We start from the raw sequence: 60256 nt of genomic DNA on the forward strand, positions 1-60256 counted from the left end.
CCCTGCTGGAGCACAGGTGCAGTCATTACTGACTGATACATTGTAACAGATCCACAGGTGGTAGAATTATCTCACTGGTCACCTGGAAAACCTGCACTGTTAGGGCCCCAAAACCAGATTTTTTTGATTCACTGGATTATGGTGAGGAGCAAGAATTTTTTTTTTAAGCTGCAACAAGGAAATCAAAAGAACCTGGCCCATTTTAGCTACCAAATTCTGAAGAAGGAAACATTATACCAGCTAGATCTTGATTGATCTAGAAGGAATAACAAGGTACACATAGCATATATCACATGAAGGCTAACCTAACACAAACAGGGGCGGCCAGAATCTCATGGTCAAAAACTGAACATTACCTTAGACAATGGTTTATAGGGGTAGATTGTATCATCCTCTGATTGGGACTTTTGAGGATGAAACTTGATGATTATGTCTTTTTTTTTTTTTTACCTAAAACAACAGTAACAAAAATCTGTAGTTTTCAAATGTTTTCACTTGTCTTTTTTACTTGTAGATACCCAGCCTAGAAGCCCAAGTCCCATCTACCTATACTGTATGGATAAGAGAGACTTCAGTGAATAGCCTGTAATTACTAAAGAAGGACCTGTCATAGGGGCAACATGTTCTGTATTTATCGTTCTTTATCGTATAAGATGCTTTTTTTTTTTACATATAGGTTATGCGCACAATCCACTAATTTCAGAATCATCGCTTTGTGCAGAAGTAAAAAGAAAAAAAAAAAAAAGCATTTTATAAGCCAATATGTAAATTTAACATGAGCCCTAAATTGAGCAAACATTTACAGGTGTATATTTAACATAAATGTATGTATATAGCTTTGTGATGTACCCCAATGCTGGCTCTTGTCCTCTAATCAGCCAATAAACACCTTTACAGAAAGCACTCCCTACAGGATACCTTGTATCTGTCATTCTAACTCTTCTCGTCCTGTGCACTAAAACTGCAGAGAAATCAGGACTTCTCCATTCTTGTAAAAGACCCTTAAGTATCAGAGGGATTCAGGCGTAATGAAAAGGAGGACCAGGATAAAGTTAACATATTGGCCATTTGCAGGAGATTCAATGCACATAGTCTTATATCTAATAATATCAGTTAGCGGAATAATTTAATCTGGAGATCTGAGCCCCGATTTATTTTCTACGCTGAAGCCTTTTTGGAGTAGGAGTCATGGGGGAGAAAAAAAAACGCCCAAAGACCAGCTGGTTACTGGGAGAAAATAAACCAGCCCTGAGATTGTTTCAATCTCCCACCGCTAAGAGAACATTTAATTATCTCCTATATTCTACATTGCTAATTTGCACGCTGTTCATTGTTGCCTGGAAAACAGGCATCTTTAATACCTGTGGTCAGACACTCCACAAACATTACTTTCCATCCTCTTATTAGAGCACCTTAACCAGGAGTGTTCAAGTATTACAACATCTACCATACAACTGACCCGATAACAGTCACCAATGTAATTTTATGTTGCCCTTAACAGGAGTTGTTTGACAATGTCCTCTGATCAGGCCTTTTAGGAACCAAGAGCCTGCCTGCAGCATAATTCTAAAGCACAAGGAGGTAACCGTTGTGGAACTACTAGTCTCAGTAAGGCCTGCCAGTAGCTCAGTAGATGGAGAGCCAAAGATTGTGTCATTAATGCGATACATAGAACATAGGCAAACTGTAGTGAGAAATCCCTCTTTTAAGTTTGACAAAACTTATTTAGCTCTGATAAGTTCTGAAACTTACAATATATATCATATATTTGTGAAAGCTATAAGTATTATTTTTTATTTTAAAGTCAAGTGCTTCTTTAATGACTACCACAACATTAAAAAAAACAACCATTCTGCGTGATTGGGGATAAAAGCACCAGTAATCCTCACTCCAGCAGAAAGGCCAGCGGGATGCGGCTCAGGGGCACGCTGCTGGCCAATCCCACCAGGAGGATCCTCAATGAGGAATGTGTTGGCTAGGGGAGGGGACGGGCGATGGATTTGGGGGTGCGGCGAGCTTAGTTTGGTCATGTGGGGTTCAGCCTTTTAGCCAATTTCAAGCAGATTTTTATGATAAGAGACTGGAAAAAGTGCAGGAAAAAATGATGTTCCTTGAAGTGAAAACAGAAACACACAACAGATATCTTTAAAAAGACATTCATAAAAGCATCAAAAAATATCTAAAGCAGACGCCTGTCCAGGAATTATATTCATTATGTACATCCTTACTACCTGCGTGACAAGCAGGACAGTGTAACATGGACAGGCCAGAGCCTAATGGTCATTTCTCCTGCAGGGTCGCATTGGTCCCACCCGTGTCTAGAGATATATTCATGGCTGCTCGGAGCATGTCCTCTTCGCTCATCCCAGAATCTAGGAGGAGGAGATAAAAAGTCAATACTTATACATCACCCACAGCACCATACAGTGTATACAAGGCTTACACAAAGCACATTATGCTTACAGTGGAGGCAGCCATGGTGTAATCCAATACCAATATGTATGGGAGTATATCCAATCCAGTGACATCACTGAGAATGCAGCCTATCCAGTCACTAGGAGCCAGTGACATCACTGAGAATGCAGCCTATCCCGTCACCAGTGACATCACTGAGAATGCAGCCTATCCCGTCACCAGTGACATCACTGAGAATGCAGCCTATCCCGTCACCAGTGACATCACTGAGAATGCAGCCTATCCCGTCACTAGGAACCAGTCACATCACTGAGAATGCAGCCTATCCAGTCACTAGGAACCAGTCACATCACTGAGAATGCAGCCTATCCAGTCACTAGGAGCCAGTGACATCACTGAGAGTGCAGCCTATCCAGTCACTAGTAACCAGTGACATCACTGAGAGTGCAGCCTATCCAGTCACAAGGAAGCATGGACATCATTGAATGACTGCTTCCACTATGTGTAAAATAACAGGTGCACTTTAAGTATTTTACAATGCATAGCAACCAATTAGACATTTGTTAAAAAAAAAAGTTTCTTTAAATCAGTATAAATATGTGACTGAAGAAGGATGCAGAGCATGCGGGCTGCTGACACTTAAAAGAATGATTAATTGGCACACTCTCATTTTAACATATCAGTAAAACATTATTAGTCTTAGGGAGGCCATTGATGAGCAGGAACAGGACTGTGTGTCCACTTTTCCTCTAGTATGTTCTCTGTGGATAGTTTGCGTCCTCTAGTATCAGTTCCATCAGTATTGTGCCTTCCCAGATATTAGTAATTGATTATACAAATAAAATGGAAATTACTGATAATAATGCAAGCATCATTATCCTACAGAAACGTACAAGATACTAAGATACTAGCTTTAAATATATTTATAGTCTTAGAATTCCTGTATTCCGGACCGTCCTCAATAGCTGCCGTACTCTTAGCACAACGTATAAAGGTAACATGTGAACTGGGTACCTGTGTCTGTTGTTGCATTTATTTCTTCCGAGGATTGATGCTCATCCTTTATCTGCTGTTGCCTGAAATGAAACAATGTGTATATGAGGGCTATTTACAAACATAGGGGCAATTATGTGCAGTAACTCTGGCAACCAGACAACCACTTCCATTCATCTATCTTGCAGCGACTGAACAAAGCTGCCTGGTTGCTACGAGTTACTGATCTGCGCGCAACATTAAACATGAAATTGAAATATTAATAATGCTGCTTTAATATATGTAATGACATGAGAAACAGAACATCACGTAATAAAGATAAAACGTGAGACTGTATTATTGCACATTGAATTCGGATGCCTTTACTTTTCAAAATACATCTGTCTCCTCTGCCGCAACTCCTCCTGTGTGAGCGATTCCTGTTTGCAGGTCTCTGATGTCTGGGGCAGATTGGGGGACAGGGAGTCTGTGGAATCGCTGCAATGACCTCCTGAAATAAAAGAAACAGAATTTTGTAATGAACAAAAAAAAAAAAACCAAAAAAAAAACCCCCCAGAAAACAGAACTATTGATTTTCTAGGGAGGAATAGACACCACTATCAGTAGATCAAATAAAATAATAATACATTTATTCAATACTTAAAAAAATAATTAAAATCAATTTGAAAAAGTTTGTATAGTGAACGAAACGCGTCAACTGTTGGATGCGGAACTGACAACACACAGGATACATATTTCAACAGGGAACATTAGATTTATATTTGCGAGTTTCATACATCCCTTTATTAGCTATAAAAGGCCAAAAATAGACAGATCTGTTCTTGTTTGGCAGAAGTAAATTCATTAATTTTAATTGTTTACTAAAGTATTGTGTATACATTTTTCACAAGTCAATATAAATGTATATATAATGTAATATAGAGGTGGGTCTATTCCTCCTTAGGAGCTCAGTGCTCTGTTTTTTAATTGATTTGGTTTGCTGTTCATCCTGATTGAACAGCTGCAACTGATCAATAGGGAGGCGTTAGAAGGTTAAAGTCTTTTGCTGTTAGGAATCCGGTCTGAGCAGTTGGGAATTGTGTTTTATAGTGCCTATATATTTTTGTGTATATATATATATATATATATATATATATATATATATATATATATATATATATATATATATATATATATATACACACACACACACACATACATACATACATACATACATACATATACCCAGATATATAAATGCTGATAAGCAAAGGTTTCATTGGTCACTTGAAATAAAAATAAATTAATTCATAAAATTCTGATAGTAAACACAGCGAGGACCTTCAGATTACAGCGGTGAAGCACTTACATGCTCTCTCTTTGTTCTCTTATGGAGGAATGTTTCCATAACATAAAAAGGTTCACATTGCCTACAACTATTTAGAAGGAATCTTAAGAAGTTTATAGCAGAAAGAGAATAAAGATCAGTAAAGAACAAAATGGATACATAAAAACTGTGTTTCATATAGAGGAGATTAACTCCAGAGTTTTCCTCTTTCCTCACAATTAGGAGGACCCTGTTCCTTCCACTATATAACTCCCAGTCTGTGGCTTCCTGCTGCCTCCATTCCCCCCCTCACATCATGTCACTACCCCTGTCACATGCAGCCCTGTCCTCACTAACACATCACTCATCTCCTGATCTACTCTGTGCTGCTGGGGGACCCTGCTCCTTTAACTATATAACTCTCAGTCTGTGACTTCCTGCTGCCTCCATTCCCCCCCTCACATCATGTCACTGCCCCTGTCACATGCAGCCCTGTCCTCCCTAACACATCACTCATCTCCTGATATACTCTGTGCTGCTGGGGGACCCTGCTCCTTCCACTATATAACTCTCAGTCTGTGACTTCCTGCTGCCTCCATTCCCCCCCTCACATCATGTCACTGCCCCTGTCACATGCAGCCCTGTCCTCACTAACACATTACTAATCTCCTGATATACTCTGTGCTGCTGGGGACCCTGCTCCTTCCACTATATAACTCTCAGTCTGTGACTTCCTGCTGCCTCCATTCCCCTCCTCACTTCATAACATGGCCTGAATATAAAAACATGATTTGACCCTAGTCAAACGCGCCTAAAAAACGACTATTCAGCAAATGATGGGTAGAACAATTTCAAAATATTGCAGGGTATGGGTTTGTTACATTGGGTGTCTTAAAAGGAAGAAATACTGTGAGACGCTGGGCGTGTATCAATACTTTGTGCTTTTACTTTCTATTATCTCCAGACAAAGAATATCAGAGCAGAGGTCATGAGGCTAAAATATCCTGGTGCACGAAGCGATCGTGTGACACCAGCCTCAGGGTTGGAAAACAATCCATTGTGTTATGTGCTCACCAACATCCAAGCTCTCAGACTTGTTTGGTGCAATATTAATCAACATATAATTAGCACAGAGGAAACAGGTAACAGATTAATTTTCTGCTTCATTTAGCTGTATAGACATAGGAAAATGTAACCTTGTACAACCTATAAAGAATTCAGTTACTGATGGGAGCTCTCTACAGTACCTTGAATACTGAGCTGAATGGCCCTGCGTAGATCCGCTTCCTCGTCCTCCATGTCTATCTGTTGCCGACTGAGGGCCAACGCTTTCTGCAGATTTTCTTCATCCTCGTCCATGGCGGCGGGTCCATCATACAGCCGGCCCGCCTCCATGGCGGCCTCGCTCCTCTGCACTCTGGGTAAGAAACCAGAAAGGTGTCTAAGCTGAGCCAAAATCCACCTCCCCAGCTATAGATTATTCCAAACTGGCCACGCCCATGTATGGGTAAGCATGAGACCCTGCTGACAGGGTCAGCCAATCACAGCACGCGCAGATTGATACCAGTCTCCGGTGGATTGGACGAATTTCAATAGATCTGAGCTCTCTCTAGTTATTGATGAAGCACCAAACATATGACCCCCCTGTACACTTAGTCTAAGGCAGCCAAAGTGAGCGATGAAATGGCCTTGTTTGTGGCTCAGTGTAATACACCAGACATGAAGAATATGCGTCATTCGTACCTGAGGTCCCTGGCCGCAGCGTCCTCTCCTATGAGCCGCGGTCGCTGACTTTGATGAATCTGAACCATCTGCAGCAGCTGATCCGCCTCGCAGTCAGGAAGGTCGCCCTTCACCACAAATATGGAGTAACCTAGGAGAGGGTTTGCAATAAATGTGATCTGAGGGTTACACAATGTGCTGCCGACATCTCAGCGACTGCACTCATCTACTCTTACATCAAGCTAGGCGGACATAGAATCCAGCCACCAGCCAATCCAGACATACGAAAACTAGGAAACATTAATACACAGACACAATGGTTACAGGCTGGACAGACACAAATACAAACTAACAATAGATACATTAATAATACACAAAAACTTATCTACAGACATTAACTAAACACACATGCCACAAACACAGCTCAATAATAAAACACATACAAAGATAACAGACATATGAACATACTAAAAACACATTAATAATAGCCTACATATTTACACACATACTAATAAAACGCAGACACTAAAACACAGACCCTACAATACAGTTATATATATATATATATATATATATATATATATATATATATATATATATATAATTTGCCATAGGCATCTAAGAGGAATTCTGTGTCCAACTGACAGGTGGAGCTGGATAGGTTTTCTTTTACAGCTGACTGGGTGTGTCTGCAGCGAGACAGATTAAACAGAGCACCTGAAGAGACCTCCTACTCTAAGGACCAGGTGGGAGTGTCACCTGTCAATCAAGCTAAGGCTGTGGGAATAGTCTCAAGTGTAAAAACCTATATTGTGCTTCTAAGCGGGGTGACCAGACAGCAGAATTCTGTCTAATCAGTGATAGGTTTCCTGGTGTTATCCTGATGGAAGTTATGTTGTTTTGTTGTGATGGAACAATAAAAATACTGCTTACACAGCAAGAAGTTGTCCATGTGTGCATCACCTAAGGGTGCCTGTGACAATACATATATACACGCACATATGTCCATACACACACTAATAAAACACAATGATACACAGACAACACAAATATATATACAAGCAATAGTAGTGCAGACACGTTATCAATACACACAGACATCGCAATCACACATAGACAACACACACAAACCTGGAAATTAACATAATCAAATATGGAAAATAAAAATAAACAAACAAACATAGAAAAGGAAGTATTACCTTCCTGTTGGAGCTGAGCCAAGAAGAGTGCAAGGTACGTGTCTGATATAAGCTCTGGGCCCGTTAAGAGGGAATTCAAATTGAACCACTGCAGAATTAGAGGGAAGGTGGAAAAAAGAAAAATTAAAAAGACGCACAAAATGAAGGTCGAAAATTAACTCAGCATTCTGATTTCCTTTTTGTCAATTAATATGGAGTTAACATCTGCTGATTTAGAAATTAGCCTTCATACCATTATAAATGTGTATTTAATATCGCTGGATAAGAATACAGCTCTGTCTAGAGCAAAGTCAGAAGAGGAACAAACATCTAGCCTAAAATCGCACACCAGATTGCTACACAGGACATGTGTAAAGCATAATGCACTATATTAAGATTAGGTCTGTATAGCAAAACATTTACTGACCGAGAAGTAGCCTGAAGACTAGTTGGCAGATTTACTAAAACTTGTAAAAGGAAAAGTGGAGGTGTTGCTCATAGCAACAAATCAGATTCTAGCTATCATTTATCCAGTACATTGTAGAAAATGATAGCTAGAATCATCATTTATTTATATAGTGCCAGCAGATTCTGAAGCGCTTTAAATATGACTAGTTGCTATGAGCAACACCTCCACTTTTACTTTTTAAAAGTTTTAGTAAATCTATCCCAAGGACTCATTTCATAACTACTTATCTCGTGTTTTTATGCAAAATGTATATGGTGCACACGAACAATCATAGGTGCAGCACGTTCTACACGAAAACTGTGCCCAAATTGGGGCAGCGCGATAGACTTTCTAATAGGTTAATTGACTTATTAAATTGATTTTTGTCTCTCTTGCCGTGTGACTGTGTGTGTATGTTAGAGAATTTAGACTGTGAGCTCCAATGGGGCAGGGACTGATGTGAGCGAGTTCTCTGTACAGCGCTGCGGAATTGTGGCGCTATATAAATAGCTGCTGATGAAATGCAAAGCTTTGGGAAAAACAGCACATTAACAGGTTGTCTGTAGGAACTGGCTTCACGAATACAAGTTTTGGAGAAAAACAAAAAGATACAATAAGCAGGAAACACACTGCAAAATGCAAAGCAATGGGTTGGTGTCGAGTACAGGCAATAATAGATTTGCTGTCTGTGATTAATACTGCGTTTAAAGAGTTTAAGTTTATTTTTCACTGCCCAGTATATAGTGAGCAACATATAATAAATGTTAAAAAACACTTTCTATACTCAGTAATTACATTAAAATACAAAAACTCATACAATATGTAACCAACAGATGGTAACGTACCTGTTTACCTAACTTTCGGACTGTAAACCAATGCTCCTTATAATTACAAATAAAAGCTCTCTCGTTTCTGGAAATGTAAAAAAAAAAAAAAAGTGGTTGTTTACATGTTATCAAGGTCACCCCCAAACACCAAATCATTTTAGCTTGTGCATTTCACATCCTCCACTAAACATCTGTGCTAGAAAACACAGAGGATCACAGCTACAAAACACACATCTTACATAGGATCGATGCCAAGGATCTGATACTCCGGACTGTTGAATAGAATCAGTTCTAAGCCCCACACCCTCAATGCGTCGCTTATAACCTGTGCAAAAGAACACAGCGGGGAAAGAGTCATTATCTGCAGAGTAAATACTCTGTGCATCGTCTATACTCCAAAGAATACATGAACGCAGAAATAACACATTAAAGAGTGCTCGTCACCTAGACATTGCCTATAAATTCAGTGCCTAATGCCGCCAGCGCCGTTTGTTGGCGACAGGTGTCCTTTAAATCTTCAAACAAGACTCACCTGTATTGAGAAGAATCCGCTGTCATCCATATTTCCGGAGGGTTGCTGCAATAACAACAAACATGAATTACAGTAATTATGTAATGCAAGATCTGAACACGTAACTATGGGTTGGTAAAAGCCTGGATCACGGACTATACCTTAAAACTTAGCTGTAGAAAAATCCATTTGTTATTTATATACACATCATCATCTATTTATATAGCGCCACTGATTCCGCAGCGCTGTACAGAGTCACATCAGTCCCTGCCCCGATGGGAGAGGGAGAGGGACACACTAGGGTCAATTTTGATAGCAGCCAATTAACCTACTAGTATGGTTTTGGAGTGTGGGAGGAAACCGGAGCACCCAGAGGAAACCCACGCAAACACGGGGAGAACATACAAACTCCACACAGATAAGGCCATGGTCGGGAATTGAACTCATGCTAACCACTTACCCACCGTGCTGCCCAATACATATCTATTCATTTTAAAGACTTGTAATCTACACTTCTACAACCTAGTTTTGGAGGTGACGTTACATCGTAGCTGGATGACAGAAGACAGTTACCTACCTGCATATGGTGACATCTAAGAGAAATCTGTTAAATAGCAACTGAACCCTGCTCCTGGGCAATAAGAAAACAGACTAAAGCCTGTGTACTGCTGAGCCAAGTAACATATCAGTGTGTAGCTATATCAGTATTACAGCTCACACATGCATCCTAGAAGGTGACGCATCTCTTCCTCTCAAAACCAGAGTGTGAGTAAATTGCTTGCAGTCTCCTAGCTAACCAAAATGCTCTCTACAGACATGTGGATTCCCACACCACGGAACATTCAGTGGTGTCACTACAAACTTAAATAGTAGATAATATACTCCCTCCTGTAAAATTTTATGGACAGAAAGTCACAGACAATTTATATGACCAGATAAAGACATGATGCTTTAGATCCTATAATTCCAACATAAATGTAATAAATGACAGTAGGCTGTGGTTTATTCCTAGTAATACACAAGTTTACCTAATGAACACTGAAGGATGATGTGATGAAACAAGTTTGATAACACCTTAACCAGCCTGTCCCTCGTTTCTCACAAAATGTGAAGCATAACATGTACTTTTTATGGCCCTGTTTTTGTTCTCCAGCTCAACAGAGTAACAACTGCTGTGTCTAATTACATCAACATCTATTTATTTATATAGCGCCACTAATTCCACAGCGCTGTACAGAAAACTCACTCACATCAGTCCATGTGGATAAGGGGACATTGTACCTTTTCACTATATATGTTACTCATTGTAAATATGCATATTGTATCTTGTTGATATAAGCTGTTATCTATTGTCCTTAAAGTGAAGCCAGGCGAGTTGTGGGTAAGGATCAAGTTCCAGGATACAAGTGAGGGGCTGACGGCTATGCTATATCTGGAGAAGGGGAAGGCCAAATAGTATCCATTGTCTTCCACAGAATAAGTCCAGACATTTTGTTTGCAACCCAGCAGGAGAGCATCTGTGGAAGGACAGCTCTTCTCCACTCCTCCCTCCAACCCCCTGACACAGCACCCACCAATATTTAAGAGAGAGCCAGGGTTTGCCCAGGGAGGGGAAAGCACTGTGGAAATTTGACACTGGATATAAGGAGCCACTCCAGGGGGGAGGGTTGGTCATTCTGAGGACTGATGACTGGAAGCTGCAGAGTGGCTGGTCTTGAGTTGCCGGTCTCTACCAGTGGACTACATCTGCAGATCCTTGGGTCTTTAAGTCAGGACATCCAGGTGACCAACTCCTTAAGCTAGTGGGGTAAGGGACAGATGATGTGGTAAACCTGCCTGTTCTTTATTGTGTGTATATAATATGCTAGTGATTGGTTTTATTAAAAAAATTCACTGTTCTAAATGAATTGCCTAAGTGACTATAGGAACCTTAGAAGGTACTAGGGTAGGCTTCCCTGGCATAGTAAGGCACCCCTGGGTGGCAAGCCAGTGTGAAGTGGGTATAATTGGGCCAGAAAACCTGGTATCTTCACAGATGACATCAGAACTAACAATTTTTACATATATTATTTAAATGAGTAAATCTATATCCTTCTACAGGTCTGCAACCTTCACCTATAAATCTTTCATTGACAACCTACAGTCTAAAGACTGTGGGATGTGCTTTACAAGTCCCTACAGCAGCCCAAAAAAATACACCAGTCCCTACAGCGACATTCAGTAGAATCTTCCAATTCCTGTTTACAGGATTGTTTTCAAGCTGAGCCCACTCTATGGAATTCCCTGACACAGTAAAGCTGGGTACACACTACATAAATTTCGACCAACTTTTTATGCAGAGCGATTTTACATGCGATCGATGATCCGATCGCTCGGTCCATGGACTGCATACACACAGCCTTGTTTAGGACGATAAAGGAAAGAGCGGACGTCCCTTTAGTGACTTTTTACAGCCATGCTGTCGTGAGCAATGACTGTAATTTCGTACTCACTGTTGTGGATCGGTCGGATGTTTATACACACTACACAGGGGAAACGAGATTGGACCGAAAATATTAAGCGGTACGACCAACCAAATGAGGCAACAATCGTCCATTTGGGCAGACTTTCGACCATCGTGTCACTGCACACACTGACCCGACTTTTAAACGAGTGGTCGTATATCAGCTGTTTGAGCCGATTATTGGATAAAAACAGTGTAGTGTGTACCCAGCTTAAGACTTTTCTCTGGCCTACAAACCATCAAGCGTTCATTGAAAACCCACCTCTTCAGGCAAGCTTATAATATTCCTCAACCACCCTCTTAACCTCACTAGGTTACCCTATTACCACCCTCTACACAGTTCGCACAAGACAACAACCCCTGATCAACATTGCTGGGTGACTGGATCATATAGCTCACTAAATCACTTTTTACCTTTGCAATCTGGCTGGAAAGAAATGCAATATGTAGCACTTACCGCCATGTATCAAACTCCCATTGTGCCATAGATTGTAAGCTTGTGAGCAGGACTCTTACCTCTATGTCTATATTACCCAGTGTTGTTTTATTACTGTGTTTGTCCCCATTTATAAAGCTCTATGGAATTTGCTGGCACTATATAAATAAATATTAATGATTATTTAATATATCTTTAGACAACAAAACTACTTACTTGCATGAAGGTCCTATACTCCTCACTCGTTAGACCTCCTTCTGCCATTCTCATTCGTTCCTGCTCATCCAGCTGCATTGCAATAGAAGATAATTCCACAGGACTAAAGTATTCCCCTTGCAGCAAGTTATTGAGGCAGTGCTGGGCACACAGGGAGCCCTCTTGCTGAAAAAATAGGACAAGGAATGGACACTTCGGGTGAAGCTTTCATTTAGCAAGGTTTAATATAAATCTGCTTAAATACATCCAACAGAAACATGAACATAAAAAAAGTGTTGCATGTTATAATCAAAGCTTTCTCATTTAAACTTCCACCTGTACCTCAGGTGTTGTCAGACATATACCCGGTACAGCCCTCCTAGTTGTACTGTTATATGTATATATACAGTATAGCCCCCATACCTATGGTGTTGGATACCCAGAAAAATCCCCATAGCAGGGGACCTTTATACCCTGTATAACCCCTATACCTGGGGTGTGGGATCTATATACCTGGTATAACACCTATAACTGTGGTGGGGGATCTATATACCCGGCATAACCCCTATAACTGTGGTGGGGGATACATATACCCGGTATAACCTCTATAACTGTGGTGAGGGATACATATACCCGGTATAACACCTATAACTGTGGTGGGGGATCTATATACCCGGTATAACACCTAAAACTGTGGTGGGGGATCTATATACCTGGTATAACACCTAAAACTGTGGTGGGGGATCTATATACCCGGTATAATACCTATAACTGTGGTGGGGGATCTATATACCCGGTATAACCCCTATAACTGTGGTGGGGGATACATATACCCGGTATAACCCCTGTAACTGTGGTGAGGGATACATATACCCGGTATAACACCTATAACTGTGGTGGGGGATCTATATACCCGGAATAACACCTATAACTGTGGTGAAGGATACATATACCCGGTATAACACCTATAACTGTGGTGGGGGATCTATATACCCGGTAAAACCCCTATAACTGTGGTGGGGGATCTATATACCCGGTAAAACCCCTATAACTGTGGTGGGGGATACATATACCCGGTATAACCCCTGTAACTGTGGTGAGGGATACATATACCCGGTATAACACCTATAACTGTGGTGGGGGGATCTATATACCTGGTATAACACCTATAACTGTGGTGGGGGGATCTATATACCTGGTATAACACCTATAACTGTGGTGGGGGATCTATATACCCGGTATAACACCTATTACTGTGGTGAAGGATACATATACCCGGTATAACCCCTATAACTGTGGTGGGGGATACATATACCCCGTATAACCTATATAACTGTGGTGAGGGATACATATACCCGTATAACCTATATAACTGTGGTGAAGGATACATATACCCGGTATAACCCCTATAACTGTGGTGGGGGATACATATACCCCGTATAACCTATATAACTGTGGTGAAGGATACATATACCCGGTATAAACCCTATAACTGTGGTGGGGGATACATATACCCCGTATAACCTATATAACTGTGGTGAAGGATACATATACCCGGTATAACCCCTATAACTGTGGTGGGGGATACATATACCCCGTATAACCTATATAACTGTGGTGAGGGATACATATACCCCGTATAACCTGTATAACTGTGGTGAAGGATACATATACCCGGTATAACCCCTATAACTGTGGTGAGGGATACATATACCCGGTATATAACCAAAACCCCAGAGGAGCGGTCCCTGCTCCGTCTGACAATGAGGAGAAGTCACCGCCATGCTATATCCCCGAGCAATCACCGGCCTCAGCCTCCAACTTACTTTCTCATGAAAGATCACCTCCATGTTTATTTGTCTCACTATTAGGCCACGCCCCTCATGTATACGTCACGGATGTGCCGGTAGCGCGTAGCCCAATCGGAGGCCGCAAGCTATATCACGTGTCCACGCGACCCCCAGGTTGTCACGTGACCAGCACTACGTCACATGACAGAAGGCGAGCGGTGTCACGTTGGGGCACGTGTGAAACCTCAGCTGCCATGTTGCGACCGGGCAATTGACCCCAACTTAAGTCGATCGTATCGTTTTATTATCCCTTCTGCAGTGGTGTTGACTTCTGTTATTAGCTGGGACTCTGTGTCAGACATCCTTCATTCTGGGACCCCAGGTTGCAGAATGCCTCCTTCCTGGCTGGGACACCTTGTGTCATTCTAGGGCCCCATGTGTCAGTTTTTCTTCATTCTAGGGCCCCTTGTGTCAGTGGGACCCAAGGTGTCACTATTATGTCTTCATATTGGGACCCCATGTATCGGTGTGTGTTTGTTTTGGGACCCCATGCACCAAATTGCATCCATTCTGGGACCTCGTGTGTTACTGTACATTAGCACTGGGACCAAAGTGCTTATGTACCTTCTTCCTGGGATATTATAATCATCATCCTTCAAGGCACCACAAACTCTGCAGCATTTTTTACAGTCAAAAGATTAAAAAAATCCTTCATAATATTATTAATTAGTAAGGTGCCACAGTGCTCATCATTGGATAGTGGGGAAAAATAGTACATACAAGGGGCAACACGGTGGCTCAGTGGTTAGTACTTCTGTCTCACATCACTGGGGTCATGAGTTAAATTCCCGACCATGGCCTTATCTGTGATGAGTTTGTATGTTCTCCCCGTGTTTGCATGGGTTTCCTCCGGGTGCTCAGGTTTCCTCCCACACTCCAAAAACATACTGGTAGGTTAATTGGCTGCTAACAAAATTGACCCTAGTCTGTCTGTGTGTGTATGTTAGGGAATTTAGATTGTAAGCCATAATGGGGCAGGGACTAATGTGAGTTCTCTGTACAGCGCTGCAGAATTAGTGGCGCTATATAAATAAATGGTGATGATACAAGACAGACAAAAGTAATACATTTCTAAGGTGGTAATATTAAGACATCCATGTGGAGATAGTGCAGACAGGGGTTGGTCAGGGAAAGAGAGGTGAATTTTGGTTCCATCAGAATAGCTGTGTTACTGGTGACTGAGTGAATTAGTTCACCCAGAGTAGATGTGTACCTTAATAAAAGCAGATGGTCAAGAACAGAGACTCCAACAGATAGTGTGAGTGGAGCAGAGGATTCAGATATTCAATCTCTCAACACCGCGGCAATACTGATCTTCCACTCACCGCTCTGCTTCTGAACCCCCCGCCCCCAAATTCACTTGCTCCCTACAGATTCCAATTCAAATTCCTAACCATCACCTTGGTTTTTGCCCTCTCCTCTCAAAACCCCTCTAAATCTCAAACCTCATTTCCCTCCCTCTTTGCTTGGCTAATGATTGTTATCTCATTTCCCCTCTGGTAACAATCATATCCCTCTTCTGGCTCAAAGATTTCTCCCTTGTTCTATCAGGTTCACCCTCAGCCTAATATTTCATCATCTCACTTGTTTTAAACTGCCCTCCTTATACCGAAATCACTAACGCTTATATGCCATCATTGCTTTTGTGTGCGACCTTTGCACTCAGCCTCAGCAACCAGGCTTTTGCCTTAATTGTCTAACCTGCAATAAACAGATACAAACTATTTGCCAATTTGTCGCTATAGTTCAGTGCAAGTTTTGCACCTAAATGTAACGTCTCTGTCAATCTCCCATCAGGAATCTTCTCACAGCTTGTCATACATCAGGTGTTTGGGAGAATTCATATTAGATGTACTGTTTCCAAGTTCATATCCACTTACTCCATTCCTCATTTCTGCATAAATTGTAACCTCTTCAAGGCAGACACCATTAGTCTGATATATATATATATATATATATATATATATATATATATATATATATATATATATATATTTTTTCATATCATTTACTGTATTATGAGAAAATTATACATGTCTCATACATACACACATCAATCTCATTAAATTGTTTTGCACTTTATTTTAAGTCTTTTAAATAATGATGCAAAACCCATAGAACAATTAATTGAAATGGTGTTTATTATTTTATTATACATATAACTTAGCGCTAGGTCTAAGCCCACACTTTATACATAGGGGCGTACAGCTCGCCATGATGCATATTGCTTGCTTAGGCTGCCAGTTCTCTCTTCACCTCCACGGAACCTCACCGGGTTTCATCTCCCTGGAGACAAAGAAACATGGACCATAAGTTACAAATATTCAGTGAGTTACTTACAAATATAAACATGTCAAAACTGTATTAAAAAATAAAATTAATATGGGAGGGAATTTTTATAACATGTTTCTATGGACCTCTTACTGAAACATTAGTAATTCTCAGAACATTGTTCTGTGCAGATCTTTTTGTTGAAAACAAACGAGGTTCTTCACATTTCTGACAAATATTTGGTTTAGATAGGGTTATACAGAGTCAACATATTCCGCAGTGCTGTACAGATGAGTTATATTCAAGCGCCAATCCCTGCACCAACAGAGCTTACAATCTTATTTCCCTTTCAAACAAACATATACACCAGAGTCACTTTAGTCAGAAGTTGGTTGACCTACTAGTGTGACTTTGTACTGTGGGAGGAAACATCAGTGAACACAATCAGAACATACAAACTTTAAGTAGATGGCAACCTGGTGAGAATTGTACAGAGGGTTCAGGGCGTAAGAGTAGTAATGTCCCACCGACTGCACAGCAATCAAGTATCCTATTGTTTCCAATCATAACATGGTCCCCAAAAGGCAATAATCCATCGACTATGGCCAAGGAACCAGCTCTTAAACGTCCAACCTGTGTCCTTCCTAACATCTCCCCGTCCACTAAACATATTGTCCCACGTGCTCCTACTGGCTCTCACCCCTCCCTTTAGAATGTAAGCTCCCACTGCAGAGTCCTTGACCCGGTTTCAAATCTGCCCACTCTCCATCTTCCTAGTTTGTCCCTGTCATGTCTTATGCTGAATTATTTTTGTATGACATTTGTTCTGTTAATTGTATACATGCATTTATTACTCTGCCTATCTGTGCCTATTGTTATGCTTACTGTTCTCATGTATGTCTTATCTGCACGATTATGTTGGGTGCTAGGCAGTGGCACCATGTAACTAAGCAATCACGATGGCAACTCCAACTTAATGGCCAGAAGTATGTGGTTGTTGAACATCTCATTCCAAAACCCATGGGCATTAATAAGGAGTTGGTCCCCCTTTGCTGCTGTACCAGTCTCCATTCTTCTGGGAAGGCTTTCCACTAGATTTTGGAACACTGTGCTGCAGGTATTCGTATTCCATTCAGCCACAAGAGCATTAGTGAGGTCAGGCAGTGATGTGGGGCGATAAGGTGAGCATTCCAATTCATCCCAAAGGTGTTCAATGGGGTTGAGATTAAAGTTCTGTGAAGTCGTTATTCCAGTGACCACTTTAATAGATACACCTGCTCATTAATGCTAGTACCTAATCAGCCAATCACGTGGCAGCAGCTCAATGCATAAAAGCATGCAGACATGGTAAAGCGGTTCAGTTGTCGTTCAGACCAACGCCAGAATGGGGAAGAAATGTGATCTAAGCAGCTTTCTGTGAAATGATTGTTGGTGGCAGATCGGGTGGTTTGAGTGTCTCAGGAACTGCTGATCTCCAGGGATTTTCACGTACAGCAGTCTCTAGAGATTACAAAGAATAGTGAGCAAAACAAAAGACATCCAGTGAGCGGCAGTTCTGTGGCCAAAAACTCCTTGTTAATGAAAGAGGTCAGAGGAGAATGGCCGGACTGGTTCAAGCTGAAAAGAAGACGACAGCAACTGAAATAACCATGTGTTACAGCAGTGGTACGCAGAAGAGCATCTCTGAAGGCACGACACGCTGAATCTTGGCTTAAAGCAGCAGAAGACCACACCGAGTTCCATTCTTGCCAGGAAAGAGCAGGAAACTGAGGCTACAGCGGGCACAGGCTCACCAATACAGGACACAAAGATTGGATAAAGCGTTGTCTGGTTTGACGAGTCTCGATCTCTGCTGTGACATGCTGATGGTAGGGTCAGAATTTGGCATAAACAACATGAATCCATCCTGCCTTGTGTCCACTGTGCAGGCTACTGGTGGTGGTGTAATGGTGTGAGGAATGTGTTAGGCCCTTAAAACCAATTAAGCATTGTTTAAATGCCACAGCCTACCGGAGTATTGTGGCTGACTGTGAGCATCAGTTTATGGCCACAGTATACCCATCTACTAATGGCGGCATCCAGCAGGATAGCGCACCAAAACACGTCACAGAGAACATGTCATCTCAAGCTGGTTCCACCAACAAGACAAGGAGTTGAGTGTACTCCAAATAGCCTCCAGTCACCAGATCCTAATCCAATAGAGCACTTATGGCAATGGGTGGAATGGGAGATTCACAGTCAACAAATCTACAGCAACTGCATGATGCTTATCATGTCAACATGGACCAGGAACTTATTACATTCATACCACAAAGAATCCAGATTATACTGGGGGCAAAAGGGGATCCTACTCAGAACTAGAAAAGTGTACCTTATAAAGTGACCACTGAGTATATTGTATTGTTTAAATTATGTATACAGTACTGATTATGATGGCCCTACATAACGGATAATAATATTAATTAATAATGGCAGGTTACAGTAGCACATAGTTTTTTTAAATAAAACAGAAAAAATATATAAAAATTAGTGTTTTCCACCTCCAACAGATAATCTGACTGTGACAGGATGGACTGACCGCCTATGCCACCCTGTCTGTTGCTGCTGGGAACCGGCTGGGCTTACTTTGCTACCGTTCCCTTTCGATATCTCAAATGCGCCCTCTTGCCGCAGTAAGAGGGGCTTACAAATGCTGCCACCACTGGACTCCTTACCGGCATCAAGTACCAGGTTTCTTCTGGGTAACTGACACTGCGAGTGTACCCTGTTACTGACGTACCTGGGCTGGTACTCCTGACCTCTTACTATGGATCAGGGGTGCTGTGGATGGATCCCCCCTGGCCTATCACACTGACCAGAGCTGCAGGGTAGCAGGCAGAGTGGTGGAACCAGGAAAGCTGGGTCCAACTTCAGAAACAGTCGGAGAACGGATTAGATTTAGGGTCTAATCTGCAGGTCACAGAAATACAGCAATATTGAAGATGTTTAAGCAGGTCTTTGAAGCAAGTGATGTTTATTTGCTCTCACATTGGTTAAAGGTATCAGTGATCAGGCCAGATGAAACGGAAAGAACATTTCAGTGTACAAGACAGTGCGTTTTATACTGATTTGGACACAGGCTATTTTTAGAGTCAGGATGCAATGTGTTTACACAAACATGGATTTACATGCATTGCAAAGCCAACAATATTTACACTTATCTATGAAATTCTAGAGATGCTATCATGTCCTGCATCTGGTTTTCAGATACAGAGACTCTAAGAGCCCATCTTAATTAAAAGTTCCTGCCTTCAATGTTGGACCTTCACACATCAAAAGATCTAATTACCATAGGGCCCCCTCTTCAGACAGTTCAAAATACACATTCCCAATGAAAGGTACAAACCCCAGACAAGCCACTTCCCCACATCACAACACACAGAAGACTTCCATCCACAAAGGCTTATTATATCAGATCTATACAGCGCTGCAGAATCAGTGGCGCTATATAAATAAATGGTGATGATGATACATCAGAAATAAGGCATTTCCTCTAGAAAGGATAACAGAAAAAAACTAATTTTCTACCCTGGTCTCAGAAATAACGATTTCCTATATCAAAATATACACAATATCAAAAATAATTGCATGTGCAATTATATAAATAAGTGCCCTGCGTTATTTCCTTTAAATAAATTTATACCAGAAGTGAGTTATCAGTGATACAGTCACACTGACCTTTCAAATAGTTTGCTTTTATTTCTGTATAGAGTCAACTTAGAATCATTCCACCTGTCCAAATACCATCCGATGGCAAGTCCAGCAGGCAAGAATGAATATGTCCAAAGTTCTCGCACGTAATTGACAATATTCACCATGGTGGCTAAAGAACAAAATATAAACAGTTTACTCAAAGTGAAAAACTATGATTCAACTTTCCAGCGCATAAATTCAATATCAACCCCCCCCCCCCATATCCTCCATCTCTCTGGGGCCACTAGTCTTCCTTTTCCTCATATCCTGTTTTTCCAGGTATAACTGTTCATCTCCCAAGAAATCATCAATCTCTCCCAGTTATCCAAGGCTTCAGGGTCCCCTCTTCCTAATCTCCTTTTCGCTATATCCTCCATCTATCCAGAACCCCCAGCCCTTCTCTCCTCCATTTCTCCAAGAACCCTAAGTCCTCCTCTCCCTCATGTGCTCTTGTCTCTCCAGCCCCCCAGTCCTTCTCTTCCCCTCCAACGTCTCGGGGGCCCCCAGTCCTTCTCTTCGCCTCCCACGTCTCGGGGGCCCCCAGTCCTTCTCTTCCCCTCCCACGTCTCAGGGGCCCCCAGTCCTTCGCTTCCCCTCCCACGTCTCCGGGACCCCCAGTCCTTCTCTTCCCTTCCCCTCCCACGTCTCCAGGACCCCCAGCCCTTCTCTACCCTTGTCTCCTGGGCCCCCAGTCCTTCTCTTCCCTTCCCCTCCCACGTCTCCGGGGCCCCCAGCCCTTCTCTTCCCTTCCCACGTCTCTGGGGCCCCCAGCCCCTCTATTCCCTTTCCACGTCTCTGGGGCCCCCAGCCCTTCTCTTCCCTTCCCACGTCTCTGGGGCCCCCAGCCCCTCTATTCCCCTCCCACGTCTCCGGGGCCCCCAGTCCTTCTCTTCCCTTCCCACGTCTCTGGGGCCCCCAGCCCCTCTATTCCCTTTCCACGTCTCTGGGGCCCCCAGCCCTTCTCTTCCCCTCCCACGTCTCCTGTGCCCTCAGTCCTTCTCTTCCCCTCCCACGTCTCCGGGGCCCCCAGCCCTTCTCTCCCCAATATCCTCTATCTCTCTGGAGTGCCTGGTCCTCCTCTCCTCAAGACCCTCGGGTCCCCGCACATTTGAGGGCCCCTCTCCCCGTGCTGCTCACTCCACCTCCCTGGGATCCATAGACCATGTATATCCCCCATATAGACGGGACCCCGTCCTCTCCTTCCCCCGGGCCTCTCACCGTCCTCTCCCACCCCCGGGGCCTCTCACCGTCCCCCGCAGTCCGGGCTCTGTCACAGCAGCTCTGGAGGACACCGGACGAGACTATCTGCGGCCGGGGATGGGGGGGTGTCAGTGTAATGTCGGTGACACAGGGAGACCGCAGATATTATAGTACCTGGATCCTGGTGCGCACCGGGTGTTACCGGACTGAGCAGGCGGCGGGTGTGGAGCGGGGGGAGCTCGGTGCACAGGTTACTTGTCCCCCCTCTTGCCGGGACATAGATGGTCTCATCCAGATTCCGGTCATGCGCAGTGAGGAGATGGTGCAGGCGGGAGCCGGTGTCCTGGGCCGCAGCTGGTGAAGCCGGTGTATGGGGTGAGAGGAGGGCGGCACAGTGACCCCGTCTGAGGCAGGTGGACCAGTGACCTGAGGGCATGAGGGGCTGGTGATACCGGGCATAGGGGCAGGAGGGGTTGGTGATACCGGGCATAGGGGCAGGAGGGGCTGGTGATACCGGGCATAGGGGCAGGAGCGGTTGGTGATACCGGGCATAGGGGCAGGAGGGGCTGGTGATACCGGGCATAGGGGCAGGAGGGGCTGGTGATACCGGGCATAGGTGCAGGAGGGGCTGGTGATACCGGGCATAGGGGCAGGAGCGGTTGGTGATACCGGGCATAGGGGCAGGAGCGGTTGGTGATACCGGGCATAGGGGCAGGAGCGGTTGGTGATACCGGGCATAGGGGCAGGAGCGGTTGGTGATACCGGGCATAGGGGCAGTAGGGGCTGGTGATACCGGGCATAGGGGCAGGAGCGGTTGGTGATACCAGGCATAGGGGCAGGAGGGGTTGGTGATACCGGGCATAGGGGCAGGAGGGGCTGGTGATACCGGGCATAGGGGCAGGAGGGGCTGGTGATAACCGGGCATAGGGGCAGGAGGGGCTGGTGATACCGGGCATAGGGGCAGGAGCGGTTGGTGATACCGGGCATAGGGGCAGGAGCGGTTGGTGATACCGGGCATAGGGGCAGGAGGGGTTGGTGATACCGGGCATAGGGGCAGGAGCGGTTGGTGATACCGGGCATAGGGGCAGGAGCGGTTGGTGATACCGGGCATAGGGGCAGGAGCGGTTGGTGATACCGGGCATAGGGGCAGGTGATACCGGGCATAGGGGCAGGTGATACCGGGCATAGGGGCAGGAGCGGTTGGTGATACCGGGCATAGGGGCAGGAGGGGCTGGTGATACCGGGCATAGGGGCAGGAGGGGTTGGTGATACTGGGCATAGGGGCAGGAGCGGTTGGTGATACCGGGCAAAGGGGCAAGAGGCGCTGGTGATACCGGGCATAGGGGCAGGAGGGGCTGGTGATACTGGGCATAGGGGCAGGAGGGGCTGGTGATACCGGGCATAGGGGCAGGAGCGGTTGGTGATACCGGGCATAGGGGCAGGAGGGGCTGGTGATACTGGGCATAGGGGCAGGAGGGGCTGGTGATACCGGGCATAGGGGCAGGAGCGGTTGGTGATACCGGGCATAGGGGCAGGAGGGGCTGGTGATACTGGGCATAGGGGCAGGAGGGGCTTGTGATAACCGGGCATAGGGGCAGGAGGGGCTGGTGATACCGGGCATAGGGGCAGGAGGGGCTGGTGATACTGGGCATAGGGGCAGGAGGGGCTGGTGATACCGGGCATAGGGGCAGGAGGGGCTGGTGATACCGGGCATAGGGGCAGGAGCGGTTGGTGATACCGGGCATAGGGGCAGGAGGGGCTGGTGATACTGGGCATAGGGGCAGGAGGGGCTTGTGATAACCGGGCATAGGGGCAGGAGGGGCTGGTGATACCGGGCATAGGGGCAGGAGGGGCTGGTGATACTGGGCATAGGGGCAGGAGGGGCTGGTGATACCGGGCATAGGGGCAGGAGGGGCTGGTGATACCGGGCATAGGGGCAGGTGATACCGGGCATAGGGGCAGGTGATACCGGGCATAGGGGCAGGAGCGGTTGGTGATACCGGGCATAGGGGCAGGAGGGGCTGGTGATACCGGGCATAGGGGCAGGAGGGGTTGGTGATACTGGGCATAGGGGCAGGAGCGGTTGGTGATACCGGGCAAAGGGGCAGGAGGGGCTGGTGATACCGGGCATAGGGGCAGGAGGGGCTGGTGATACTGGGCATAGGGGCAGGAGGGGCTGGTGATACCGGGCATAGGGGCAGGAGCGGTTGGTGATACCGGGCATAGGGGCAGGAGGGGTTGGTGATACCGGGCATAGGGGCAGGAGGGGCTGGTGATACCGGGCATAGGGGCAGGAGGGGCTGGTGATAACCGGGCATAGGGGCAGGAGGGGCTGGTGATACCGGGCATAGGGGCAGGAGCGGTTGGTGATACCGGGCATAGGGGCAGGAGCGGTTGGTGATACCGGGCATAGGGGCAGGAGGGGTTGGTGATACCGGGCATAGGGGCAGGAGCGGTTGGTGATACCGGGCATAGGGGCAGGAGCGGTTGGTGATACCGGGCATAGGGGCAGGAGCGGTTGGTGATACCGGGCATAGGGGCAGGTGATACCGGGCATAGGGGCAGGTGATACCGGGCATAGGGGCAGGTGATACCGGGCATAGGGGCAGGTGATACCGGGCATAGGGGCAGGAGCGGTTGGTGATACCGGGCATAGGGGCAGGAGGGGCTGGTGATACCGGGCATAGGGGCAGGAGGGGTTGGTGATACTGGGCATAGGGGCAGGAGCGGTTGGTGATACCGGGCAAAGGGGCAGGAGGGGCTGGTGATACCGGGCATAGGGGCAGGAGGGGCTGGTGATACTGGGCATAGGGGCAGGAGGGGCTGGTGATACCGGGCATAGGGGCAGGAGCGGTTGGTGATACCGGGCATAGGGGCAGGAGGGGCTGGTGATACTGGGCATAGGGGCAGGAGGGGCTGGTGATACCGGGCATAGGGGCAGGAGCGGTTGGTGATACCGGGCATAGGGGCAGGAGGGGCTGGTGATACTGGGCATAGGGGCAGGAGGGGCTTGTGATAACCGGGCATAGGGGCAGGAGGGGCTGGTGATACCGGGCATAGGGGCAGGAGGGGCTGGTGATACTGGGCATAGGGGCAGGAGGGGCTGGTGATACCGGGCATAGGGGCAGGAGGGGCTGGTGATACCGGGCATAGGGGCAGGAGCAGTTGGTGATACCGGGCATAGGGGTTGGGCACTAAGCAGATTGGTATAAGGGCAGGTGGGGATAGTAATGTACAGGCGGTGGACATTGTGGGAGCAGTTGTTTTGGGGCAGTGGGGGCACTGTGAGCACATTGGTTTAGGGGCAGATGTGGTGCTTTAACATACAGTTGCTGATGAAATGCCATAAAATGAGTTGTGGGGTGAGCAGCAGCCCTAATCAACCTATTACTGAGAGCATGAGTTGGAACTAATAGATCAGACTCACATTGTGTTATTCCCTTCAATTTTCAAACATGTTACATTGTTGATAATGTTATAGTAAAACTACATTTTCCAAGCTTTCAGGATATTTATGTATTTCTAATTAATTTACAGAATCTTTGAGGATGACGTCGATCATTAAGCTGACCACGCTCTCCGGAGCGCAGGAGGAATCTGCCCTCTGCTATCTGTTACAAGTTGATGAGTTTCGTTTTCTCCTAGACTGTGGCTGGGATGAGAATTTCTCCATGGATATAATTGAATCCATTAAAAAGTACGCTTCTCAGGATGAGGATCATGTCTTGCATGTTGTGATATATTTTTCAGAGATGAATAAAGAAATCTCTTTCCTAACCAGCTTTAAAGCAGATGTTTCATGGCCCTGGATCAATTGATATTTCACATCATAATACTTCCATATTGAATATGTTTGTTTGGTTTTTTTTTTAACCTGAACATAGTAATGAGCAACGGCTAAGACGGGCAACCAGTTGTAAACTAAATGGTCTCATGGGTCAGCCAATAACACCAGGCTAATCTGTCAGATCATTTCTCTAATTGTATACATTAAACAATATCCAGCTTTGAAGATCTAGGGCTAGATTTACTAAACTGCGGGTTTGAAAAAGTGGAGATGTTGCCTATAGCAACCAATCAGATTCTAGCTGTCATTTTGTAGATTGTACTAAATAAATGAGAGCTATAATCTGATTGGTTGCTATAGGCAACATCTCTACTTTTCCAAACCCGCAGTTTAGTAAATATACCCCCTAGGCTCTTTTCTCAAACATCCTCCACTTCCCACAAAATGCTTTTCTGATCTATAAAGGGGGTTAACAGCCATGACACCTTTGCAGAGTTTTCTGACAGGTGAAGAGATGTTTCTGCTTAAAACTGCCCCAATTTGTCCATGCTTAAAATGACCACTTTGAGCAGAACGACCGTAGTAGATCTGGAATGATTGGGACCACACACTGAGGACACAAAGTTGCAAATTAATAGTAGCCTGCTGTCACTAGGGCTCACCCCGCACCCCTGGTGTTTTGGCTGTAGGGTACAAACAATGGTTGAAAAGTAGGTGTTTTCTTGCTGGAAAACTACAGGTTCCAGCAAGCACTGGGCATGCTGGCACTTGTGGAACTACACCCACTACTTGCTATATTTAGTTGATCTGACTTGCATAAGACTGGGACCTCGATGCTCCTCGCCTCTCCTCGTAGCAGAAGATATCTGATTCAGCATCTAATGTCCCTAGGTACGGAGACTGCGAGAGTCGAAGTAGAGAAGAAATAAGCCCATACATGGCCTAACCCAGACTACAGATTATCAGCTGCATATATAATATAAATGTCCTATATGGATACAAAACAAATAGTTGTCAGTGCTTGTCCTTAGTGATCTGTAAACATCTAGCAAAATGAAAGTTTGAAATACTAGTTCATATTGTGATGGAGAGAGGTGAGCAGCCCCGAAGTTTCGGCTATTTGTAGGGGGTTCCTGGGTAGGGACCCGTCAGAATTCTCTTATCGGGAGGCTAAGGATTTAGTGAAATTGATATTTAAGTGGAGAACACTTTTAACGCCTTAGTCTTTATGTAACTTGGCTGCTGCTGTGGGCAGATGCACTTGTGACATTAATCATCCAGAGTGTACTGAAAGCTGGCAGTTCAGTGATGTCACAGGATGTTTCCAGAAGCGCACTGAGCATGCTCCTGCCAGTACATGGACCACTCACTCTCATTAATGCTCATGAATATTCATAGTGGCCCAGAAGATGATTGGTTGTCCTCCTGCATGCCTGTTACATCTGTGACAAACAGCAAATGTAACGTATGTCTGTTCAGATCTCTTCTATACAGTTGTGTAGGTGAAGGATCCACTTTAATCTTCTTTCCCTTTCCTGTAGATATGTCCATCAGATAGACGCTGTCCTCCTGTCACATCCCGATCCCCTGCACCTGGGAGCTCTCCCCTACGCGGTGGGAAAGATGGGGTTAAACTGCGCTATTTATGCCACTATCCCGGTGTACAAGATGGGCCAGATGTTTATGTATGACTTGTACCAGGTCTGTATTCTGTCTGCAGATTTCCTGCTGGTTTTATCATTTATGCAGGTCGAGCAAAACACCCACTAAACTCTCCCTTCTTTCAGTCTCGACACAACACAGAGGATTTCAACCTGTACACTCTGGACGATGTGGATTCTGCATTCGATAAAATACAGCAGCTAAAATTCTCCCAAATTGTACATTTGAAAGGTACAAAAAAATTGTTTGTCATTTGTTTTTGGATTTTATGTTTGCCGGTTACTTTATATGACACAGCCCACACACACGTGCTACAGTTTCAGCAGCTGATCAGGACTAAACTCATTTGAGTTAGTGTCCTAGGGCGATGTATCCAAGGATGGTGAAAATAAACAACTGATTATATAACTATATGGCTGAAAAGCACAGAAAGGCGTCAGAGACATATTTAGCAAATTTAACAGTGAACCATTCACCTCGTAGTGGAAACTTCTCCTAAATCTTTCTCTTTTTGGGAAAGGGTCCTAGTAATAATGTTCAACGTCGTTTGTGGACTTTCTCTTACACAGGGAAAGGACACGGTTTGTCCATTACGCCGTTACCGGCCGGTCACATGATTGGAGGGACCATATGGAAAATTGTAAAGGACGGAGAGGAGGAGATCGTTTACGCCGTAGATTTCAATCACAAGCGGGAGATGTAAGTTGAGACCTAAACCGAGAGATTAAAGCTTAAATAGTATGTCCCTGTAACTCATACCTTGCTGTGTGCATTGTGTTCTTGTATTAGACATTTAAACGGCTGCTCCTTGGAGATGATCAGCCGGCCGTCACTGCTCATCACCGATTGCTTTAACGCCACCTATGTGCAGCCCAGGAGAAAACAACGAGACGAACAGCTGCTGAGTACGTATTCATTTCTGTATAATTAGTCCTGGTTGTAGTTCTTACCTTGTGAACAGACAATGAAGTGTTTGTCTGCCCTTAGTCTTGTGTTTGACCACACCGCACATGGCAGGTACATCATCATCATCATCATTTATTTATATAGCGCCACTAATTCCGTAGCGCTGTACAGAGAACTCATTCACATCAGTCCCTGCCCCATTAGAGCTTACAGTCTAAATTCCCTAACATACACATACACACACACAGACAGAGAGACTAGGGTCAATTTTTTGTTAGCATCCAATTAACCTACCAGTATGTTTTTGGAGTGTGGGAGGAAACCGGAGCACCCGGAGGAAACCCACGCAGACACGGGGAGAACATACAAACTCCACACAGATAAGGCCATGGTCGGGAATTGAACTCATGACCCCAGCGCTGTGAGGCAGAAGTGCTAACCACTGAGCCACCGTGCTGCCCATGTTCAGACTTATTCTTGGCCTGCTGTAGGTGTGCTTCAGGTGCTGTGAATGCAGGGACAAATTGAAGGTTTAGCAATTTCTGGAATTGTCTGTCTACAAGGCCGTAAGTCCATCTTAAGTGCCGGTGATTGTAGCAATACAGAAAAGTGCTAAGGATTGAATAGGGGACATTTGACAGTTTGGAAACCTCTCTGGTAGATGGACAGTGATAACGGCTGCATATACTTACTACGTACATCACTAACGAGTACTGCACATGACCTTGTGTATGCTCTGCAGCTAATGTCCTGGAGACGCTGCGAGGTGACGGGAACGTGCTGATCGCTGTGGACACGGCTGGGAGAGTATTGGAGCTAGCCCAGCTCCTAGATCAGATTTGGAGGACCAAAGATGCTGGACTCGGAGTGTACTCCTTGGCCCTCCTAAATAACGTCAGCTACAACGTGGTGGAGTTTTCTAAGTCCCAGGTGAGTCTCTGGCTGCATCCTGGAAGTTATATGTCCCTCTCTGTTAACCAAAAATGTTCTCTTGGTTCAGCTGCAGAAGTGCTCTAACAGATTTTAGTACGATGAATAACTACAGGACCATAGCGGTCACATGGGTTCACTTTAGCAAATTTAGTTACTAGTTTTTAGTGAATTGATAGAATGAGTATTGCTCAATCCCCCAAAAAATGGTTATATCCACTGTCTTTAGGTGACAATTTTTTTTTTACAGAAAATATGGCCTTTCGATTAAGTCTAATTATTGTTATTTATAGAATCTGCGCTCCTTCCTCTCTGACAGCAATGCTCCCGTTACAGGTGGAGTGGATGAGTGACAAGCTCATGAGATGTTTTGAAGACAAGCGGAACAACCCCTTTCAGTTCCGTCACCTCTCCTTGTGTCACGGTTTTGCCGACCTCTCTCGAGTCCCCAGTCCCAAGGTGGTTCTGGCCAGCCAGCCGGACCTGGAGTGTGGCTTCTCCAGAGAGCTCTTCATCCAGTGGTGCCAAGATCCCAAAAACTCTGTCATCCTCACCTACAGGACCACCCCAGGGACCCTCAGTCGCTTCCTAATTGATAACCCCACAGAGAGGGTCATAGATATGGAGGTAAGAGACAGCAGATGTTGACTGACACACACACACTTCCGGTTTAGCATGTGTTCAGTCGTAAGGACAGTCCCTGCTGACGATATGGACTGATTTTATGGAATGAGCATCACAGAACTTAGACTGTAGCTATGGTCCCTTTATTTTGTGTAAAGTGTGTAAAAAATCACCAAGAACAAATAATGTATTGTTTATTTTAATTAATTTGCCAGTTAACCTACCATGTACAGAATATCTTTGGTGTGTGGGAGGAAACCCATGCAAACACAGCGAGAACATACAAACTCCACACAGATAGGGCCCTGGTTGTAATTGACCCCAGCAATAGTATAACGTGCTGGGTGTTTAACTTATTATATTATATTATTTACATATGTCTATAATTATGCTTAGAGCAGCAAATTTGGATTTTTTATTGAGTTTTGAACGCTTTGTTTTTTAATGATCCTTGAGATTCCATCTGCTTTTGTCTGGTTAAGATAGATGTTTTCTTTTTAAACCGTGATTGGTTAAAGAAATTAAAAACGTAAAATTGCTCTATGTTGTGACTGCAGGCCACGTTAAAATATGCAACCGTTTCAAATACTTTTTAGAACTACCGATCAGTAGGGTGTTCAGTGGAGGTGCATCGGTTCAGTTGTGGAGCTTCTGTTCTATAGATGGACGAGCAGGTGTAAACTTTGCAGACTATTTATTAGGGCTTTGCAATTTTTACTCTGGGCTTTGTTTTCAGCTTCGGAAACGTGTAAAACTGGAAGGGAAGGAACTTGAGGAATATCTGGAGAAAGAAAAGCTCAAAAAAGAAGCTGCAAAAAAACTGGAACAGTCCAAAGAGTACGTATCGTGTCTGCGGTTTGTCTCCAGATTGTCCTGGGCTAGTTCGTAACCGACGTCTCTCTCGCCTCCCCCAGGGCAGATATTGATTCCAGCGATGAGAGCGACCCGGAGGAAGACCTAGACCAGCCCATGTCCCACAAGACCAAACATGACCTCATGATGAAGAACGAGGGCAGCAGGAAAGGCAGCTTCTTCAAACAGGCCAAAAAGTCGTATCCCATGTTCCCCGCCCCCGAGGAGAGAATCAAATGGGATGAATATGGTGAAATTATAAAGTATGGGGCCCCTGAGTGTTATCTTGTTGCCTGTGCGGTTTTAGAACCTTTTCCCCTTTATGATTGACATATTTCTTGAAGGCCTGAAGACTTCCTGGTGCCAGAACTTCAAGCGACAGAGGAGGAAAAGAATAAGCTGGAATCTGGAATGACAAATGGGGAGGAACCGATGGACCAGGATTTATCCGATGTTCCTACAAAATGTGTCTCCGCTACAGAGCCAATGGAGATAAAGTGAGTAATCGCTAATCCTCCTTGTAGACCGTCCAAGCCAGGAGCTGTGGTTCCTTCACTAACACTAATCAAGAGCTTTCTTGTATGGCCTTCTGTTTTATCTAGTTCTAATACCACATCACAATGTACCTGGACTCTTAACACGGTTTATAATTTTACACAAATCTTCATCCTTTGTTCACTTACAGGGCAAGAGTCACGTACATCGACTACGAGGGGCGGTCAGACGGAGATTCTATCAAGAAGATCATTAACCAGATGAAGCCCCGTCAGCTGGTAATTGTGCACGGACCCCCTGACGCCAGCTTGGACCTTGCCGAGGCCTGTAGAGCTTTTGGGGGCAAAGACATTAAAGTTTACACCCCAAAGCTTCACGAGACTGTGGATGCAACAAGCGAAACTCACATCTACCAGGTAACATATAGGTTATATTACTTCTGTAGAGTTTATAAAGTTACTTTAATTTGTCCTTTTAAAGTAATTTCATTCACAAAAATGAAATGTGTTTTATATGCTGATGGGTTGTGTAACATAATTTTTGCATTGAATGTTCTGTATCTGTACAGGTCAGGTTGAAAGACTCTCTCGTAAGCTCACTCAAGTTCTGCAAAGCTAAAGACACTGAGCTGGCTTGGATAGACGGAGTGCTAGACATGCGTGTGTCCAAGGTAGACACGGGGGTCATCTTGGAGGAAGGGGAGCTGAAAGACGACGGGGAAGACTCTGAAATGCAAGTGGACACTCCAGCCGTCGATGCCAGTACCATAGCTCAGCAAAAAGTCATAAAGAGCCTGTTCGGCGACGATGACAAGGAGTTTTCAGAGGAAAGTGAGGTCATTCCTACGCTGGAACCACTGCCGAGCAATGAGGTGCGCAATTGAATTATTTGCTTGTGGTGTCACCCCTCCACTAGAGGGAGCTGTTACACATATCTACTGGATCATCGCTAATAATATGCATTGGACGTAAAGCGGCAGCAAATGAAGAGAGAACACACAGTTCACAACCAGCGAGCGCCACCTACTGTTCCTCCAGTGTAGTCACTGGAGTAATACTTGGCCTGTAGCTGTTGTTACTCCCCTATCCCCTTATTGTCTATAGCTGCACTTGTCAGTACAAAGAGCACTGTCTCTGTAACTCTGCTAATTGGTGAGAGTTGCCACATTTAATGCTCTTTCACACTAAAGCTGCACTGCCAAGAGCCAGATAAATGTAGGATGAGCTTCCTGAGTAATAGTGGTATCGTTGTGACAGGGACTAATCTCTGATTTGATTGGCAGGTTCTTGGACATCAGTCTGTGTTTATGAATGAGCCAAGATTGTCTGATTTCAAGCAAGTGCTTCTGCGGGAGGGGATCCAGGCGGAATTCGTTGGCGGCGTCCTTGTCTGTAACAACATGGTTGCTGTCCGCAGGGTGAGTTGCAGACACCGTTTCTATCGTTCTGTTTTTGGTGTAACGGTGGTGGAGTTTGATTTTTCGATTCAGTCGCTGTAGATAGCACAATCTATGCAACGTTTAGCCTTTATGAATTGTCTTTCTCTTTCCAGACGGAGACGGGACGGATCGGTTTAGAGGGGTGCCTCTGTGAGGACTTTTATAAAATAAGAGAACTTTTATACGCACAATATGCCATAGTGTGAGCAACATTTACTGGAAGACCCCTCCGTGTACCTCCGAGAGTTCCCGTAACGCCAGCGTCAGCCCCCTTTTTTTTTTTTTTTTTATGTAGTTTTGTTTTGGGAATCTCATTTGAATTTTTATCCTTTCTCCCTTTATGTCCCCCTCCCCAAAAAAAAGAATTGAATTGAATATGACGGGTTTATATGTTGGAGCCCAATTATCTTTTTCGTTCCCTCGTTTTTTCAGAGCTCATAGAGAATAACACATTTTTATTTTTGATACTCCCAGCAAAGCATTTCTTCCTTATAGTTCGTGGGTAATTGTTGTGTCTTGACAACATTATAACAGTGATCGAGTTTTAGCTCGTTACATAATGTTACTGTGAAACTCGTCTGACAGCGACTCTCCGCGGGAGACTGCTCCGCCTGTCCGTGGATAATGCGCAGTGAAGACATTGGAGAAAACCTAATAGGAAGTTATTAGGAAATCTGAATATAAATATGTTGCATGGGCCCTTTTGCTTAATTGGTAATATTAAAAATAAAATCAATGAAACTCCAGCTATTTAAAATGTAAGCATCATATAATAATAACATCCTCCTCTCCACTGACCTCTGTTTTATATATCCGAGTGTGTCTTGTGCGATCAAATCCAACAGGTTTTTCATTCTTTTTCTGATTGTGGTGCACATCTAGCTGACCAAAGCGTTTCTCTGACTTCCATCAAGAAAGAGACATACAAAGATTGGCGGAGCGAAGGATATTTTACATACAATAACGATCTGTAACATTGAAGTTTATTGCTGGATTTTTAATATGATTGATTTTTTTTTTAATGGACCAATTAACGCTCCTGAACATATTTTAGCTAAAGGTCAGGGTCCTCTTGATCAATTACGGTACATATGACGATACATGTTTTCACTGTGAGTATAGTTTAAGTGTAAGACCGCTAAACATGCAGGGAATTTAATCTGAAGTTATTAGTGGTGTCATTTTGTTACCGTTCTTTACCAGCTTCAAATTTATTCCAAACGCTCCACATTTCTCTTATATCCCAGCATTAGTTCCAGGTGTAAAATACATTGGTTGAGCTTTATGTTATGTGATTACTATAGGACTAAAACTCTGAAGTAATCTCTGTATTTTGTTAACCTGCTACGATAGACTCCCAGTGTAGGGGGTATATTTACTAAACTGCGGGTTTGAAAAAGTGGAGATGTTGCCTATAGCAACCAATCAGATTCTAACTTCTTTTGTAGAATGTACTAAATAAATGATAACTAGAATCTGATTGGTTGCCAAAGGCAGCATCTCCACATTGTCAAACTTGCTGTTTAGTAAATCTCTGAATCTGCTGGGGACGTCTCTCCTCGATGGTCTGTCGTAGGCATCATTCCCTGTACGATTTAAAGGGGAACTGCCATCAAATGTATATGTTTTAAATGTGTAAAATTAAATATAGTTGGACTAAATAAATTACTAAGCATTCGATTACTCCAGTCCCAATAGTACATTAAAGTTAAGTACGTTTTTGTAATGTAATATTAATGGCAATCAGTAATTGGAAAGTTCAATTGTATTTTATTTTATGCAACATTTTATATCCGGTTGTGTTTTGACCGTTTTCTTTTGGCTGTCGGGGTGGGCTGGTACTTGTAGTACCACTGCAGGTAAAGAGTTGTAGGTTGGCAGAATCTACATTAAACCATTATTAGTTTAATTCCCTTTCTGTTTTTTCCTGTAAGTTTTATTTGGATAAGTCAATGGGCTTCGCAATGAGACAATTCATTATTCATACAGTTGCCTCTATTATTTGAGGTGTTTAGTAAAGTTGTAACTCTTGTTTGTTATATAAAACGTTGATGTTAGTACAATTTGACTGCACTAATGACTTTTCAGGGAATCTTAACAAAATATTACTTTTTGTTGTTCGTTTTTTGTTTTTTTTAAGAAAGTTTTTGGAATGGTTTTGCCTGAATTGTACAATAAAGGTTGATAAACCTGTCTTTGTAATGTGTTGTGACATGGATGGCCAGCAGGGGGCACCCCACTGCAGATAGAGAGTGAAGTGGGATCCAAAAATAAAACACATTATGCTAGATGTATATAGATTCCATATGATGCTGACCACATAAGGGTAGCTCCGTGTCAAGTAATTACCTAAATTTGGGAAGAAGACCACTCACGTTGAGGCAGTTATACATATGGCTGCTGTGTTTTGCTAATTAAAAACCCAACTGATACTTTGTTCTACAAACTTCTGGGTTTAAAACTGTAAAAAAAAATGCAAAAATGGCGCAATTTACAGTTTTAATTATTTCTTTTTCAGTTAAAAGGTGAAATACTATTGTCATTTGCACGTAGATCATTTTCTAAACTTCAAGTGTTCCCCCTTTTTCTTTGTGACTGTTGGAGAGCATATGGGTCTACCTGTTAATTGGCTGCATTCCTAATTGACAGTAGTTTAATGAGTTTACAGTGCTCAGAACTCATTCCTTGATTGTTGACAGATACGTATAATCATCAGATATAATTCTACATCATATGCGATGGGTTGTGGCATCTGTTGTGATAATGATCCTGTCTCAGAGAACCTTTATGTAGGCCATAAACACTACAATTTTGGACAGCTGGCATGATATCACAGCTTGTGTGCTCCATAGCAAACCCAATAACAACCTGATCAAAATCAATTGAATCATTATCGAGCATCATCATCTAATTCTGCAGCGCTGTACAGAAAACTCGCATCAGTCCCTGCCCCATTGGAGCTTACAATCTAAACCCCCTAGCAAATGCAGACTGAGAGAAACTAAGGGCAATTTAATAGCCAATTAACCTACCAGTATGTCTTTGGAGTGTGGGAGGAAACCGGAGCACCCGGAGGAAACCCACACAAACATGGGGAGAACATGCAAATGCCACACAGATAAGGCCATGGTCGGGAATCGAACTCGTGGCCCCAGTGGTGTGAGGCAGAAGTGCTAACCACTAAGCCACTGTGCTGCCCTCGAGCAAACAATGTTGGTAGATGTGGTTAGATGATGGCTGCTGTCAGGTTGTGTGCGGTTATGCTCTGAACAATTGCAGCTCAAAAATGCATCCTTTGTTTTGGGCATGCTCTGTCCCTGTTCCATCCTCCATAGAGCTGGCCATGTTCACCTGCAATCATCAGTGTTTTTAAAGGTCCTTCCAGTATCCAGATTTATTGTTATTTTCTGAAAACTGAGAATAGATTGTCTACGGTCCTAATCTGCTCCAGCATTGCACCCAGCTGAACTTTTGCTGCAATGTTGCCTGTGACCTTCCAATGTGGCTACTGACCTTGGCTACATTTCAAGTCTTGTGACTGAACCCATATAGTCCCAGTAAAATCAATAAAACTCCAGCTATATAAATGTAAGCATCATATAATAACACCCTCCTCTCCACTGACCTCTGCATCATCATTATCATCAGTTATTTATAAAGTGCCACTAATTCTGCAGCGCTGTAGAGAGAACTCATTCACATCAGTCCCTGCCCCGTTGGAGCTTACAGTCTAACTTCCCTAACAGACACACAGAGAGAGAGAGAGACAAGGGTCAATTTGATAGCAGCCAATTAACCTACCAGTATGTTGTTTTTTTTGGAGTGTGGGAGGAAACCGGAGCACCCGGAGGAAACCCACACAAACACAGGGAGAACATACAAACTCCAGACAGATAAGGCCATGGTCGGGAATCGAACTCATGACCCCAGTGCTGTGAGGGAGAAGTGCTAACCACTAGGCCACTGTGCTGCCCATCTAGCTGACCAATACGTGTCTCCCCGACTTCCATTAAGAAAGAGGGATACAATGCTGATACAATGTTCCTGTGTATGGGTTTATGCTATATCTGGCTATGTACTCTGCACATGATGAAAGCTGCTGTAAGACAACAGGTTGACAAAGACATGTCTGTGAGAACTGAGGATGGCAGAATTTCAGCTGCCTTGTTACAATGTAACGAGTCTGAGCCCAACGAACATCTGCGGAATGTTCACCTCTCCGGGAGAGAACCTGAGAACACTGTAAGAAGAGTCTTTGAAGACTCCAGAGGTTATCAGCAGCCATCGCTATATTCTATATTCCGATATAACAGGGACTGATGTATCTGATATCTCCAAACCTCCGCTGAGCACTGGAGTATTACATTCTCATGTTAATAATATTTATTCCTACATAAGTCAACACTCTTAAAATATTTTGTACACCAATTTCAGTAAACATCAACGTCTTTCATCTTCCTTGGTCTATTTGGAGGATCTGAAGGGAAATATTTATGTTACAGTCGTTCCAGTGTGAAACAGGAGCAGATGCACATTATAACGGAAGACAATATATACACGGATATGTTTCCTTACAGCTAATGTATCGTTCTTAATAAATCTATAAATTTTACTTTAACTTATATTACTGCTACATCTATTATACAAATTCCCACATATTAAAACAAAGGTCATTTCATGGTTTTGTGATGAATCTGTAAAAGAATACGAAACAATGATCATATATGAGCCATGAAGGTAAAATACAATGGTTAGTGTTAGCCTGAGATTCCAGTATTACCCCCATATTACAATACAGGAAGCTGAGGCCCCTCCCACGTGGTATCTGATACAGATCAGTCTATTGAGCTGCTGTGACATCGCTGGCCCCGACCCTGCAGCTGAATGAACCAATTCTCACTCAGTTTCTTCAGAACACATCCGCCAAGCAGTCAGTCACTTCTGCCTGCTCAGTCAGGGAAGCCCTAACAGGCCAACCTTCTATGAAGGACAGAGAGACGTGGTGGACATATGTAGCTATCTATAAACTCTTCAGTTAGTAAATGTCTATTATTCAACTCAATAATACACAGCCTGTGATCTGTAACATGTTCACTTAGTGGCTTTACTTAAAAAGTATTGCCGTATAATTAAGATTAGGGGCCAGATTTACTAAGCTGCGGGTTTGAAAAAGTGGGGATGTTGCCTATAGCAACCAATCAGATTCTAGCTTTCATTTATTAAGTACCTTCTACAAAATGACAGCTAGAATCTGATTGGTTGCTATTGGCAACATCCCCACTTTTGCAAACCCGCAGCTTAGTAAATCTAGCCCTAAGTGTCACTGTTTCCATTGCTGTAAGTGGAGATATTTAGCTGTAGGCCAAATGCTTTCTGTAAACAGTTGTTGCAACAATGACAACTACAGATGTAAATAAGGTACTGCAGTTCATATTTAAAAAACAAAACAACACACATTATCTTGTAACGAAATACATTTCCATGGTCCCTTCAATTTGATTTAACACATCATAATTAAAAATTATGTTGATTATGCCATCCCTTTAATATGACAGCTGTCTAAGTATCACGTAAATTCAAATGTATATATATATCTACTATATAAATGCCTAGTGGCGTGTGCGAAAAAAACCCCCAAAAACTGCAGCGCCACTTGCTGGGCAGAGTTATACACTGACCTATATATTTCTTGAAGGAGAAGTGACAGTTGGGAGTGGTTGGTGGTTGCCGGGGGTGACAGTGGGGAGTTTTTAACACCTTAAGTAGCTTGATGAAGGATGTGGCGATGAAGATGACGGATGAGGTGATGGAGAAAAATGATGAGGTGGTGACATGTGGACAAAACCACGTTAAAAAAGGGCGCTTGCGTCGGGAAGTAACGCTCTTCCCCTGAGGAGGCCTGGGCTAGGCCCAAATGCATGACAAGAACCTTTTTAACACCTTAAGTAGCTTGATTTGACTAGAATGCATGAGTATCATGCACGGGTTAACTTGTATATATATATATATATATATATATATATAAATTGTGGCTAGCACTTCTGCCTCACAGCGCTGGGGTCATGAGTTCAATTACCACCCATGGCCTTATCTGTGTGGAGTTTGTATGTTTTCCCCGTGTTTGCGTGGGTTTCCTCCGGGTGCTCCGGTTTCCTCCCACACTCCAAAAACATACTGGTAGGTTAATTGGCTGCTATCAAAATTGACGCTAGTCTGTGTGTGTGTGTGTGTGTATGTTAGGGAATTTAGACTGTAAGCTCCCATGGGGCAGGGACTGGTGTGAATGAGTTCTCTGTACAGAGCTGCGGAATTATTGGCGTTATATAAATAAATGATGATGATGATATTTATTTATTTTTTCTTTCCTTCAGGAAGAGGGCACTCTCTGGTCTTTAAAATTCCACAATTCTTTTATTCAATTCATATAATTCTGCCTGTAAAATTTTCAGTCCTCTTAGGGAACTTGCTTATGACTATCTATATGGTGGTGGATTGAAATTTTGACAGACAGAATTATATGAATTGTGTTATTTTAAAGATTGGAGAGTGTCCTCTTCTTCCTCATAAAAATGTGTGTATGAGCAAGCACCCGACAGGATGTGATGGACACGTGAGTAGAGAGTATATTGAGAATGAGTATATGTGTGTGTGTGTGTGTGTGTGTGTGTGTGTGTGTGTGTGTGTGTGTGTATATATATATATATAGCATCTTCAATAAAATCGAGCTCGTTAGGCAGGTGCAAGGAGTGCTGTTAGCTGCAACCTTGTTTAAAAGAAACGAACTGCAAGAACATTAACCTTTAGGGCTCGCCCACACATACACTGGGAAGATGGATAAAATTGCATGAAAAATAACTTTATTTTTTATTCTTTCTGTGGCATTCAATTACTGGCGAAGACGCTTCGTAGGTTTGCATAATAAGACTCCGCAGGATTTTAGGGCACTAAAACTATGCTGATTTTTGCTTGCACCTCAAATTTCAAATGTAATTTTAGGAACGAGCCATAAGAACCTATCCTATTTTTAGTTAACGTTACGGCCATTAGCACAAGGGTGCGATTGAGCCCTTGGTGCTACAGAAACCTGACTTGTTTATATTATGTATTTCACCCAGAAGGGCTCCTACACCCCAGTGTTTAAAAACAACACGTTACAAGTCTAGACGAAACCTTTTACTTTACCCTCTCTGCTTAGAGCATTCAAAGGGCACCAACAAAACGCCATTGTATTGTATCGGTTTACGTAGCGTATCTTGTGTGAAGTCGCACGACGCATGCACAGAAATTACGGGCAGCCACATGAGCCTCTGCAGAGATGGCGATCTTGTCAATTACACTCGCCTGCACCTAGAGGGGCGAGATAGGGGGGTGGCATTTTTACGCAAAAGCGAACCATGGAGACCTGTGGAAGCATACACCTGATGGAAGGCGCATCATTGGCACCTGATATATTTACAAACTACTCTGCATCAGACCCTTAGGGGGTATTCAATTGTCAGCGAGTTTTTTTTTGACCGCGTTAAGTCATTTTAATGCTGTTTTTAATCATTTTCAAGCTGGTTAACTTTACCCGTTATTCAATTCCATTTTTAACGCTCAGCTTTTTTTTCATCAAACGGCCCTCTCGCGGCCCAGTAGAAGTCTATTGAAAGTATAGGGTGTGCGAGAGGCAGCCGCGTTAAAAGCTCTTCAATTGTTTTTTAACGCGGCGCATTAAACAGGTCAATATGCTGTTTTATCTCGCACCTCTTTGGGGGGGGATAAAAATAAAAAACCTCTGAAAAGTATTTGAAATCATGTAACAATGTGGAAAAAAAAATTAAACTTATGTTTATCACTAATGCCTAACTTGTGTAAGTTTATTTTCTTGTGAAAAAATAATGAAATCAAATAAACATAATTTTTTTAAAAAAAAATAAAATCACTAATTATATTTATGTATGTCTTTGGTACAAATATGAATGTAGTAATGTGTTTTGACATGGTATAGATTATTCCATGGTAAAAAAATAGTTCAATTAAAAAATATGCTAAAGAAAGTACTGTAATGTAGATATTATCTATGTGTAATGTAATCTAATGTATGGAAATGTATACAAAACCTTTTTTTTTGTGTTATACATGAGCGTGTTAAAACTCCCCTTCACTCCCCTAAAAACTTGCAAACACAATGTTTAATGTGCGGGGACAGCGTTCCCCTTTTTCCAATTGAATTGCACGAGTTTTCTCGCTGCGATAACTCAAAACGGTCGAAAACCCGCTGGAGATTTTTTTTTTTTTTACTGCTGCGGGGAAAAAACAACAACTCGCTGGCAATTAAATAATTGAATACCCCCCTTAATATTAATGCCTGTGTGTACAAAGTAATTTTATTATCAGTTGTACATGTTTCTTTTTATTGCATTGATTTTTAATCTGCTTTTAGAATTAAACAGATTTGATTGTTTTATTATCTATAATCATTTACATTGTATCCATTCTACTCTCTGCTCGCCTGGACTGAAATCCTGGACACTATTCACCCTACACCCCACTAATCGCTCATTTGTTCTTGTCTGAGTCACCTCTATCTTCAGCTGCAATCCTGGCCAGCTCCCTGGTGGCCCTGCAGACAGATTGTCTGTGCCTGGGCTGTAGACCGCACACTGATATCGCGAAGGCTTTATGAAGAACAGGCTCCCGCTCAGCACACTTCAACTTTCCTTTTCAATTATCCAAAAGCTGCCAATGTGACAAATCCAGCAGGGTCAGAGCTGGGAGAGGGCGTAGGTGGGCGAGAGAGAAGCGGTTGAAAATCTCTTCTAGGGAAAACTTTTTTTATTTTTTTCTACACCTTTTCCTTTATCTGCTGGATATAAAAACACATCATAAAAGGAGTTTTAAATCTTTTATGAAGAACTCTTTTGGAGCGCACTGTGCTTGAATTGAATCTATTTCTAAAAAGAAAACCTCTGGCTACTGAAATGCATTTCTACAGGAGGTAGGTAAAGTTTCACATGTCCCACAGTTACCAAACTATCATTTAGAACATTTAACCCTCTTACACAATGAGGTATATAACAATGACCATTATATAAGTATAGACTGAGAAGGTGGGAAAAGCAGGCGCTGGTGCCAGGTGAGAGGTGACTGTCTTCTCTCTTTATAACTCCAGGAATCATGATATGAAATATTTTCTATCAGAACAAGCTCTATATTACAGACATATATTACTAAATGCAGACAAAACAGAGTTAGAGCCAGTTAGTATCGGCTAGGACTGAAACAATGTATACCATTTAGCATAGGCAGAGAATTACAGTCTATCCAGCAAGAAAGTGGCTGCTCTGCAAAGGAGTAACATCCTGTATAGTAAGCAAAGGCTTCTCTGAGATGCACACACTACTAAACCACACATATTGCAATAACACACTTTAACACATAATACCTTTCAGTCTGTTCTCAACTGCTGTCTTGCACTCGACGGTCCACATTGTTTGCTCTCCCACATCCAACAGTGTTCTTTGCCCCCCATGTTCCAAGAGTTGTTCCTACTCAATCATCTGAGGGACACCAAACATATTGAAAGCAAGTACTTCCACACAGGTGTGGCTCATGTTTTAGTTAAGCAAATAACATCCCAGCGTGCTCAGGGTCATGTATAGAAATCACGGACTCCCCCGATTGCCTATATTTATGGCTCAGTGACTTTTAAATAAGTGATTATTGGCGGGCTTTGGCAGGAGCTTGTTTGGCCAGGATAGTTCAACTTGCTATTATTTAACTAGACAAATGAGTGCCTGCGGCTTATTGGTTAGCATTGCTATCTCATAGCTATGGCTTCTACTCCAGCCAGGACCTTTGAGCCATATTCAGAGTTAGGCGCTGTATAGATTATAACATGATTATTATTTATTCACTTCCAGCATGGGACTCCAAGGAAAAAACATCATCAGAAGTGCATTAATTCAAAGTTCAGATCAATCGACTGCAAATTTCAGGTTATGGTGCAAGTTGCCAGTTTAATCCAAACCGTCCAACATAACTCCATGGAGTAGGATGTCATAGTAGAGGTTTCAGTACATAATCCTCTTATTACAGCAGGCAATGCAGCTTTATGGGTTCAGTGATGCAAAGAGCGCAGGCAGCGAACTCCCGAGAAATGGAGAATTCTTCCTTCACCATGTTCTTGACAAATGGACAAGTGCACAAGTGGCATCATCCTAAATGTGCTGCATCCTTAAGACACCAATCATTTGGTTGGATTCAGTGATGGAGCTTGTGGTTCGTGCTATGGGCCTGGAGGTGAGGAGGTCCAGCGATGCCGTTTCATCATTTACTAGTATTTTACTTTTGTAGTAGGCTATTCCCAAACCTACCACTAAACTACCAGCCAACATTGAGATCCGCAATACGCCTGGAAAATATTTTCCTAACCTAACACCAACACCTCTCCGTGGGCAGCACGGTGGCTCAGTGGTTAGCACTTCTGCCTCTCAGCATTGGGGTCATGAGTTTGATTCCTGACCATGGCCTTATCTGTGTGGAGTTTGTATGTTCTCCTCGTGTTTGCGTGGGTTTCCTCCGGGTGCTCCGGTTTCCTCCCACACTCCAAAAACATACTGGTAGGTTAATTGGCTGCTATCAAATTGACCCTAGTCTCTCTCTCTGACTGTGTGTGTGTGTATATTAGGGAATTTAGACTGTAAGCTCCAATGGGGCAGGGACTGATGTGAGCGAGTTCTCTGTACAGCGCTGCGGAATTAGTGGCGCTATATAAATAAATTATGATGATGATGATACTCTATAACACAGGACGGGCAAATCAGTAACGCTCACCAACTTTAAATATTCACATTGGGGAGGGGCTAGTAATCGGCCCGCACATTCACACACGTGAGGTTAAAAGAGGAACAGAGGAGTCCATGAAAAGAGGCTGCAGGTTGCAGCCTCCGGAGCAACGGCAATGGCTTTCTATTTCTAAAGGGGGTAAGCAACAGATGTGTAGCTATTTGTGCTTAATTTGAATTTTATTTTATATTTATACTTTCACGTTTATTAATAACTCACAATATTATTCTCTCTTGTGTATATAACACTTCATTACATTATTATATTGTATACAAATAGGGTAATGAGAGATTAGCATTTACTAGTAACACTGTTAAGACCAGCTTTAGGCTTTAAATATAAATATGCTTTTATTTTCACGTGCGTCTTTTCCTACGTCGACTTCTAAACGGGTCCCCGTTCTCATCAGTTGGTGGATGTGAACTTTCTACAAAACATTTTTCGTGGAGTTAGGTTAAGTGGAGAAAATGTGCTCAATTAGTTTATCTGTGAAGAGCTCACATTTTAGTTATTTCCCAAAAATATTATGTATTGCGACCTCATTTACTGCGATCAAGCATCCCCCCTGTCTATACAGAACCGGGCGAGGAGATCACAGTTAAAATAAGTCACCTCCGGGTATGAACATCACCTCAATCTGTCAATTCCCTGCACCACATTCATTTTCAAACCTTCAGCTGCTACAAACATTGCACCAGCTCCCTGCTCCCTCCCCAGTACAGCAAATATTACAGCAGTCTGCGCATAAATGCTGCAAAACCAATCCAGTAGCAAAATTCAAAAAAATAAACAATATTGCAAGTAACATATTCAGTATAAAATTACTCATTGATGTAAAGATTATAAATGCAGATTGGGAAAGATGAAGAGATCGTTTTTACGGCTAAGACAAATAATTGGTTGCAGAGGGACAAGTAGCTGCCTGTGTGCAGAGTGAGGTGATCTGACTCATCAGTAGTCTGAGTGCGATGTAAGCTTCCACCTCCTGCGTCTGCCGGGTCCCTGCTCACTACACCTCTCCCAGCAATGTGTCGAAAACGGAGATTTAAAGCCCAACGGAGGCTGTTAAATTATCCAGATTCACAGAGTGCGGGGAGAGGGGGGGATACACATATAGACTGTTACCTACAGCGAAAATAAATGATGCCCATCGTAAACAGTAGTCTTGTTAGAAAGGGTGATTTATTTGACATAAACCTGAAGCTATATTTAATAGTGAACCGGAAAACTACAGGGGTTAACAGCAGGGGAGGGCTGGCAAATTTGAGCCCAGGGGGCAATACTCCACTCAGCAGCCTAGTTTAAAGGGAAAAAAATGCAGGTGGTCCAGTGACCCAGCCCACGGTAGCCCACTATGGGACCGGCCCAGGGGGCAGAAGCCCCCGTGCCTCCCAGCCCAGCCTGCCCCTGATTAACAGAGTCTGACTGGGGCATGAAGGGCCTAATGGGGGAACGCAACGGTACGCCCATGAAATATTGTATGCATAGCTCCCAACTGTCCCGATTCGTGGGCTGTAAAAGGATTTAACAGATAAGTGGGTGGCGTTTTACATAAATGTGCCCATTTGCTGGCGGGGTTTGGACATAATGGGGGTGGGGCTTATTTTGTCCCGTTTTCGGGGTTCTAAATGTTGCTAGGTGTGGTGTATGCGACACCGCATTGAGTGAGTATCTGCTCAAGGGGTGTGGTCACCCGGCAGAGGGGGTGTGGCTAACCAATCAGAGCATTAGAACATTTACAGGACTAGATCATGTAACCAATCAGAGCATTAGAACATTTACAGGACTAGATCATATAACCAATCAGAGCATTAGAACATTTACAGGACTAGATCATGTAACCAATCAGAGCATTAGAACATTTACAGGACTAGATCATGTAACCAATCAGAGCATTAGAACATTTACAGGACTAGATCATGTAACCAATCAGAGCATTAGAACATTTACAGGACTAGAACAAGTAACCAATCAGAGCATTAGAACATTTACAGGGCTAGATCATGTAACCAATCAGAGCATTAGAACATTTACAGGACCAGAACAAGTAACCAATCAGAGCATTAGAACATTTACAGGACTAGAACAAGTAACCAATCAGAGCATTAGAACATTTACAGGACTAGAACAAGTAACCAATCAGAGCATTAGAACATTTACAGGACTAGATCATGTAACCAATCAGAGCATTAGAACATTTACAGGACTAGATCATGTAACCAATCAGAGCATTAAAACATTTACAGGACTAGATCATGTAACCAATCAGAGCATTAGAACATTTACAGGACTAGATCATGTAACCAATCAGAGCATTAGAACATTTACAGCACTAGATCATGTAACCAATCAGAGCATTAGAACATTTACAGGACTAGATCATGTAACCAATCAGAGCATTAGAACATTTACAGGACTAGATCATGTAACCAATCAGAGCATTAGAACATTTACAAGACTAGATCATGTAACCATAATTGCAGTGAAAAAAACTATAGTAAGATGAACAACTTATCTTCTCTTCATGGCTCATAGATAAAAAGTTAATGTAAACGTTTACTTTATGTTATGTGAATAATAATTATTAGCAAAAACAAAATTATTAATGCTGGAAATACTGATCTCCATCCTGGGAAACAAGGGATTCTGCCCCACCCTCCTCCTTTACCCTCGACCCCTCCTCCCCCAGATTCAGTCTGCAGGTTGTCTATTCTTCATTCTAAGACATTGTGGGGGATTAGCCTACATTACTTTGTTAGTCATTAGATTTTAATCATGAGCACCTCCTGATATCCACATAAATTATTCCTGATAAGCTCCGTTTCTGGCAGATATAGGTCTCGATATTCCCAACGGCACTTAAGAAGTTCTAAAGAAAGTCTTTGTGAAAAAAAACCCCCAACTCTTTGGCAGAAAAATATATATATAATAATCAGCAGATCCAGATGTATTATTCATTGACGTTGCCAGCAGCTTCCATAGGATGCCCGCCCCCGCTCTTAACATATGGATCAGCATCTTGCTTGATCTACTTTCCAACAGCCTCCTCTTGTTATGTCCTTTTTGCCTGTGATAAATCACTCTTGTACCTCATTTACTGTGCAATCTATAATAACGTATTCAGTGCTTAGTACGGAGCCTCTCAGTAGTGGCTGCAAAGTAGAAAGGATGTAGCAACGGTGCCTCCATCTCATATTGGGTAAGGGGACACGACTTATAGTGTTCCGGTCACATACACACATCGGAGGCAGCCATTGCAGGGGAAAACGCAGGATTTGTAGAGGGGGGTTTCCACACCACGCCACCAGTGGGCGTGACCAGCGTGCATTTGGGTGTGGCTATAATTTTAGACAGTGCTTGGCTGCTCTCCAACTCTTCCTATCCCCATAATATACATGGGCAATGCTGCGTGCACTACTGTTAGGTGCACGCAGCTCTCCCTTTTCAAGCAGAGTCATGTGAAGCGGGAGCAGGGTCCAGCCACATCAATTATACAGTGCTCCAGGCTTGGAGGGGGATTTCCAGGCACTAGGAACCCCCCCTCGGTTTGCCTATGCATTGGGGGAGCTGGAATAATATTCATGAGAATGCAGCTTATCAATTTAGTAGGATCTAGTAATGTCAGCGAGGCATGAGGGACAAAGTGCCTCACGACTCATTGATGTCATTGGTTCCTTTGAATTGATAGGCTGAGTATTGGTTCAGCCCACAAAATGTCTGACTCCACTTAATATAAGGCTGGGTACACACTACAGAAAATTTCTCCCCATGAGATATCGTTTAAACGATTTAAGCAAAAACTGAAAGTCCTGATCAGCAGCTAATCCCTGTGTACACATTATACACGTTTTACAAAATTTACCTTCAGATCTGTGATTTTCGTCTTTCATAACCATCGGCTGAAAAGATGGTGACTCTGCACACGCCATAGAGATCTATGGACACTGTCAGATATGAGTACCAGGGCTGCCAAGAGGAATTCAGGGCCCCGGTACAACAGCTTCATGGGGCCCCCCTTAAAGTTGAACATGGTAAAAAAATTGCGCAAAAGTGGCTGTGGGTGTGTTCATACGATTGGGGCGTGGCTAGCAGGTAAAAAACGGCTAGGCCACCCTCCTACAAAAAAAACCCTGCATTGTTGTTCACTCCTGATTTTCAGGTCATCTAGCACCATAGTGTAGTATATAAACAATACAGTGTGTATATAAACAGTTCACAGTCTTGGCCTGCCCCTTATAATGGGCAGAACAGTCACCAAAAATTGGGATTATCCCACTAGAATCACAACATTTCACACACTCTCCAGCTCTCTCCTGTTCTTGTCACTTTCACCACCTGTGCAGATTTCTTTAGTTACAGCGTCTCCGGATCCTGGAATGTTGGGGCCCTATTTGGGAAAAAAAATGGCTACATTTAGAAAATTACAACCAGCCCTGGCGTTAAATCGATAGCACCCACGAGTAATAATTAGGCCTTCCTCCAGCCCCAACATTAAAATAATTATATTCCCATATAATAACATAACCTATTTCCCTGAATGCAAACCTGCCTCCCATTGCCTCCGTTCCTTTACTTACCTCTGTATTAGCTTCTTTCAACTCTTTTCTTCTGTCTTCTGTCTTCTTGCTGGGTCTTCTCTGCGACGCTCTTCACTGAATGTCGGGCGTGACTTGATGACATCACGCCCGACATTCAGTGTGCAGGGAGCAGGGAGGAGGGAAGAGGGACACCAGCACAGCGATCATGTGAGTATATGTTTTTGTTTTTTTTTTTTTTAACTAATATGCTTCCCCTACCAATGAATAGCCCCCCCCCATCTCTACCCCCACAAAAGCAAACAAACAAAAAAAAAAAAATCGCAAAAGAAAAAAAAAATAATAAAAAGAAAAAGTCAGCTGTGATGGCCCGGGCTGTGCCCCCTGGCATTCCCCGGGCCCGGGTAATTAGTACCCGCGCTGGTGAGTACGTACACACTGCAGAAACGTTACAACATTGTTCCATCGTTTTTATAGAGATTTTTAGTCTGTTAATAAAATTAAATGATACGATGGACTTTGGTACGATAATCGTTGATCGTTGCAGTGTACACACTAATGCGTTATCGGGCCGAACGGTCGATAATCATGTGATTGGCCCAATAATTGGGTGACAAACCTGACGTATGTACCCAGGCTTAGTTCTACAAGCGCCACACCTGAATAGGAAACACTAGGTAACTATTTACAACCATCCAGCTGACCAGCAATCTGCAGTAATTGCTTCCAATGTTTAATTAAAAAAATCCTGATGATTCTGTTTGGTAAAGACAACAGCAGAAAGTCTGTACAGATCAGCTCTGATCCTGGTGTACTGTTTCATTGCAGACGTCCCTCCCTGGGGCTGTGCAGACAAGAACCAAATGTGACTGGCGGCTGATGCTGACTCCTGCATTGCTCAATGAAATGGGGGCAAATGGACAAAAGGAATATTGTGCCAATGGAGTAGCTACAGCCCCCCAAATTATCATTATGTCCCCTCATGCTGTCACCCCAGCTCCCCGTCTGCACCGCTCGTTCCTACGTACATTCTACATTCTCATTAATATAACACACCTTGAAAAAATATGTTAATGCTCATTTTGATCCTTAGTTGATTGGGTGCTGCCATGAACATTAAACTGGCCAGAGATGTAAACAATGATTCTGTGTATAACACAATACCGATAACAAGGCAGATTATTTGTTAATATGGGATAAAAATATTTATTGTCTGTAAATTATTGTATTATTCTGTTTTTTCTTGAGCTATGCAACAAAGACACTGTATTGCTATAGATCATATAGTGCTAAATCTATTTTGGAAGCGTTTACTGGATGATATTGCTGGCTATGTGAATCTTGTATATTTAGCTCTAAATGATACTTAAATGCAGCGTCCACAGAGCACATGTACATAATTTATAAGTGCAGATATTGCCAATATGCATCTTGCTTTTCTTGGTACTTTTTTTTTTCAGGTACATTTCCTAACTATGATCTATAATAATAGGAATCTGTGGCGGATTATTATACAGGGGAAGTCCGGTGGACAAGGACTATAAGAGGTTTTTAATAAGAAGTGGCGATAGCAATGATTGTTTTTATCTATTATCCACGTAATTTAACAATGAGATCTCACCGAGGCAGCTGAGCGGTACCTGAATGGTAAGGGCAGGCCCGGCGCTCCCATTAGGCAAGGTTAGGCACTTGCCTAGGGCGCCGGGCTCTGGAGGGCGCCACAGAATAAAAATTACTTTAAAACTGTGCAGCGACCACTGACCACACCTTCCACGGCCACCGCACAGCTTCCGATAAATCCACGGGGAGGGGGAAGGGGCTATGGATCACCCCCGCCACCTCTCTGCTCTGTCTCCTCCCCTCCACTCAATGACTGTCGGGCATGACATCATCATCACAGCCCGACAGTGTCAGTGAGTGGAGGGGAGGAGACGGAGCAGCTTTATGGCGGAAAGTAAAGGTAAGGAAAGACGTGGGGAGGGGCGGGGGGGGGGGGCACGGATGTGAAAGTGTGCCTGGGGGGGGGGAAGCGCGGATGTGAAAGTGTGCCTAGGGCGCCAAGGACCCTAGCACCGGCCCTGGGTAAGGGTTAACTGGGCAAGCCTTTGGGGATATACAAACTCGTTTGCTGGGTACCTGGGTCACGTATGGAGCACAACTGAAATCCCAGAACTAAGAACATAAATAAAGAACAGTTAAAACTATAAATTAAGAGTTATAAACTATTGATCATTGAAGAAAATGATGTAACAAGATACCTGATAGCTTATTTGTACACTGAAATTTAAAGTTGATATTTGTGTGCTACATGAAAAAACAGTCAGTATTTAACTTATGTGCAAAGCAGAAAACTAATTTGCACCCCTTGCATTGTAACATGGTTTTGTCCAGGAGACTTAAATAAGAAACTTCTTAATTTAAGATCCTTAATGAATCAGGCCCTATATTATTAACAGCTGACATTAATTGAATTGTTTTTTTCTCTGTGCGTTCTTTTGTGAGTTTATATTTCACATATGTATTGGACGTACACTGCAGTGTATGGTCTGTTAGAGCAGAGCAGACCTAGACCCTTATTCATCACCAGACATATTGTCCCATCCGCTCCTTGTTGAATGCAGACGTGCGTATATCCGATGTATGTGCGTATTCCTAAAAAACGCACATTTTGCTTGCTTTGCGTTTCTTAATGAATCAGGCCCTTGGATTACAAGTCTCACTGAGACCTCAGTACAGGGGACAGCAGTGTGTCCTAAAATCCTGAAGAGCTGTCACAGTGGGCGATTGGGCACAATAAGAGTAAGTCCGATAGGCAGCTTGGTGGCTCAGTGGTTAGCACTTCTGCCTCACAGTACTGAGGTCATGAGTTCAATTCCCGACCATGGCCTTATCTGTGGGGAGTTTGTATGTTCTCTCCGTGTTTGCATGGGTTTCCTCCGGGTGCTCTAATTTCCTCCCATACTCCAAAAACATACTAGTAGGTTAATTGGCTGCTATCAAAATTTACCCTTGTCTGTGTGTGTGTATGTGAGGGGAATTTAGAATGTAAGCCCCAATGGGGCAGGGACTGATGTGAGTGAGTTCTCTGTACAGCACTGCGGAATCAGTGGCGCTATATAAATAAATGGGGATGATAATGATGATGGGTGTATATGGTTAGAACCACACCCATGGTCTATGATCGCCCTAATCCATCACTGATTGACTGTTTTATCTATCGGGATGTTCTCACGGACTAGCAGTAAGCAGTGAGTCATATGGACGTGGATGTATATAATCCCCTCTCAGAAAAGAGAGAGTTTGGTAAACGTTTAACCCTTTGCCCGCTGCGAATACTTCTGGTCAGATTCTTATCCTTTGCCAGTCACTGTATTTCGGATCCATCCAGGTGAATTTAGGTAACAACATATCTCACGCGCTCCCTCACTAAGGTGAGATTTTACAGGAAGACGGGGATTCACAGAGCTTCAACCACTGAAGGAGTTAACAGTGTGTCCACGACAAGGGGCAGAGAAATGTGTTAAGTCTCAGATTTTAGCTGCTTAACAGCTCCTGTCAATCACCGGTGATCTAATTACTGCAGCGCCATATGGGGGTACACTGTCCTGCTTTTCTCCGACAAATTCACAGGACCTTAATTATGATGTGCGAAACTGCCGAGACATGGGGCGCAATCCTCTCTGGCGACTATTTGCGCTGGGGCGCCGGGATATCCTCCGAAGTGTGTGGCTTTGTGGAACAGAGTTTCTGAGGAGCAGAACTTTGCAAGGACATACAGGAGTAGATAGGGTGAAGGCTGGCGTTTCATATAAAATAAGTCAGTGTTTCCAAAATCCAGTTCTTGGAGCCCTCTAACAGTGCAGGTTTTACAGGTGACAAAATAAATAATTCTACCACCTGTGGATCTGTTACAATGTATCAGTCAGTAATGACTGCACCTGTGCTACCAGCAAGTAGATATGGAAAACATGCACTGTTAGGGCTCCCTGGGGACTGGGTTTGGGAAACCCTGCAATAGACACACAGGGTACCTTGAAGTCTTTACAGAAAGCTCTGTCCCAAAGGAAAATAAAACATACTTTCCTGCTCTCCTGGAACGTTTGGGAGGCTCCTGAATTTCGGGGAGCCTCCCCAGACTGCCAGAAGAGCAGATAACATCCCGGATCTTGGTCAGAGGTGACGTGATTCTCACCATGGTGACATGCCCCCCCTACAGGTGGAGCAGACCTTCTGTTGGGTGACATTTTGATGGTGTGTTGGGGATCTCATTGCTATTTTTTTAAGGGACCCAGATATTTCTATTTGTGCCCCTGCGTCTAGTTTTGTGGAGCTAAAGGGGCAGACAAGGAGCAATTTTAGGGGGGTCATTGCTTTGCGGATGGGCGCGCAGATAACTTCACTCCCTAGAAGGACTTGAATTTTGCACGCAGCTGTCGAGCACCGAGTCTGATCGTTATACTTATAGTGGGTTATAACTTTGCCCTTCTACAGACGAGAACATTGTGTGCAAAGTAAAGAAACCTTTAAACACTCAAAAAGTAACCCATAAAGACAGCCTAAAACAGTTTGCGGGAGGAAACCTGTGGACAAGGTCAATGAGGTCCACAGGTGGTTATCCAAGCACATATTATGGTAGAGCAGTATCTACAGACTATTGTTACATGAGTCACTAACAGGCCATGGTATTATCATTTTCACACACTGACTCCTGGATATTAAGGAATCAGGGGTTATGGAGAAATCCCTGTTATTGCTGTATATTAGGTATAAAATCGGAACCTCACAATATTTCCATTGGAAAATAAGAACAAATTCGAAGCCTCTTATGTCACATCCATGAGGTCACAACCATTTTAAAGCCCCTAAAATTGCCCTCTGAAAATTGGGACTGTTACATGAAAATTGTGACTTTTTGGAGGTTTCTGTGGAAGCTTAGAATGACCAAGAACTTCGCTCCGAGCAGAATAATTGAAGCCAAACAGATAGTGAGAACAGGACAACTTTATACTGGAAGAGATTCGGCCGAAGGGGTAGGCGGGTGGAGGCGTGGAGCTACTGGATGTGCCCACCTGGGTGGGTGACCGAAGGGGTAGGTGGGTAGAGCTACTGGATGTGCCCACCTGGGTTGGTGACCGAAGGGGTAGGTGGGTGGAGCTACTGGATGTGCCCACCTGGGTTGGTGACCGAAGGTGTAGGTGGATGGAGCTACTGGATGTGCCCACCTGGGTGGGTGACCGAAGGTGTAGGTGGGTGGAGCTACTGGATGTGCCCACCTGGGTGGGTGAACGAAGGGGTAGGTGGGTGGAGCTACTGGATGTGCCCACCTGGGTTGGTGACCGAAGGGGTAGGTGGGTGGAGCTACTGGATGTGCCCACCTGGGTGGGTGACCGAAGGTGTAGGTGGGTGGAGCTACTGGATGTGCCCACCTGGGTGGGTGAACGAAGGGGTAGGTGGGTGGAGCTACTGGATGTGCCCACCTGGGTGGGTGACCGAAGGGGTAGGTGGATGGAGCTACTGGATGTGCCCACCTGGGTTGGTGACCGAAGGGGTAGGTGGGTGGAGCTACTGGATGTGCCCACCTGGGTTGGTGACCGAAGGGGTAGGTGGGTGGAGCTACTGGATGTGCCCACCTGGGTTGGTGACCGAAGGGGTAGGTGGGTGGAGCTACTGGATGTGCCCACCTGGGTGGGTGACCGAAGGTGTAGGTGGGTGGAGCTACTGGATGTGCCCACCTGGGTGGGTGAACGAAGGGGTAGGTGGGTGGAGCTACTGGATGTGCCCACCTGGGTGGGTGACCGAAGGGGTAGGTGGGTGGAGCTACTGGATGTGCCCACCTGGGTTGGTGACCGAAGGGGTAGGTGGGTGGAGCTACTTGATGTGCCCACCTGGGTGGGTGACCGAAGGGGTAGGTGGGTGGAGCTACTGGATGTGCCCACCTGGGTTGGTGACCGAAGGGGTAGGTGGGTGGAGCTACTGGATGTGCCCACCTGGGTGGGTGACCGAAGGTGTAGGTGGGTGGAGCTACTGGATGTGCCCACCTGGGTGGGTGAACGAAGGGGTAGGTGGGTGGAGCTACTGGATGTGCCCACCTGGGTGGGTGACCGAAGGGGTAGGTGGATGGAGCTACTGGATGTGCCCACCTGGGTTGGTGACCGAAGGGGTAGGTGGGTGGAGCTACTGGATGTGCCCACCTGGGTTGGTGACCGAAGAGGTAGGTGGGTGGAGCTACTGGATGTGCCCACCTGGGTTGGTGACCGAAGGGGTAGGTGGGTGGAGCTACTGGATGTGCCCACCTGGGTGGGTGACCGAAGGTGTAGGTGGGTGGAGCTACTGGATGTGCCCACCTGGGTGGGTGAACGAAGGGGTAGGTAGGTGGGTGGAGCTACTGGATGTGCCCACCTGGGTGGGTGACCGAAGGGGTAGGTGGATGGAGCTACTGGATGTGCCCACCTGGGTTGGTGACCGAAGGGGTAGGTGGGTGGAGCTACTGGATGTGCCCACCTGGGTGGGTGAACGAAGGGGTAGGTGGGTGGAGCTACTGGATGTGCCCACCTGGGTTGGTGACCGAAGGGGTAGGTGGGTGGAGCTACTTGATGTGCCCACCTGGGTGGGTGACCGAAGGGGTAGGTGGGTGGAGCTACTGGATGTGCCCACCTGGGTTGGTGACCGAAGGGGTAGGTGGGTGGAGCTACTTGATGTGCCCACCTGGGTGGGTGACCGAAGGGGTAGGTGGGTGGAGCTACTGGATGTGCCCACCTGGGTGGGTGAACGAAGGGGTAGGTGGGTGGAGCTACTGGATGTGCCCACCTGGGTTGGTGACCAAAGGGGTAGGTGGGTGGAGCTACTTGATGTGCCCACCTGGGTGGGTGACCGAAGGTGTAGGTGGGTGGAGCTACTGGATGTGCCCACCTGGGTTGGTGACCAGTAAGAATAATGATGTTCTCGTCTACTCTAATATCTCATTAGATTTTGCAGCAATTGCACATGGCTGGAGGAACCAGGAGCCCAGAGACGGGATTATCCGCAGAAGTCACCAGATTTCTCCAGCAGACAAACGGTTTATCATACGTGTGTAATATTCCTACTCAACATGTTTACATCACACATTTGCTGCTGGATACATGTTCTCATGGAAACGATACAGCGATAAGCAGTAAAATTAACTTAATAATAAATACTCATAAATAAAATAATGTCGATAAACAGAAGACTCCAAGTTTACACAATGTGATGTTAAGTGCAAAACTGTGTACGTTGGTCCTCAAATGAAAATATAGATAGATAGATAGATAGATAGATAGATAGATAGATAGATAGATAGATAGATAGATCTGTCAGGGGGTAGATGGGACAGAGCAATGTTCTGCAGATCTTTCTAAAGGTCAGTAATGTAATAATCTGCAGAATATATCACTATGTATCTGTCAGGGGGTAGATGGCACAGAGTAATGTTCTGCAGATCTCTAGTGAGGTCAGTAATGTAATAATCTGCAGAATATATCATTATGTATCTGTCAGGGGGTAGATGGGACAGAGTAATGTTCTGCAGATCTCTAGAGGGATAAGTTATCGAAATAATCTGCAGAATATATCACTATGTATCTGTCAGGGGGTAGATGGAACAGAGTAATGTTCTGCAGATCTCTAGAGAGATCAGTAATGTAATAATCTGCAAAATATATCACTATGTATCTGTCAGGGGGTAGATGGAGCAGAACAATGTTCTGCAGATATCTAGAGAGGTCAGTAATGTAATAATCTGCAGAATATATCACTATGTATCTGTCAGGGGGTAGATGGAACAGAGTAATGTTCTGCAGATCTCTAGAGAGGTCAGAAATGTAATAGTCTGCAGAATATATCTCTATGTATCTGTCAGGGGTAGATGGAACAGAGCAATGTTCTGCAGATCTCTAGAGGGATAAATTGGGATTATAAACCATGCACCATCCGTGTCATTTAGCGTTTATTACTCATTTCACAGCGGTTGCAGCTGCTGGAATGTTGGAGACCACCTGTTTTGTTAGACTCCTCCCACTGCTGACAATAACTGACGCTGACCTCGTACTCCATGGGGACAACAGTGTCCTATTATTTGGTGTGTAGGACTTTTAAAGCAGTCCTCTCTCCAAATAAGTCAGAAGAGACAGCGAATATATCTCTGCTGCAATGACTACAGCATTAATACAGACAGTTGTTTTTACTGATTAATTTAATGTCTTTCCAAATCAAGTGTATATTATACAATAACCACAATCAGGTGATAAGGATGGAATCGGAAGGAGAAAAAAGAGTAGATTAGGACGATATGATATGGAACTGTATAATATTAACCTAGGGAGCCTATACACAAATCTTCGGTGGGCTCCCCAAAAACTGGGTCATGGGAAGCTGTCATAGTCATGAAATCAGATCAAACGTTTAGGAATATGTGACAGCTTTTAAACACAAGTACTCCCCAAGCCAGTGTTTCCCAAATCCAGTCCTCAGGGAGCCCTAACACTGCATGTTTTCCATATCTCCCTGCTGGAGCACAGGTGCAGTAATTACTGACTGACACATTGTATCAGATCCACAGGTGGTAGAATTATCTCACCTGTCCCCTGGAAACTGAATAACAATAAGAATCTTTTTGGTGAGTGCTAAGAATCCAATGATTTGTTTTTTTTTTACTCAATGTGTTCATACTCCTCCTGCACCCCAGTTTTCAGTTACCTTCCTTGCGTTTGTAGAATAATTGTGGAAGACACAATATAATAAGTGGACTTGTATCAACTGAATAACATGTAGGTGCTTATCTGGGAACATTGGTGAGAATCCTCTTGCTAGGATTCTCCAAATACCGGCTGAGGCTTCCTAACATAACAAGTGATATATAGTAAAGTATTGCATAAAAACTGGGTTTACTAATACAAATAATAGAAATCGGTACAATAAGTAAAATGTAAGCAGCTTCTCTGAATTGTGGGAAGTGTAAGTATCTGATATATTCCATGTTTCCCCTGAATCCAGGATCCTTTACTGAAGTATGGAGCATAGGGGGTAAATGTATCCAGCTGAGAGTTTTCCGGTGGGTTTGAAAAACCAATCAGATTCTAGCTAACATTTATTTAGTAAGCAGGTTATGGGGAGTCTGCGCTTCCCTGATGGTAAGAAAGGGGCTGCCGGGAGAAGAGAAAGGGGAGGGTCCCACACCCCAAATAAATTATATAGACAAATAGAGAGATCTCCCAGTGCAAAGAGAGAAAGATGGGATATGACCCACAACAGAGAGAAAGATTACGAAGTGTTAATGCTAAAAAGATATTTATGGGTATGTAAAGCATAAATACAGTTAATGTAAATATCAAGCAGATAAATGTCTAAAACAAGGTCTCGATAGCTGGCATATATAAATAAACAGGTGTTAAGAGAGGATACAAAAATTAAGTTCCCAACTCCGGAGAGTCCGTCCCAGATGGTACTGGGCTTTATGGGACACAGAATGTGAGGAGGTCTGCCACACAATCCGCAGCCACTCCGGGGAAAACTGAAATGGAAGTTCCTAAACAACAAACTGAGAGGACGGAGTCCGCTCACATATCTGGGAAGGGTAGGTAGTGCACTTACCTTCCTCCCCAGGTCGACTCCCGTGAATGCCTCAGTCTTACTTGATCGATCCTCTGGACCTGGTAAACCTGTATGATGAGTCCGCACGTCCGCCTTGAATGGCACCGGATGATCTGTCTCCAAGCGAAGACTGGAACCGGAGAATTGTCCTGGAGTGATAAAGTCCTGTAAGCACAAAGTCTTTCCAAAGAGCGCTCACGGCCGGAGGAGGTGGGCACAAACCCGCTGATATGGTGTGATTGCACTTCGCATGCGCCTGCGGGCGGGTCAGCGCTTCAGCCTCCGATAAGATGTATAAGTGCAGATAGCGTCCAATATCAAAGTGTAAAGTGTATCAAACCTACGCGTTTCACCCCTAAAGGGGCTTCCTCAGGGATAGTGTATAGCAATTATTTAGTTCATTCTACAAAATGACAGCTAGAATCTGATTGGTTGCTATAGGCAACATCTGCACTTTTCAAACCCGCCGGAAAACTCTCAGCTTGATACATTTACCCCCAGATCTCTTCCTCAGCAGAGTAATGAGAGTTACCTACGTTTCATCATCGGAAACTTCATCAGGGTAAACACACTATGCCCCAAAGGTGCCACCCAATCGCAGAAGAGTATTAACAAGATGGCATACAGATTTACAAAACCATGGACGATGCATAAATACATGTTGTATGCATAATAAAAGAGTAAATCGCTAAAGGTACTGCTATAAAAATATCTATACATCTTCTGTCATCATGTACAGAATGAAACATTGTAACAATATGGAATCTTTACAGACAGACCACTAACAGCACAAACTGAGCACTGAACAATCATCCAGTTGTTAGATGTAGAATTGTCCTGACCTTTTGTTCAGCATATGAAGTCTGTTCACTAATTCCATCGTCTTGTGCAGATCACAAGGAACAAATTAACATAGGCTCAGAGTCTAAAAAGATTTTACAAACAGAAGTTAAAAAAATAGAAGCAGTATTTGGTGGGTGGAAACAGCAGGACAGACCCAGGTCTAAATATTATGAATGAATGAATAGAAAAGAGATACGTTGGTTTAATAGGCTGTGATTACATTGTATTGTGCAATTGCTGTGTGTATAACATAACAGTTTCGGCTGCTATGGATTTTAGCCCTAAGTCAGTGTTATCAAACTTTTACATTATGAGGGACGTAGTTATAAAGAGAAGCATTGTGTTTTAGTTTATAACATGTGGCCATACCTCCCTTGCAACATAGTTATGGTTTAATTACTTTCAATATAATTTAAAATGTGTTTAATGTTACAAACACAACTTAAGGTGAAACCGCTTAAATACTCTGCCCTGCTCTATCCAGAGGTTTCGTTCCAGAGTTTCTATTGTAATGTTCCAATCTGGATGTGTTTGTCATATAGGTCATGTTCATATATATATAAACTCCCATAAATAATATCTATATAAAGGGTGAGTTCTGATGTAATTACATGAGAGTTTCTTAGGAAGTGTTTTGAGGAATCACGCACCCATGTTATTATTACAGCTACTAGAGACTACATCAGGCTTCTGCAACCTGTATAAAGGATTACATTTATCATCCATATAATTAGAGAGTGTGTTATATATTACATTATGTAGTATTGTTCTCTAACACAAGTAAAAAAGAAAACTAAACTAATCGAGTGTCAGAGCTTTTAAATAAAAATATCATAGAGAGCAGAATGTCTGTGTGTCCTGTAACATGAGGGAACTGGTCAAAGGTTTGAATACTTTTATAAGACATATAGATAGATAGATAGATAGATAGATAGATAGATAGATAGATAGATAATAATTAGATGTGAGATAGATAATGATATTAAATAGATAGCATAGGCAAACCGAGGGGGGGGGGGGGTTTCCTAGTTCCTAGAAACCCCCCTCCAAGCCTGAGGCACTGTATAATTGAGGTGGCTGGACCCTGCTCCCGCGTCACTCAGCTCTGTTTGAAAAGGGAGAGCTGCGTGCACCTAACAGCTGTGCACGCAGCATTGCCCATGTATATTATGGGGATATGAAGAGTTGGAGAGCAGCCAAGCACTGTCTAATATTATAGCCACGCCCCCATGCATGCTGGTCACGCCCACTGGCAGCGTGGTGTGGAAAACCCCCTCTACAAATCCTGCGTTTGCCCCTGGATAGATATGAGATTAGATAGAGGAAATTAGATATGAGATAGATTGATAGATGATATGAGATTAGATATATAGATATGAGACCAAATAGATTATATATATATATATATATATATATATATATATATATATATATATATATATATATATATATATGAGGCAGTTTGGGTTAGCACTTCTGCCTCACAGCACTGGGGTCATGAGTTCAATTTCCGACCATGGCCTTATCTGTGTGGCGTTTGTATGTTCTCCCCGTGATTGCGTGGGTTTCCTCCAGGTGCTCCGGTTTCCTCCCATCCTGCAAAAACAAACTAGTAGGTTAATTGGCTGCTATCAAAAATTGACCCTAGTCTGTGTGTGTGTGTTAGGGGAATTTAGACTGTAAGCTCCAATGGGGCAGGCACTGATGTGAAGAGTTCTCTGTACAGCGCTGCAGAATCAGTGGCGCTATATATAATAAAATGGTGATGATGTGTGTGTGAGATTAGAGAGATATGAGATCAGATAGATATGATATTAGATAGAAAATTAATTAGTAGATAGATATAAGATAGATTGATACATGATATGAAATTAGCTAGAGTGATGGAATATATAATATATATATATATATATATATATGAGATTAGATTGATGGGTAATTAATAGATAGATGATATGAGACAAAATGGAAATGAGATTGGATAGAAGGGTGTCCAAAGTAAATAGTGCATGCAATCTATATAACAAGTAATGAGTTTTATGGTTTCTATGTGACATCTTCCAATATAAGCAGTCATGCTCCTTGTACGACTATTTGCTAGTTCTCATCAGTATCTAATCTCTGCCCTCGCACAGGATCGCAGGTACAGCCAGTTATT

At 43.7% G+C, this 60256-nt stretch overlaps 3 protein-coding genes across 6 annotated transcripts; 1 reads left to right on the forward strand and 2 right to left on the reverse strand.

Annotated features, from left to right (window-relative positions):
• Positions 1-2142: 2142 nt before the first annotated feature.
• On the reverse strand, positions 2143-14459 carry ATXN3 (ataxin 3). Its single transcript, XM_075193597.1, has 11 exons — positions 14361-14459; positions 12556-12720; positions 9422-9466; positions 9129-9214; positions 8908-8974; positions 7636-7723; positions 6458-6587; positions 5962-6131; positions 3775-3898; positions 3430-3491; positions 2143-2372 (listed from the first exon to the last, which is right to left on the reverse strand). The coding sequence occupies exons 1-11, from the start codon at positions 14382-14384 to the stop codon at positions 2281-2283; spliced, it is 1053 nt and encodes a 350-aa protein (XP_075049698.1). The 5' UTR covers positions 14385-14459; the 3' UTR covers positions 2143-2280.
• Positions 14460-16507: 2048 nt separating this feature from the next.
• Positions 16508-21875, reverse strand: NDUFB1 (NADH:ubiquinone oxidoreductase subunit B1). 3 transcript variants are annotated; one of them, XM_075192778.1, is made up of 3 exons: positions 21762-21875; positions 20373-20517; positions 16508-16670 (listed from the first exon to the last, which is right to left on the reverse strand). In XM_075192778.1, exons 2-3 carry the CDS (start codon positions 20510-20512, stop codon positions 16637-16639), a joined length of 174 nt encoding a protein of 57 aa, XP_075048879.1. In that variant the 5' UTR covers positions 20513-20517; positions 21762-21875; the 3' UTR covers positions 16508-16636. The 3 variants fall into 3 exon arrangements, with proteins under 3 accessions (XP_075048879.1, XP_075048878.1, XP_075048880.1); XM_075192777.1 differs by having other exon boundaries at positions 21635-21762; XM_075192779.1 differs by lacking the exon at positions 21762-21875 and adding an exon at positions 21606-21697.
• CPSF2 (cleavage and polyadenylation specific factor 2) lies at positions 21861-34474 on the forward strand. 2 transcript variants are annotated; one of them, XM_075192775.1, is made up of 15 exons: positions 21861-21962; positions 25125-25284; positions 26916-27075; positions 27162-27267; positions 27606-27735; positions 27826-27941; positions 28685-28872; positions 29209-29499; positions 30233-30333; positions 30411-30611; positions 30693-30845; positions 31034-31259; positions 31412-31714; positions 32126-32260; positions 32395-34474. In XM_075192775.1, exons 1-15 carry the CDS (start codon positions 21869-21871, stop codon positions 32485-32487), a joined length of 2457 nt encoding a protein of 818 aa, XP_075048876.1. In that variant the 5' UTR covers positions 21861-21868; the 3' UTR covers positions 32488-34474. The 2 variants fall into 2 exon arrangements, with proteins under 2 accessions (XP_075048876.1, XP_075048877.1); XM_075192776.1 differs by having other exon boundaries at positions 21898-21996.
• Positions 34475-60256: the final 25782 nt, after the last annotated feature.

Source organism: Mixophyes fleayi, chromosome 12 (assembly GCF_038048845.1).
Source record: "Mixophyes fleayi isolate aMixFle1 chromosome 12, aMixFle1.hap1, whole genome shotgun sequence".
Lineage (NCBI taxonomy): Eukaryota > Metazoa > Chordata > Amphibia > Anura > Limnodynastidae > Mixophyes > Mixophyes fleayi.

Coding starts and splice junctions, on each gene's coding strand:
- NDUFB1 (XM_075192778.1), bottom strand. CDS start 20,512: ATGGTGAATATTGTCAATTACGTGCGAGAACTTTGGACATATTCATTC. Junction 16,671..20,372: donor AAAAGCAAACTATTTGAAAG/GTCAGTGTGACT, acceptor CTTTGTCTCCAG/GGAGATGAAACCCGGTGAGG.
- ATXN3 (XM_075193597.1), bottom strand. CDS start 14,384: ATGGAGGTGATCTTTCATGAGAAA. Junction 9,215..9,421: donor GCGGATTCTTCTCAATACAG/GTGAGTCTTGTT, acceptor TCTTTTGCACAG/GTTATAAGCGACGCATTGAG. Junction 6,588..7,635: donor GGCTCAGCTCCAACAGGAAG/GTAATACTTCCT, acceptor ACCCTCTCCTAG/GTTACTCCATATTTGTGGTG.
- CPSF2 (XM_075192775.1), top strand. CDS start 21,869: ATGGTCTCATCCAGATTCCGGTCATGCGCAGTGAGGAGATGGTGCAGG. Junction 27,268..27,605: donor CCAAATTGTACATTTGAAAG/GTACAAAAAAAT, acceptor TCTCTTACACAG/GGAAAGGACACGGTTTGTCC. Junction 29,500..30,232: donor AGAGGGTCATAGATATGGAG/GTAAGAGACAGC, acceptor CTTTGTTTTCAG/CTTCGGAAACGTGTAAAACT.